The 72,089-nt window shown below is 41.4% G+C and overlaps 2 protein-coding genes across 8 annotated transcripts; both read left to right on the forward strand.

Moving 5' to 3' along the window:
* Positions 1-9,190: 9,190 nt before the first annotated feature.
* Positions 9,191-10,457, forward strand: LOC308659034 (large ribosomal subunit protein P1-like; the record flags this gene model as incomplete). The annotated part of the gene is made up of 2 exons (XM_081312036.1): positions 9,191-9,254; positions 10,001-10,457. 2 exons carry the CDS (start codon positions 9,191-9,193, stop codon positions 10,396-10,398), a joined length of 462 nt encoding a protein of 153 aa, XP_081168162.1. The 3' UTR covers positions 10,399-10,457.
* A 20,071-nt stretch (positions 10,458-30,528) lies between these two features.
* RESF1 (retroelement silencing factor 1) lies at positions 30,529-55,908 on the forward strand. 7 transcript variants are annotated; one of them, XM_081309053.1, is made up of 5 exons: positions 30,547-30,643; positions 33,302-33,392; positions 47,250-51,896; positions 53,342-53,419; positions 53,993-55,908. In XM_081309053.1, exons 3-5 carry the CDS (start codon positions 47,306-47,308, stop codon positions 55,882-55,884), a joined length of 6,561 nt encoding a protein of 2,186 aa, XP_081165179.1. In that variant the 5' UTR covers positions 30,547-30,643; positions 33,302-33,392; positions 47,250-47,305; the 3' UTR covers positions 55,885-55,908. The 7 variants fall into 7 exon arrangements, with proteins under 7 accessions (XP_081165180.1, XP_081165179.1, XP_081165185.1 ...); XM_081309059.1 differs by having other exon boundaries at positions 54,029-55,908; XM_081309056.1 differs by lacking the exon at positions 30,547-30,643 and adding an exon at positions 30,717-31,035.
* Positions 55,909-72,089: the final 16,181 nt, after the last annotated feature.

The raw sequence follows: 72,089 nt of genomic DNA on the forward strand, positions 1-72,089 counted from the left end.
CCAACAGCTTGGGAGGCTGAGACAGGAGGATCACAAGTTTAAAGCCAGCCTCAGCAAGGCAAGGCAAGGCACTAAGCAACTCAGTAAGACCTTGGCTCTAAATACAATACAAAAAGGGGCTGAGGATGTGGCTCAGTGGTTGAGCGCCCTGAGTTCAAGCCCTGGTCCCCCAAAAAATAAATAAATAAAAGAGAGCCCTCTATAAGCTTCACCTCTCAGCTCAAAAGGTAATACATCTGTCTAAAAACAAAATGCAGATGCTGCCTCAGGAAGCTGAGGTTCCCTTTAATGGGATGAAGAGGCAACAAAAGCATAAGTGATGCTTTGGAAGGAGGGTAAGCCCCATGGGTTTTCTGCCTTTTGTCCCCTAAAATCTTTTTTCCTGGCTGGGGATGTGGCTCAAGCGGTAGCGCGCTCGCCTGGCATGCGTGCGGCCCGGGTTCGATCCTCAGCACCACATACCAACAAAGATGTTGTGTCCGCGGAGAACTAAAAAATAAATAAATAAATAAATATTTAAAAAATTCTCTCTCTCTCTCTCTCTAAAAAAAAAAATAAATAAAATAAAATCTTTTTTCGTCTCATAAAAGTTGTTTACATTCCTGAGCCCCTTGAAGATAAAAATCTGAAACTAAGAAGGTCTCCTTTGTTTTCCTCAAGGCAGGCTTTAAATAAACCTATTTTCCTTCAATAACCTCTGTCTCCTATGCTGTACAGAAGTGAATAGCAGTAGAACCTTTCTGGGAAGTCTTTTTTTTTTTTTTTTTTTAATAATATGTACAGGTGGCACATTGTGCCAATTTTATTTGCAGGTATGGTACTCCAACTCAAGTTCACAAGTTTCTTCCCAGAAAGCCTTGCCTTAAATCTTCTACATGGTGGGATAAACAAGCTAGAGTTGATTTCCACTTGATCTTATTTTGCAAGCAGGGGAAGGTAAATATAGAAATAAATCAGAGGATAGTGTACAAAGTCAAGCGTTCCTGAAGAAACTATATTACAATAGAACTCTTTTTTTTTTTTTTTTTTTTTTTTGGTACTGCGGATTGAACTTAGGGGCACTCAACTGAGCCCTATTTTGTATTTTATTTAGAGACAGGGTCTCATTGAGTTGCACAGTGCCTCACCATTGCTGAGGCTGGCTTTGAATTTACGATCCTCCTGCCTCAACCTCCAGAGCTACTGGGATTACAAGTGTGCGTCACTATGCCCAGCTACAATAGAACTCTCTCTTTTTTTTTTATTTTAGATGTTGATATACCTTTAATTTTTATATACTTATATGTGGTGCTGAGGATCAAACCCGGTGCCTCACACATGCTAGGCAAGTGCTCTGCCACTGAGCCACAACCCCAGCCCCTCAATAGAACTCTTGAAGCAAGTACCAGATGGATAACTTCTCATATTGATTTTTTTTTGGTGCTGGAGATCAAACCTTGCCCATGCTAGGAAAAAGATATGGAAAATGACAATTTTGGGGAAGAAGGCATTTGCCAGTGACATTAGACCCTGGAGGAAGAAGATAAGCCAGGAGCACAGTGCTGGAAACTTTTCACCCCTTCCAAGCAATAATGGGTGTTGGGTTTGTACAGCCTCTTTCCTGACTGCCCAAACCAAAATGTTCTGCTGAAGTGTTCAATGATTAGATCATCCTTATTTTAACCTATGAAACACAGATCCTTCATGTGACCTGGGACCATTTTTTACCCTGAGAATGAGACCTCCAGTGCCTGATTGACTCCTTGGCTTAATAAATGGGCCTTGTGGAAAATGTTGAGGTCTGCTCCCTCTCCATTATTTGTGCTTACTCGAGGCAAGTGCTCTAAGACACACCTCCAGCCCCTCATTTCTTTTCAAAAGGAAATAAAATGGCAGGCAGGCAAGGAGGCAGGGGCTGCAAAACACAGACCATTTTGAGCCTTTAGAAAACAAGCCATTAGGGTTGGGGCTGTAGCTCAGTGGTAGAGTGCTTGCCTAGAATGTGTGAGGCACTGAGTTCGATCCTCAGCACCACATAAAAACAAATAAATAAAATAGTTAAAGAAAACAAGCCATTACATCTCACCTGTTATATCTGACCTAACATTCTCACTGATTGTAGTAGACAAACATGAAGTTAAAGGGATAATTCTATAGACTGAGCCTATGGGCTGGATGTCCATATGCTTTAGTGATATATATATGTGTGTGTGTGTATATATATATATATATATATATATATATATATATATGTTTTAGTGAAATATATATATGTGTGTGTATGTATGTGTGTGTGTGTGTGTGTATATATATATATATATATATATATATATATTTTTTTTTTTTTTTAATGCACAGGCCCTGGGTTCAATCCCCAGTACCAAAAAAAAAAAAAAAAAAAAAAAAAAAAAAAAAAAAAAAAAGTTTAGTACCTGGTCAGGATTCTAGAAACCTCTCTAAGACCCTAATAAAGTTAAAAAACAAAGGAATATGGATTCAATCTCCTGAGATAACCCAATATCTTTGAAGGGTGTTTTCCTTTATTTTTTAATGAACTTTGCTATACATTTACTATGGCTCATGTTTTGCTTAAAACCTAATCTTGCAAAAACACAAGAACTAAGGGACACAACACAATTCCCAGACCTCGTAAACCTTCCAGGATATATAGACATCATAAACCTTCCAGGATATATATTAGACTTGGTTAACCTTTTTTTTTTTTTTTTAAGAGTGAGAGAGGGGGGAGAGAGAGAGAGAGAGAGAGAGAGAGAGAGAGAGAGAGAGAATTTTTAATATTTATTTTTTAGTTCTCGGCGGACACAACATCTTTGTTGGTATGTGGTGCTGAGGATCAAACCCCGGCCGCACGCATGCCAGGCGAGCGCGCTACCGCTTGAGCCACATCCCCAGCCCGTTAACTGTCTTCTTAACAAAGAATAGACCCCTGCCTTGACCAATCTGCTCTGAAGAAGATGACATTTTATACCAATAGCCAGAATTTCCCCACTTTAGCTTAACCTACCTACGTAATGCTCTACCAATGTATTCACTAAATGTATACTGATTTATAATTGCCTTTTTCCTCAGCCTATAAGAATTGTTACAACCACTTCTTTTTTTTCAAGCAACTTGAATCTATGTTCCTGGGACTTGGTCACTCACAAGTTTTGGCTCAAAATAAACCCATTTCAGCAGGGTGTGATGGCACACATCTATATGTAATCCCAGTGGCTCAGGAGGCTGAGGCAGGAGGATCACAAATTCAAAGCCAGCCTCAGCAAAAGCAAGGCTGCTGAGCAACTCAATGAGACCCTGTCTCTAAATAAAATACAAAATAGGACTGGAGATATGGCTTGGTAGCCAAGTGCCCCTGAGTTTGATCCCCAGTACCTAAATAAATAAAGACATAAATAAACTCTTCTCTCTCTCTTTCTACATTTTAGCCTGATTAACACTGCATCAGTAGTAGTGATGATTGTACAATATTGTGGATATGTTTGATACTTAAGTGTACACTAAAAGGCTGTTAAAATTAATTTATATGCATGTGTGCTTCTCGGGTCAGAATCCAGGACTTCCTACATGCTAGGCAAGTGCTCTAACACTGAGCTATACCCACAGTCCAAAATGGGAATGTTTCATGTTATATATTTTACCACAACTAAATATATACCAAAATAATAATAATAATAATAATAATCATAATAATGATAATAATAATAATACTGAGGATATAGCTTAATGTTAGAGCATTTGTCTAGCATGCACAAGGCTCTGGATTTGATTCCCCAGCACACAAAAAAGGAAAGAAAGAAAAGAAAAAGAAAAATATTAGAAAATATAAGGAAAGATCTTCATATCGGCAAGAGAAAAAAAAAAGTGATGCACAGCTCTAATCCCAGCAACTCAGGAGCCTCAGGAAGGAGAACTCCAAGTTCAAGGCTAGTCTCATCAATTTAGCCATTCTTTAAGCAACTTAGTGAGAACTTATCTCAAAATAAAAAGGACTGGAGATGTGATTCACTGGTTGAGTGCCCCTGGGTTCAATCCCCTGTACAAAAAAGAAAAGAAAAGACACAAAAGAAAATCTGAATACTGTGCTCTGGATTAGAGAAATCACCATAAAATTTGTGAAAAGGAAATTACTCCTTCAATTTACCTGTGCATTCTATGCAATACAAAGGAAGTCTCAATAGAATTTTTACAGACATGCACATAATATAGATCCCTAAAGAAGGCAAAGATATATTTATTCACGTACAAAAATGTAATCTCTTGCTATCTGGAATGGATTAATCAACAAGGAGTATTGTGACAAATGAACAAGGATCTGGAAAGTGAGAGTCGAGTTCCCATAACTGATGCCAAAATTAATTCCAGGTGGATTAAAGATGTAAACTTTTGTAAAATTGTAAAAGAGTAATGAAAACCAGCTGGGCACCATGGCCTATAATCCCAATAACTCAGGAAACTGAGGCAGGAGGATCCAAAGTTCAAGGCTAGCCTCAGCAACTTAACAAAATCCTCAGTCACTTAGTAAGACCCCCATTTCAAACTGGAAAAAAAAAAAAAAAGGCTGGTGGGAATGTGGCTCAGTGGTAAAGCACCCCTGGGTTCAATCCCCTACTGTACTAAAAAAAATAAATAAATAAATTTAAATTCATTAGGAAAAATGTGTGCTCCCCTCCCTTCTCCAAAGGTGCTAAAAAAAAAGTTCCTCTTAGTTTTGTAAAAGACAAAAAATGAAAACAACTGAACTATGACCTGTTTAATAATATCTAGATTGTGAAATGCAAGAGGCTAGCAGCATTTTTTGCCTCTAGAAAAAACCCACACACAATATAGAACAGTATTGGAAATAGGATTTTTCCCCTGTTTTTTTTTTTTTGGCGGGGGGCGGGGGGGAGGGTTGTACTAGGGATTGAACCCAGGGACACTTAACCACTGAGCCACATCCCCAGCTTTTTGTTTGTTTGTTTGTTTGGTTGTTTGTGGTGCTGAGCATTCAACCTAGGCAAGCACTCTACCAACTAAGCTATATCTGCAGCACCCCCAGCCTTTTTAAATATTTTATTTAGAGACAAGGTCTTGCTGAGTTGCTGAGGCTGGACTTGAACTTGCAAGTCTCCTGCCTCAGCCTCCCTGGCCACTGTGATTACAGGTGTGCACCACCACGTCTGACTGTGAGCATGGATTGAGCATTGAAGGGGACTATTTATTCTTGGCCAAGAATAGGAGTAGCAGGAGTTAAACTTGCAACTCAACTTGGGAGTCTGAAGCTTATAAGTATACAGTAAAAGAAATGAGGAGGGATAGGCTGGAAAAGGGAGAGCAACACGGGGTGTGGCAGTGCATGCCTGTAATCCCAGGGACTGAAAGCTGAGGCAGGAGAATTGTGAGCCTGAGGCCAGTCTCAGCCACCTGGCAAAACCCTAAGCAACTTAGGGAAACCCTGTCTCAAAATAAAAAATGAAAAGTGTTGGATGTTACCCAGTGATAAAGCACTCCTGGGTTTAATTTTTAGTACAAAAAAAAAAAAAAAAAGAGGGAGAAATATTTATGTATTTCTTGGGGAAGGGTGGAGATTTTCAGGGAATTCAGTTGCCACCTCTTTTCACCCATTTTATACCTCTTTGTAGTCATCTTCATGGTAATTGTCAACTGTCATGGCACTGTCAGCAGTGGGGGGGTGGGGTGTATCATTTAACATGTAGATGGGATTTTTGTTGGTTTTACAGTACTGGGGATATAGGTAAGTGCTCTACCACTGAGCCAAGGCCCCAGCATATGCAGATATATTATAATGAGGTTACAGAGTATCTGGACGTCATTCACTGTGGCAGTCATCTTAGATCCAACAAGCTTCATCCAGTCCACCTGAAAAGGAACTTCAGGCTTTCAGGCATCTTGTGCTTAAAGATAAGCAAGATTAAGGTAGGGTTGGGGCTGGAGTTGTAGTTCAGCAGTAGAGCGCTTGCCTTATACATGTGAGACCCTGTGTTCGATTCCCAGCACCACATATAAAAGAACAAATAAAATAGAAGTCCATCAATAACTAAAAATAAATAAATAAAAGATTAGGGTAAGGTAGAAATTTAACTAGATCACTTAGTGAAAGATCAGGGTGGAGTAACTGAAGGATATAACATACATAAAGGAAATTAGACTGTAGTTATTTCCAGGGATGGAAGTAGAAAATTGAATTTTTGTATTCATGATTACTTTTGTTCCTAAGGAGCCAGGTGGTGGCACAGCCTTTGTCCTAACTTGGGAGACTGAGTTGGAAGACTCCTTTGAGCCTATCCTTACTACGTTAAAGTCTTAACCATTTAGGTGAGGATTCTCTTTAGAATGCCAGGCAAAAGGGACAGAATGAAGACCTTGAGAAAGGATTAGGGAGGGAAAATAACATTGGTGAAGGGCAAAGGGAAGAGAGGCAAAATACCAGCCAGGTGTGGTAGTACCTGCCTGTAGATGCTGAGGCAGGAGGATCTCAAGTTTGAGGCCAGCCTCAGCAATTTAGCGAGACCTGTCTCAAAAATGACTGGAGATATAGCTCAAAGGTAAAGTGAGTTCAGTCCCCAGGATAAAAAAGAAAAACCAATAAAAAGAAACTAAAACCACCATTTCCTAATGACAGCCATAAAGACTAGAAATAAAATCATCCTGAATTTTTCCGGTCTTTATAGGAGCTGTCTGAAAAGAAATTCTCTGATCTGTGATAGGAATTTGGGATACAGAAAAAGAAAGATTGAATCTCAAAAAAGATGCACCCATGACCCATTGGAATGCAGGAAAAGCCCATGAAACTTTGAAATGCAAAGCAAGCATTCCTGAGCAACCCTGCCCCTGTCCTCACCTGCAAAACGTCACAGGGGGCACTGCCTAAGTGCCAGAAAACTTGCACGAAATTGTGTAACCCCCTCTTAACCCCTCTAGTCCAGCCCCTAGTTCCTCTCTCTCTATGAATATTAACATCCCAGGCTGCTGTCTCCTCCTCTGGAGAATGTGTATGTCTTACTACACACAAAAGATGTCTCTCTTGAAATGGTCCACATTCCCCCTTGAATATGTATCTGCTTTCTTAAATAATCTGTGAACCGATTGATGTGTTGCATGCCTGTAATCCCAGCTATTAGGGGAGGTTGAGGCAAAAGGATCAAAAGGTCCAAGCCAGCCTCAGCAATTTAGTGAGACTGTCTGAAAATAAGGACTGGGGATGTAGTTAGTGGTAAAGTGCTCCTGGTGAGAAACTGATGTGACTCCATTTTTGAGAAACCAGCCTCTACCTCACAGAAAAGCCAGTCCAAGGGAGGGGGCATGAACTTGGTCCTTGGAAAAACCCACAGAGCAATCCTAGGCACGTACCCACCCTGCTGAGTTGTTTATCTACAAATAACAGGAGAGATCTGCTGCACCAGGTGTCCCTGACTCAGTTAGGCCAGGTGAGGACCCATAGCAACCCCCTAGCAACCTCCAATCAGCATGAGACAGGGAAATACCTGGGATGCCAGATGACCCTCCCAGTAGTTTATGGTGGTTGATAACCTGATGAGAAACCATGTAGTTCAGCATGTACACCCCTCATGGCTTAAACCAATCAGTTCAAATGAATACCCCTTTTGTACTGACCAATCACCCCTACCCAACTTGTTCCCGCCAGTGAATGTGCTAATCATGTTTTAGAGTTGTTTTATGATTTTCCCGGGGTGTGTGATGATTTGCTAAGAGATGCTATGGTGTATGTAAAGTCCCTGCCTTCCCCAAAGAGGGTATAAAACTGCTGCAAACCCTGGGCTTGAGGCCTCCCAGCGTCACCAGTTGCTGTGTGTGCAGAGGACCAAGCTAGCTCGCAATAAACACCTCTTTGCTGCTTACATCGATTTTGGTCTCTGGTGGTCTTTTGGGGGGTCCTGAACTCGAGCATACACTGGGTTCAATCTTACTGTAACAGTGGCCCACTTTATGCTTTGAAAATAACTCTTTTTTTTTTTTTTTTTAGAGAGAGAGAGAGAGAGAGAGAGAGAGAGAGAGAATTTTTAATATTTATTTTTTAGTTCTTTGTTGGTATGTGGTGCTGAGGATTGAACCCAGGCCGCACGCATGCTAGGCGAGCGCGCTACCGCTTGAGCCACATCCCCAGCCCTAACAACATCTTTGTTTGTATGTGGTGCTGAGGATCCCGGGCCGCATGCACTCCAGGCTACCACTTGAGCCACATCCAACTCTTGAGGGGCTGGGGATGTGGCTCAAGCAGTAATGCGCTCGCCTCACTGGGGCGCTGGGTTGGATCCTCAGCACCACATACAAATAAAATAAGGATGTTGTGTCCACCGAAAACTGAAAAATAAATATTAAAAAATTCTCTCTTAAAAAAAAGAAAAGAAAATAGCCCTTGCTGCTCTGCCACTGCAACTTATTTTTAAAATGGACATGTTTCTTTCTCTTCCTCTCTCCCTGCTCCTTCCTAATCTCTTCCCCTCCCTAATCTCAGGGAAACAAGATTAGTTTTCTTTCCCATTTTAGGTAGATTTATCTGTCCTTGAGTCCACAACCCACTGAAGGATGTGGAATTGGGCTGGCATGGTGGTGCATGCCTATAATCCTAGCAATTGGGGAGGCTGAGGTAGGAGGATCTTGAGTTCAAAGACAGCCTCAGCAAATAGCAAGGTTCTAAGCAAGTCTGAGACTCTATCTCTAGATAAAATACAAAATAGGATTTGGGGTGTGGCTTAGTGATTAAGTGAGTTCAATCCTCCGTTCCCCCCCCCCCCACACACACACCCAGGTTATGTCCCCACTGTAAAGGACGATGGAAAAGCTCTGTAAACTCAACAAGCCAAAACAACCATTTATTAGCAGGACTATAGTGGCCAGTCGGAGAAGGGAGTGGAGGGGGACAGAGAGAGGAGAGGGGGAAAGAGAGGGGAGGGGGAGAGAGAGGGGAGGGGGAGAGAGAGGGGAGGGGGGAGAGAGAGGCAGGGGGGAGAGAGAGGGGAGGAGGGAGAGAGAGGGGCAGCGGGGAGAGAGAGTAAGAGAACCTACAGGAACAGGGTATTGATATTTATGGGCTTAACACAGAATGAGGAGGAGCAAGGTGAGTGGGCTGTTACTTCTTCATTGGCCGAGAGTTCATGCCACTTCAGGGATTGAAGGATTGAAGTTCACAGGGATTGGAGTTTAGTGTTCGAGTGCCATTCAGTGCATCATGGACCTGAGCTCCCAGAAGAGAAGCAGTCTGGGTGCCATCTTTACCAACACCCACCAAGACAGTGTGTGACCTGGGAAGAGGAAGGGAGAGGGAAGCCAAAGCTTCAATCCTTCCAATAAATCATTTCTCAGTGACATGACAGTGAAACTACACATTAACCTTTTTTTTTTTAATTTTTTTTTTGATGTTGATGAACCTTTATTTTATTCACTTATTTTTATGTGGTGCTGAGAATCGAACCCACTGCCTCACACATGCTAGGCAAGTGCTCTACCACCGAGCCACAACCCCAGCCCCCACATTAATCTTATCACCATGTCAATACAATGACCCCTGGAGGTCAGATGAGCACTGGACTCTGAACTCTGAACCCTCCATCCCTCCCCTTAAAAACACTCAGAAACCACGCCTGGTAGAAACAAGTTCCAGATGTTTGCAACCTTTTGCCCACATCCTGTTAAAGTCTTCAAGGACTAAGACACCCCCCAGTGTAACCTATATAAACCCGTATCTCAATTGTAATTGGCACAGCTTTCTACCCAGAATGTGTGCCCACTTTCTGAAAGATGCCTGACTTCCCTGATGGATAAAGGCTTTGCTGAATCCATGAAGTACACTCCCCCATAGGAACAAAGTAGTCCAGACTCTGGGGATGATACCAGAGATCTCAGAAATGACTATCTTCCAAATTAACAAATGAATGACAACAGAGAACATGTGGAATGTAACCTTTGAGTCACCTATTTAAAAGCCCCCTGTTCTTTCCTCAGGTGCCGCCAAGGTGCTGGGTCCTTCTGAGAAGCTAAGGCCGCGTTGGGGTGAGGCCCTCACTTCATCTGGCGACTAGCACCAGTCAGCACCAGGCCTCTGTTTCCGAGCTGGCCTGCATCTACTCTGCCCTCATCCTGCACGATGACGAGGTGACCATCACGGAGGATAAAATCAATGCCCTCATTAAAGCAGCTGGTGTAAATGTTGAACCTTTTTGGCCTGGTTTGTTTGCAAAGGCCCTGGCCAATGTCAACATTGGGAGCCTCATTTGCAACGTAGGGGCGGGTGGGCCTGCTCCAGCAGCTGGTGCAGCACGGGCAGGAGGTCCTGCACCCTCCACAGCAGCTGCCCCAGCTGAGGAGAAGAAAGTGGAAGCAAAGAAAGAAGAATCCGAGGAGTCTGATGATGACATGGGTTTTGGTCTTTTTGACTAAATTCTTTTAACATGTTAAATAATTAAAAAAACCTAAATCTTTAAAAAAAATAAATAAAAGCCCCCTGTTCCTGCTGCTGGGCAGAGTCACAGCCTTTGGGGCAGAAGTCCCCTTTGTATCTCTTTGCTAACAAAGCAATAAGCCTTTTTCCTTTCTCAAAACAAACAAACAAACATGTCTTCGTTATTGAATTGGCATTGGGGGGACAAGGATGAAGCTTTCAGCAACAGGACGACTGCCAGGAAAAGGAAATAAAAAGTGAGTTTCTTGAGTCAGGGTAGCCTCTTATATTCAGTCTGATAAATGAAAAACTCTTAACATTTCAATTGGTGTTGATAACGGATAAATAGAAAGCTTGGTGGTCCGTTTTCAGAATATAGCCTTAATTGGATCCAACGGTGGCCATTTTAATTAAGGGCTTTAATTAAGCCCTTCCCTTTGCCCACCCCAATTTTGAAATGAGCCAATTGTGTAGGTTGTAACTCCAAAATCCTCCCATCAGAGTGAAGGGCGGCACTGTTGCCTTAGGTTAAAGATATAAGCAGGTGGACTGCTGACCTCAGCTGTTAGCTATCCAGGTTCCAGTAGCATGCCCTTCTGGCAGGAGCAAAAGTCTGCCTTGTCCACCCACTTTCCACCACTTTAAAGCACGTTTGATTTTTTTCCCCCTTTATATTCCAAATTACCAAATTTCCCAAACTTGAGCTTGATTTTTCTTTAGATCATTCAACTCACAAGATCCCTTGCCCTGTTAAAATAAACACGACAGTGAGATCACTTTACAATGAGATAAGGAAAGGATAACTTTTTGGGTGTCAATGAAAATTGTCACAGCCTTAAAAGGAAGACATCCAGCAAAGTCTGTTAGGTTACAATCACATTTCAACACAGAAGTGTCCTTCTTGGAATTTTTCCAATGCTTGTGGATTATTTACATTGGCAAATTTGTAAATACTTTCAATATGGGCTGGGGATGTGGCTCAAGCGGTAGCGCGCTCGCCTGGCATGCATGTGGCCCGGGTTCGATCCTCAGCACCACATACCAACAAAAATGTTGTGTTCACCGAGAACTAAAATATAAATATTAAAAATTCATTCTCTCTCTTTCTCTCTCTCTCTCTCTCTCTCTCTCTCTCTCTCTCTCTCTCCTCTCTCACTCTCTCTTTAAAAAAAAATACTTTCAATATGATAATATCTTGAACAATTTAGAGGAGAAGATTCTTTGCTTGACCAAATCTTTAGTCAGGTTCTTTAATCTTCTGGATTCATCTATACACTGCCTTGCAAAATCAAATTTATGGAAGAACCCTGCTAAGTCATTGTATTCCATCTGGATCTTCAACCTTCATCCCACCCACCCCAGATGATATCTGATCATCTTATCTTTTCTTCAGCAAGAATCCTGTTAGGTTGCTTTATCCAGAATCTCCCTCAACCCTCAGTAATTTTACACTCACTGACCCCACCATGTTTCTTGGCTCTGTGTGTACTGTATTCAGATTTAAGCCAACTGTTCCCACTCCTTTGCTCTGTGTGTACTGTATTCAGAGTTAAGCCAACTGTTCTTCTCCATTATACGACTATTGCAGTGGTATCTACAATTATTGCAATGATCCTGAAAGGTCTTCCTTACCATGTTTTAACAAGCATTAGTATTTTAACAACTGAATAGATATCATATTGTTTGGAGTAATGACTTGTTGAATATAGCAAGACTCAGAAAAGTATGTACCATGTGCTATGTAATAAAATGGTGACTAAAATCTCTCCAAGTTAAGTGCTGTGTAGTGCACACCTGTAATCCAAGCTAGATGGGAAGCTGAGGCAGGGAAGGCCACAAATTCAGGGCCAGCCTGAGCAACATTGTCTCAAAATACAATGAATAGGGCTGTGGGTATAGATCAGTGATAGAGCATCTGCCTAACATTCCTGAGGCCCTGGGCTTAAACACTAGTGCTTACACAAAACAAAAAACAAACTAGTAAAAAAAAAAAAAAAAAATAACCTACTTATTTTTATTAAAAGAAGGCTGAATGAGCCAGGCAAAGTGGCACATGCCTGTAATCCCAGTGGATCAGGAGGCTAAGACAGGAGGATCATGAGTTCAAAGCCAGCCTCAGCAACAGCAAGGTGCTTAGCAACTCAGTGAGACCCTGTCTCTAATTAAAATACAAAATAGGGTTGGTGATGTGGCTCAGTGGTTGAATACCCCTGAGTTCAATCCGCGGTACTAAAAAAAAAAAAAAAAAGACTAAATGAAAGAAGTACTGAGGTATTTAAGGATTAGGGGGATTTGGTGGTGTATCTCTCAAATAATATACTTTTTTTTTTTTCTGTGTGTGTGATACTTGGATCCTAACCCAGGGCCTTGAACATGCTAGGTATGTGCTTTACCACTGAGCTATGTCCTCAGTGTCAGTGTCGTACCTGCCCCCACCAGTACCATACTTCTTGATTACCATAGTGTATGGAAATCATGCTATAAAAGTTCTTTAACTTCTGTTTTCCTTTTTATTTTTTTGTACTAAGGATTAAATCCAGGGGCACTTAATCACTACCACTAAGCCACATGCCCAGCCCTTTTTATTTTTTATTTTGAGACATGGTTTTGCTAAGTTGTTGAGTCTGGCCTCAAACCTGTGATCTTCCTGCCTCAGCATCCTGAGTTGCTGGGATTCCAGGCATGTGGCACTATGTAGTCTCAACATTGTTTTTTTTTTTCCAAGATTATTTTTATTATTCTTGGTCCTTTATATTTTTCTAGACTCAGGTCTTGTAATGGTTAATTTGAATTGCCAACTTGATTGGATTAAGAAATGTCAAAAATAAAGAGGGTTATGGGTGTGTCAGTGAGGGTGCATCTAGGAATGATTGGCATGTGGGATAGCCATGGAAATGGAGACCCTCCCTAAGTGTGGGCAGCACCCACCCAGAGGAGGATGGCTTGAATGGAATAAAAGCTGGAAGAAGAAGGAAGCAGCAGCAGATGCAAGTTGGATTCTTCATAAGAAGTTTCTTGATTTTTGCTGCGATGTCTGAGGATATCTGTCTCTCACCTTTTCACTCTTCAACAGTGGACCCTGCCAGTGATTCTTCAGAAGGCTTTGGTCTCAACGAGGGTAGCACTGTTGATCCCTCCTGTTCTGGGGCTTCAGCCTCTTAAACTGCACAGCTACTGGTCCTTCCACCTCTCCAACCTGCAGATGGCCATTGTGGACTATCCTGCTTCTGGTCATATAAGTCAACCTAATAAGTCCCTGATTTATAATTATACTTTCTGTTGATTCTGTTCCTCTAGAGAACCCTAACTATAAAAATTGTTATGGGTAGTGGCTCCAGAGAAAGAGAAATGTAAGGATGAATTTCCTTAGTTGGTTTTGTGGGTTCTGGAGTTGGCTGTCTAAATTCATTAAACCTAAAGTTACTAATGTCTCTCCTACTGGTACTATGGAGAACAGTGACAATCCATGTTGTGAACTGTTTAAAGAGATTCGTAAAGTAAATGCATTTGATGCTCCCAATTCGCCACTTCTAAAAAGCACAGCGTTTAGTGACTATACATGATACCTTTGAATTGTTCTGCAAAAAATTAAGAAATATGATGATGCTGGTTGGTTGCTTCAGGCTTCACTGAAAAATGTAACAAAGGAGAAGGATGAGCTCAAAAATTCAGTTTCTCAGCTACAGTCATTTGTAACTGATCTGAAAGCTGCTAAGTGTGTTCTGTAGGAGACTCTGCTTTCTTGTAGTCAGGGCTGAGGTTGCGGAAAAACAAACAGAAATTCTAATCCTACAATTGGCTGAGTTAAGATTAGAGTTTAACTCTCAGCCTTGGAAGATGTCTGTGGTTAAGATGATTGCCACGTCCGGCGAATGGACCGAGTCCGGCGAGAGACGTCGGGGTTAAAAGAGTTCACAGGACACCAAGGTTCTTCATCCAGGAGGAGGCATGTGTGCCGCTTTATTATCCAAGTTTGTTCCCTTATATACTTTCTATAACTGCAGTGGAAATTTAGCCAAAGCAGGGGAGGAATAACACCTGTTACTCTTGGGTTACCGTGACCGTCCCTTATCAGGAAGCTCCGAGAAGGCCAAGATGTTCCCAAAAAGGCACATATGTCTGAGGCAGATAAACATGAAACCGCAAGCCTGCACCACGACCCTGTGAGCTGGCCACTTTGACATGCAGAACAAGGAACTGGGGGCTGGGCCCCGGGGGCCAGGGAAGGCCTGCTACCAGCAGATGATGGCTCTGCTTGGAAAAGAATGGGATCCTGCAAACTGGGATGGTGATGTATGGGAGAAGACTGAAGGGGCTGGGTTCATTGAACACCCATAGTCTGATGAGTTTATTTTCCAGAAGTTGTTCAGTCCTCACTCTTAGCCACAACGGAGGCATCCATACTCTCACCCTCTGTGGCACTGGTTTCTCCATCCTCCCTAGAGGGAATTAATCCTGCTTTGCTTATGGAAACAGTACAAATCTTCCATAATTCGGTTGCTCAGCATGAAAATTGACACTCCTCAGGACCCACCCTCACCATCCACATTTGCCTCCAGGCCTATAACTAGATCCAAATCTCAGCAGGCCTCCAGAGGTGAGGTAGAGAATGTGACCCATGAGAATGTATGCTACATTCTGAAGGAACTTGAATTTTCTAATCTATACAAGCAGATGTCTGGGGAACATGCACAGGAATGGATTTTAAGGGTGTGGGAAAATGGCGGAAGGAATATAACCTGAGATCAGGCTGAATTTATTGATATTGGCCCATTAAGCAGAGATTCTAGATTTAATGTAATAGCTTGCAGTGTTAAAAAAAAAAAAAAAGTACTAATAGTTTGGCTGGTTGGCTGAAGTAGGAGTTCAAAGATGGCCTACTATAAATGAGCTGGAAATGCCTGACATCTGTTGGTTTACTATTGATGAGGAATTCAGAGGCTCAGAGAGATTGAAATGCCAGAGTGGATCTGTCATGTACGACCTTCTCCACCATAATTTGGGAGTCCAGAAGATGTAGCTTCACTAGAATTATAAGAAACAAATTTGTGAGAGGAGCACCAGCATACTTCAAGAGCTCTGTTGTTGCTCTTCTTTTCATGCCAGACCTTACTGTGGGAGCTGTGGTCAATAAATTGGAAGACTTAAATGAGATGAGAATGATTGAATCTCGAGGAGGAAGAGGCCAAGTGGCAACCCTCAGTCGCCAAAGACAGGGTGGTTGGAGTTACCATAATGGACAGCAAAGGGGAAGAAATGAACACAATATTTTGACTCATGGAACTCTCTGGCATTGGCTAATTAATCATGGTGTTTCTAGAAGCCAAGTAGATGGGAAACCCACCAAATCCTTATTTGACTTATATAAGCAGAAAAATTCCAGAGCAAATGTACCAAAGTCGATGTGGCTCAAGCGGTAGCACGCTCGCCTGGCATGCGTGCGGCCCGGGTTCGATCCTCAGCACCACATAAAACAAAGATGTTGTGTCCGCCGAGAACTAAAAAATAAATATTAAAAATTCTCTCTCTCACTCTCTCTCCTCTCTCACTCTCCCTTAAAAAAAAAAAAAAAATGTACCAAAGTCTGCCCAGGTCATAACATCAGAGAATCATGGTCTCTCAACCACTTCCCAGATTTGAGTCAATTTACAGATCTGGAAGCCCTTGATTGAAGGGGAGGCCAGGACCCCTTGAGAAAGGTCCCTGGTACAGTATCAGAAACATTCACTATTAATCATCATCCCATCCTTCCCCAAAGGGACCAAAGGCCTTTTACCAGGGTAACTGCATTGGGGAAAAGGCAATGATCAGAACTTTTGGGCACTACTATAATTGACATTGATTCCGGGAGACCCAAAACGCCATTGTGGCCCTCCAGTAAAAGTAGGGGCTTATGGAAGTCAGGTGATCAATGGAGTTTTGGCCAAGGTCTGACTCATAGTGGGTCCACTGGGCCCCCAAACTCATCCTGTGGTTACTTCTCCAGTCCTGGGATACATAATTGGGATAGATATACTTAGCACTTGGCAAAACTCCCATATTGGTTCTCTAACCTGTGGACTGAGGGCTATTACAATGGTAAAAGCTAAATGGAAGCCTCTGGAGTTGCCTATACCTGGAAAAATAGTAAATCAAATGCAATACTGCATCCCTGGAGGGATAGCAGAGGTTAGTGCCACCATCAAGGACTTGAAGGATGCAGGGGTGGTGATTCCTACAACATTCCCATTTAACTCTCCTGTTTAGCCTGGGCAGAAGACAGATGGGTCTTGGAGAATGACAGTTGATTATCTTAAGCTTAATCAGGTGGCGAGTCCAATTGCAACTGCTCTACCAGATGTGATTTCATCTCCTGGTACCTGGTATGTGGCTACTGATTTGGCAAATGCTTTTTTCTCCATCCCGATACATAAAGACCACCAGAAATAATTTGCTCTCAGCTGGCAAGGCCAGCAGTACACCTTCACTGTCCTTCCTCATGGGTATGTCAACTCTCCAGCACTGTCAGAGCTTAGTTTGCAGTGATCTTGATCATCTTTCTCTTTCATAAGGTATTTTTTTTAAGAGAGAGTGAGAGAGAAAGGGAGAGAGAGAGAGAGAGAGAGAATTTTTTAATATTTATTTTTTAGTTTTCGGCAGATACAACATCTTCGTTTGTGGTGCTGAGGATCGAACCCGGGCCACACGCATGCCAGGCGAGCGAGCTACCGCTTGAGCCACATCCCCAGCCCCTCATAAGGTATTACACTGGTCCATTTTATTGATGACATTATGTTAATTAGATCAGCTGAGCAGGAGTTAAGCAACTCAGTGAGATCCTGTCTCTAAATAAAATACAAAAATAGGACTGGGGATGTGGCTCAGTGGTCATATGCCCCTGAATTCAACCCCAATACCCTCTGCCCCCAAAGAAATCAAACACAGTTAATAGAGTAAAAATTATTTAGTGCATTGATTTACATACTAGGGTGGTTGCTCCATAGGCAGAGGAGCAAGGAAATCAAGGGATGGACAGCATATACATAAGGTTTGGGGGCTAGAAATTAACATTCATAGCTCGGCACAGTAGTACACACCTGTAATTCCAGCAATTTGGGAGGCTGAAGCAGGAGGATCACAAGTTAAAGGCCAGCTTCAGCAATTTGGGAAAACCCTGTATCAAAACAAAAGATAAAAAGGTCTGGGGATACAGTTTAGTGGTAGAGTGCCCCTGAGCTTTATCTCTTGCTGAGGGCCATTGCCAAGTAGGAATGACGCATCCATTTCCTTGCCAGCATACCCCATGTTAAATTTGCTGTGACCTTGCATGTGTGTTTGAGAAAGATGACCCTACTCAAGGACGAGGGTGGATCCAGGATTAGGGTGTATCCTGCAGTTTGAGGAAGTATAGTATCCCGGTCCTTGGGTTTAGGGCGTTCCCAGTTTAAGACTATGGGTTTTAGGGAAGTTCGATGTTGAGGATTATTGCTGCTGGAAATAGGGCGTTCCTGATACCTGAGCTCCCATTGAGCTCTCATGAGATTCAGAGAGCATTTTGGGAAAAAAGCCTCGTGTAGTAGGTGATTTGGGTGGCAGCAGAACTGGGATTGCCCCAGAACGTGTGTGGAGGCCGGTGTGAGTTCAGGAATAAAGAATTGCTGTTTGAATCTACAAAGCTGTGTGGTGGCTCGTGATTCTGTGCCCAGCCAAGACTGCGGCATTCTCTAGAACCTTTAAAAAAAATAAATTGACAGATTCATAAATTATGTTGCAATATTATCACTGATTCTTCATTATTTTGTACTTGACCAAAAATGCCTGCATTTGTTTCAAAATGTTCACAGAAATCCACCCACCTCCTTATCTTTTAGCATTTAATTGAGTTTCTCAGTTTAAGACAAGGGAGTGTGGTCACTTCTGCTTATGCATTCAGTGTTCTCCTGTTCTTTGTCTTTTAAGAATAAGGAATTTGTTGCAAAAGCTCAGTCCTTGTCCCTGAAGCCAATCCAATAATGAGGACACAGCTTCAAGAAAAAGAAGGTTTGTTGTTCTGCCAGCAAAGGAGAAACACAGGGGACTCTTATCCCAGCAGCTGTGATTCTGCCCATCAGTAGGAAAAGGGGTTTTTTTAAGAGGTGATTTAGAGAAAATGAGATTAGGGAGGAGAGATCAGGAAGGAGAAGATCAGAGAGGAGAAGGTTGGGAAAAAGAAAAAACAAGTTTCAAAGAGAAAGGGATAGAGTCAAAACATCAAGTGAACTCGTTATAGAAATGACAACCCCCAAAACAATGTGGCTTGGGAAGAGGAAAGGAGGAAGAAGGCAACACATTGATAACATTGATCCTTTCCCAATACATCCTTTCCCAGTGATAGGACAATCCCTGGAAAGAAAATATCCATCAAGTCTAAAAATGACAGTCTCTAGGAAGGAGCCAAAACAATAGAGTCTGAAGGGGAAAGAAATAAGCACTGAATGCTAAACTGTGGATCCTGCAGTCTTCTCTCTCCACCCCCCCCCACTTGGTATCAGGGATGAACTCAGGTGCACTGACCACTGGGAACAATTGCCAGCCCTATTTTTTTTATGTTTTATTTAGAGACAGGGTCTCACTGAGTTGCTTAGCACCTCACTTTTGCTGAGGCTGGCTTTGAACTCAGGATGCTCCTGCCTTGGGATGTTCTCCCCAGCTGTTAGGATTACAGGATTACAGCTGTTGGGATTATTGGATTACATTAGCCAGTTAGCCATCAAGCCTGGCTGCCCATCTCTTTTTCATTGTTTTTGTTTTTGTTTTTTGGTATTTCAGAGTCTTTTTTTTATTATTTTTTTTTTTTTAAAGAGAGAGGAGAGGGGAAGAGAGAGAGAGAGAGAGAGAGAGAGAGAGAGAGAGAGAGAGAATTTATTTATTTATTTATTTATTTATTTATTTTAGTTCTCGGCGGGACACAACATCTTTGTTGGTATGTGGTGCTGAGGATCTAACCCGGGCCGCCCGCATGCCAGGCGAGCGCGCTACCGCTTGAGCCACATCCCCAGCCCTTTCAGAGTCTTTTTTAAAATTTTTTTTTAAATTTTTTTTAAAGAGAGAGTGAGAGAGGAGAGAGAGAGACAGAGAGAGAGAATTTTTAATATTTATTTTTTAGTTCTCGGCGGACACAACAACTTTGTTAGTATGTGGTGCTGAGGATCGAACCCGGGCCGCACGCATGCCAGGCGAGCGCGCTACCGCTTGAGCCACATCCCCAGCCCTATTTTTTTTTTAAACATTTATTTTTTTAGGTGTAGATGGACACAACACAATGCCTTTATTTGTATATGGTGCTGAGGATCGAACCCAGGTATTGAAAGGAAAGTGACCATAACACTCGGAGTGACCAAAAGATCTTTATTGCAGCAGTGCAACAAAGAGAAAAGAAGGAAGGAAAGAGAGAGAGAGAGAGAGAGAGAGAGAGAGAGAGAGAGAGAGAGAGAGAGAGAAGAGATGAGATGAACAGGGAGAGAGCAAGAGAGAGAGAGCGCATGCAAGAAAGATAAAGAGAGCAAGAGAGAGAGAGAGCAAGAGAGAGAGAGAGAGAGAGAGAGAAAGAGCAAGAGAGAGAGGGGCCTGGCAGGAGGGAGTTTTTATAGCCCAAATCTAATGGGGCCTCTGGGTCTGCATGCTGCCTTGTTGGCCCAAGGGGGGTTGAGTGCTCAGCCTTGAACGGGACTTGACACAAACAGGTGATAAAGGACCAGATAGAGGGGGGTTTGAGTGTGTGGGCTATCTTGCAGCCAACATCTGTTCAGCCTGCCCTGCAGACAACACAGTTCAGCCTGCTCTGCACCCATCAGGTCTCACCTAGAATCTGCTGCTGAGCCACAATCCCAGCCCTCACAGTAATTTCCTGACTAATTAAATGAGAAGAAAGATATTAATTAATTCACCTTTAAGTTGCTGAGGCTGGCTTTGAACTCATGATCCACTTGCTCAGCCTCCTGAGTTGCTGATTATAGGTGCCACACCCCACAAGTTTTTCAATGGTTAAATCATCTCCCAGTGTGCTGTTATGCTTGAATTCAGGACCCCCAAAGACCACCAGAGACCCAAGATCGATGTAAGCAGCAAAGAGTTGTTTATTTCGAGCTAGCTCGGTCCTCCGCGCACACACACAGCAACTGGTGACGCTGAGAGTCCCCGAGCCCAGGGTTTGCAGCATTTTTATACATTCTTTGGAGAGGGCAGGGACTTCATATACATCATAGCCTCTTTTAGCAAATCATCACACACCGCGGGAAAATTAAATAACTCTAAAACATGATTAGCACATTCACTGGCGGGAACAAGTTGGGTAGGGGTGATTGGTCAGTACAAAAGGGGTATTCGTTTGAACTGATTGGTTTGAGCCAAGAGGGTTGTACGTGCTGAACTACATGGTTTCCCAACTTGTTATCAACCACCATAAACCACTGGGAGGGTCATCTGGCATCCCAGGTATTTCCCTGTCTCATGCTGATTGGTGGCTGCTAGGGGGTTGCTATGGGTCCCCACCTAGCCTGACTGAGTCAGGGACACCTGGGGCAGCAGATCTCTCCTGTTATTTGTAGATAAACAACTTAGCAGGGTGGGAATGTGCCTAGGAGTGCTCTGTGGGGTTTTCCAAGGACAAAGGTCATGTCCCTTTCTTGGACAGGCTTTGCTCTGAGGTAGAGGCTGGTTTTTCAGTGCAACCTACATAAACCCAAACCTCCCCTCAAATGGGGGCCATTTTTTTTCAGCCTAGAGAGTCAGCTATCTGAGACCTGACTCTGTTACTGAATAAAAGCATATCTGGTCATGAGGTTTGCTTCTGTCCTTGTTATTTGTACTTTCATTATGGTGCTGAAGCTATTTTCGTTATTTTTGCTGATACTTTGACAATTTCTCTCAAGCATTGAGCTTGAAATTCACCAATTTAACCCCATACTCCTGCCTCACTACCAAACTGCCAAATACATTTGTGGAACAACAACAACAAAAAAAAAAACAAACAAAAAGAATGTCTATTCTCAAGAGTTGTCTTCCTTTGTGTGGCTGAAATTAGGTCTCTGCCATTTTTACATTCCAATCCAAGGGAATGGAAAAAATACATGTGTCTCCAGATAAACCATGCTTTTACGCAGAATTTGCATATAGTATTTCTGCTTCTGAGTCATTGTGAAAACTGAAATTTGACAATACATACTAGCTGCAAGGGAGGCTTGGGGAATATAGTCTCGAATTGCCTTAAAAGTGACTAGGTGCTAAAAGGCTTTGTACTCAGTGGAATACTAAAAGATGGGCAAATATTGTAGGGAAAAGCCAAGGAAAGAAAAAGAAAACTAATGACCTCATTTATACAATGAATCCTAAACCAACATAATTTCTTTATTGTAGACATTTTAATGATGTCATGCTGTTTTATTTATTAATTTACTTTGTGTTTTGGAGTGTGGTGCTGGGAATTGAACCCATTTCCCACTGTTTCCTAAAACATGGTTGATAAACCTATTAGTTAACAAGCCTTATGGCCAAGTATTGTGCTCAAAAAGGGCACCTTTGGGGCTGGGGTTGTAGCTCAGAGGTAGAGTGCTCTTGTCTCTCATGCCTGGGTTTGATCCTCAGCACCACATTAAAGAAAGAAATAATAAAGATACTAAAAAATAAAAAGGCACCTTTGCCTTTTTAGGGGGGCGGTGGTGCTATGGATTCAACCCTGGGTACTTTACCACTGAGCTACCTTCCAGTCCTTTTTAAATTTGAGCCTGTGTCTCAGTAAATTGCTGAGGCTGGCTTTGGCCTTTCAATCCTGCCTCAGCCTCCTGAGTTTCTGGGATTATAGGCATGTACCACCTGGCTTTTAAAGTTTGGGAAATACAGGGACAGGGTCTGTAATTTATGAAAGGACACTTGCAGAGTCCATGCCAAGTCCAAAGTCCATGCCATACACTGGAATCTCACGAAAGAGATTTCTTTTCAGTAGGTCAAAGTAAAACGACAAGGCTGTCCTTCCGAGAAGAGCAGCAGTGTGTCCAAGCACAGAGCAGCTTTATGTCCAGCAAGAGGAATTTCATGAGCTGCTTAGGAGTGGCGTCATAAGCAACATAAGTTGATTGTTTAGCTGGCACATGTTCTTACGGGAAGTTAAGTGGCATTGCCTTAGAATCAAAGTTTTGGAGCCTCTACATAAAATGGCTCCCGACCTAAAATGGCGGCTCTGTTGCTAATATTGATCTGATGCCAATAATTTATAAAATCAGATACAGTCTAGCATAATCTAATCTCTGTTTTGGGGGAACGGTGGTGGGTGGTCTTTTCTCAACCTATCCAGTTGGATGACAAAGTTTTCTATGACACACTGGGTTGTAAATCTCCTCAAGTGACAACAATGTAAACACATCCCTTCAGTAAACATACTTTCTGGTTCATGAGATTACTTTGTAAGGGTCCAGCAAATGTTGGAGGAAGAGACCACCGGCTCATGCAACAGCAAAAGGGGTTTATTGAGCATCCAATCCAGCGCACTGGAGCTCCAGGCTCACTCAAGAAGGGAGAGCGGCCAGGAGCTCAGAGCAGGGGTTGAGCAGTGCTTAAGTACACTTTTTGGGGAGGGCGGGGGCTTTGCATACATCAGAGCAAATCATTATTAGGCGCGGGAAAATTGAACAACAACTCTCAAACAGGATTAGTCCATTCATTGGCGGGAATAGGTCAGTCCTAAGGAGGGGGGTACATTCAAACTGATTGGTTTGGGCCCTGAATGCCTACGTGCCAAACTGCACAGTGTCCTAGGTTATTAAACAACTAAGTGGTCAGTACCGGGCATTAACTGCCTCAGGAATTTCAGGTTCTGTGTGCAGTTCAGAAACTTTACAATACCTACTCCTTTACATTTTAACTCTGGCTTTGCAGCTTAGAAACTTTGCCCTTTCAACTTCTTCCATATGTCAATGTTTTGAACAACCAATACAAAAAAAAAAAAGAAAAAAAAAAAGAAATTACTTCTAACTTTTTCTTTTTCTTTTTTTTTTTCTTTTGGTACTGAGGGATTGAAAAGAGGAGCCATTGGGCTGGAGATGTGGCTCAAGCAGTAGCGCGCTCGCCTGGCATGCGTGCGGCCCGGGTTCGATCCTCAGCACCACATACAAAGATGTTATGTCTGCCGAAAACTAAAAATAAATATTAAAAATATAAAAAAAAAAGAAAAGAAAAGAGGAGCCATTAGCCACTGAGCCACATCCCCAGCTCTTTGGTTTTTTTTTTGTTTGTTTGTTTGTTTTGTTTTTTAAACAAACAGGGTCTTGCTTAGTTGCTCTGGGCCTTGCTAAATCTGAATCAGTGATCCTCCTGAGCTGCTGGGATTAGGGCATGCACCACCAGGCCAAGTTGTGTTCTTTCTTTTTATCTCCTAGCTGGTGATCCTGTAGAGCTTTTATATTGGTGAATGTCCCTTACACTTCAGGAATGGTGCAAAGACCAAACACTTGGAAATCAAACTTTACTTAGCTGAAGAAAAGAGGAATGTCACCACATGTGCCTGTTAACAGGAGCAAATCTTTCTGACTAGATTTGGCCACCTGCCTCACATAATGATCAAAAGATGGGAAAAAGGAAAAATGTATTTCATGCAGTTGGTTAAACTGGGGAGAAGCAGATAAGTTGCTTCTCTGGTGGGTCCTATAGAAATAAAAAGAATTTATAAAAACAAAGCCAGGGGGCTGGGATTGTGGCTCAGTGGTAGAGCACTCACCTAGCCTGTGCACAGCCCTGGATTCAATCCTCAGTGTCAGATCAGGTTAGGCAGGCAGTGACCAAAGGAGGCAGATTTAAAAGGGCTGCTGAACAGGCTTTATTGAGATATTACTCCTGGGCGGAACTCAGACCCACAGACAGGACAGGGGAAGGGTCTGAGGAGAAACCACGTGGAAGCTCGACCGGACTGGACTTTTATGGGGCTTACAGCAGGAAGGGAAGGGCTCAGGACAGGAAAAGGTGTTTCTAGGGTCCCTTGCCCCCTTGGAGTTGGTCAGGGGAGTTGGCTGAACTCCAGGATTGGCCAGGGGGTCCTGCTGATTGACAGGAGTTAGTCAAGAGATCTGGCTGATTGATAGGCATTTCTTTTCTGGCGAGGTCTGCTTTGTTCTAAGTTGCCAATAAGTCGCCACCAAGTCGCCATCACCGACCTAACACTCAGCACCACATAAAAATAAGTAAAATAAAGGTATCATGGGGCTGGGATTGTGGCTCAGCAGTAGAGCCCTTGCCTAGCATGTGCAAGACCCTGGGTTCAATCCTCAGCACCACATAAAAATAAATAAATAAAATAGGGCTGGGGATGTGGCTCAAGCGGTAGCGCACTAGCCTGGCATGCATGCGGCCCGGGTGGGATCCTCAGCACCACATACAAACAAAGATGTTGTGTCCGCCAGGAACTAAAATAAATAAATAAATAAATTCTCTCTCCCTCTCTCTCTCTCTTTCTCTCTCTCTCTCCCCCTTTCCTCTCTCTTAAAAAAAAATAATAAATAAATAAAATAAAAGTATCGCATCCAACTGCAACTAAAAAGAAACAAAAAAAGATTTTTAAAAATTCTATGTTTAAAAAATAATAAAGGTATTGTGTCCAACTACAACTTAAAAATATTTAAAACAATAACAACAACAAAAAAGCCAGGTGATATACATATGCAGATTTAGTTAGCCTGGCTTGGTGCAGGGGAGGATGTCAATTTACATTCTTAGCTTCCTGGGCATCTCCCAGGGCAGGTTGGGGCAGTTCTTCAGCCTTTATTCTCAGTGCAAGGAAGTTGTTCTCAATTTCAGCAGAGTCCCAGTTTCACTGGGAATCTGTCAAGGACACATGGCAGAGAGAGCAGCAACCTAGGCCCCAAAGGAGTTGTAACTCCCAGGTATTGAACTTTTGCTGGGCCTTTAGCATTCCTTAGGCTGTATGGGGTGTGTACCAGATTTTTCTGGCAACAACACTCTCCCTTAAAATTTGTTTTTACTTGTTGACTTGTGTGGTTAGGCCCTAGAAATCCCATATCTAAGCTAAGTGTGGCACCCTTAGAGGAGTTGTTCTAAATGAGGATTGCATATTAATTCATATAAATATCTAAAAATCCTGAGGCTTGTTAACCCCACTTTATAGATGAGAAAAGTAAACAGTGAGATGAAATGACGGTCTCCCCCCACAAGATCCCCAGTTTGTTTAGTTACAGCGTTGCAGAGACAAGAACTAAAGACTTCTGTTGCTCTCCTTCCTTAAACAGGATTCTGATTACTTCCTTTATAAAAATCCCAGGTCAATTTTCTTCAAGATTCCCCTGCATAATGGATGTTCTCCCTACAGTAATAGCCTAAAAAAACAAAAACCCCAAACCCCTCTTAGAACAAAAAGACCAGGCTGGACGCACACTTCACGAATCAGTTCAGCTTTTTATTAGAATGAAGTTTCCCACAGGAGCAGGGGATACAGGGACGAAAAGACATCATAGTGGAACTCGCTTTCCTGGTGGAAAAATGAGCCCCCGAACAAAGAAAGGCCCTGGGCTTATATAGGTTATTCTGAGAGGTGGTCTAGTGAGCACATCAATTTTCTTTGGGCGCCCAGGAATTTGGAGTTGGTTCTATCAATCAGTGAAGGGGTCAGTTTTAGTGCTTAGGAATTTGGGGTCTGTTTTATGGGGCAAAATGGGAGGGAGTCTAGGGTCAGTGGTCAGTTTCTGGGATTTATCTTACTAGACCTGATGGAGAGCCTGGGGTCAGTGGTTGGTATCCGGAAAGGATTTGTTTCCAGAAGGATTAATGCTTTGGCCTCTTCCCTGCCTTTCCAGGTTTGATGGAAACCTCTTCCCCAGGGTTTGTTTTACCACCAGGAAAGAATGTATTGGGAAAGGATCACTGCTCTCAATCTATGGCTTCTCTTCTCACCCACCCCTCCTCACTACTTCTGGGGTTTATCATTTTCCATATCTAAAAGCAGGGATGAGGTGATGCTGTTGGACCCACTCTCCTGGTGGAATGAGCCACTGAACAAAGGAGGGGACTGAGAGGTGATTCAGTGAGAGTGTCAGTTTGGGCACTTGGGAATTTGGGATCTGTTTTATCAATTATGAATGTGTCCCTTTGAGAACTCAGAAATTTGAATTTTTGGATTGGGGTGGGGTCTGTGATCAGCATCTTGAAAGGATTTATTTTAAGAGTGATTAATGCTTCCCAGAGAATATCATTTTTAGGTTTGATGAAACACCTTCTCCCTGCTTGTGGCCAGCATCTGGAAAGGATTTATTTTAGGAGAGATGAAAGCTATTAATGTATGGCTTTCTTTTTCACTCATTTTTCCCAGGCCTCACTATTTGGGGGTTTGTCATTTTCCATATCTAATACTGTCCCCTTATGTATCTCTTTGTATACTTTCTTTCACATACTTTATAGAAAATGCTAGGGCCTGGGGATGTGGCTCAAGCGGTAGCGCGCTCGCCTCACATGCGTGCGGCCCGAGTTCGGTCCTCGGCACCACATGCCAACGGGGATGTTGTGTCAGCCGAGAACTAAAAAAAAAAATAAATATTGAAGGTTCTCTCTCTCTCTCTCTCTCTCACTCTCTCTCCTCTCTCACTCTCTCTTTAAAAAAAAAAAATGCTAGCTGTTTCCTACTCTAGATCAACAGTTCTGAGGCCAGCAGCAACTGTTCCTCTTTATAGAATTGCAACTGTCAGAAATGCAACTTATTATAAATAAAAATCTTTAGCCCTACTCCAAATCTGCTGAGCCAGCGATTTTGCAGATGGCCTACTTCAATTCTCTCCCCCATTTTTTTTTTTTTTTCCTTTACCAGGGAATTGAACCCAGAGTGCTTTATCACTGACCTATATTTCCAGCCCTTTTTATTTTTGGAGCCAGAGTCTCACTAAGTTACCAAAGCCGGCCTTGAAATTGAGCTCTTCCTTCCTCAGCTTCTCCAGTTGGTGGTGTGCTCAACCCTTCATATCTTTTTTTTTTTTTTTTTTTTTTTTGTGTGTGTGTGTGAAGGATTGATTGAATCCAAGGGCACTTAACCACTGAGCCACATCCTCAGCCTTTTTTTTTTTTTTAAATATTTTACTTAGAGACAGGGTCCTGCTGAGTTGCTTAGGCCCTTACTAAGTTGCTGAGGCTGACTTTGAACTTCAGGATCCTCCTGCCTCAGCCTCCAGAGCCGATAGGGATTACAGGTGTGCATCATTATGCCTGGCCCTTCATCTCTTTTTAATAAGCTCTCCAAATAATTCGTGTTAATTCTTTATTAAGTAGGTAGTTAGTTATGAGCCAGTGGCAAGAGGGACAATAAGGAAAAAACTTTTATGGACGATATCAAGTGTGTATATCAGAGACCAAGTACATAGATAACAGGACTGATTAAAACAGAAAATCGGAACAAAAAGACAAGCATCTGTTCACTTAAAATTCACCAAAAAAAAAAAAAAAAAAAAGTGAACTGGTGTTTCAAACCACCCTAGGCCATAGTTAATTATAGCCCCTTAAAGGAACTATTATTTTAAAACCATATCAGAACTATCTCCTATGACCCAGTCATTACCACCATAACAGAAAAGTTGTTGCCCAGCCTAAAGGCACACACCTGTAATACCAGCAATTTAGGAGGCTTAAACAGGAGGATTGCAAACTCAAGGTCAGACCCTGTCTCAAAAAATTGAAAAGTGGTTGGAAGGTCAGTGATAGAGTCCTATAGGTTCAATCCCCAGCACACACACACACACACACACACACACAAAGAGAGAGAGAGGGAGAGAGAGAGAGAGAGAGAAAAGAAAAAGAACTGCTAAGGCCCTGTACAGAACAACAATAAATAACTTGTTGATCAGTGGGGTATGAGGAAACAGACTCTGTGGAAACCTAGAGTTAAAGAGCCATGCCTTTTTCTGCTCAGGGCCTATGGTGTGCTTACTTTTCACTTTGATTCCTTCCTTCCTTCCTTCCTCCCTCCCTTCCTTCCTTCCTTCCTTCCTTCCTTCCTTCCTTCCTGGGTGCTTAACCACTGAGCCACATCCCAAATCTTTTTTATTTTTAATTTTGAGTCAGGGCCTTGCTAAGTTGTGGAGGGTGGCATTGGACTTGGAATTCTCCTGCCTCAGTGTAGGGATAGCCTTAGCCTAAGCAACTCCATTTTAAAATAAACCTGCAGTCTCACCAGGCACAAGCCTACAGAGCCCTCCAATGTCATCAGGCATAGCCTGATAAAACAAGTCACTTTCCACAACCCTGATAAGAATCAGAGTGAAGTCACTTTACATAAACATGTCATTTGCCTTAAACCTGATAAGGAGTCAGAAGGGTAATATCTGGGTGGAAACAACCAGACCTTATGTACTGACTCTAAGATGTAAGATGACACTAAGAAACCTGGTAACAGCTAATAAGGACCAAAGGGGTGTGCAGATGCTCCCAAATTTAGCATAAATAATGGAGCAAATGAACAGACATTTGAGCTAGCAGATACTGATGCACACGGGCCTGAGAACCTGATGAGGACCTGGACTGACATCTCAACTCCTCTCTTCATCTGCCTTATCCTCTCCATCTGTCCTCACTGCTCTCAAACTCTACAGCAGCCTCTTGACTGTGGAGAGAAGGGCCACATCCCTTTACCACCATCTCCTCAACCAGTCTTCAACTCCACACAAGGAGAAGCCTCATTCGGTTCCAGACTTGATCACTGCAGTCTGAGTGAGTGTGCATCTGCTGGACTTAAGCCTTAAGACTTTAGATCTAGCACTTGAAGGGAAAGTGAGGAAGGAGAGATGGGTAAGTGAGAAATGAAAGATGGAGACCAGGCAGAGATACACAAGAGCGTGTTATTTGTCAGAGTTGACAAATAAAGGCCATCTGTCTATAGCAAAGAGAGAGGCAAAACAAGCTTGGGTTCTGGGACTTTTATGGGGCAGGCTCAGGAATTAGAGCTGGGCAGGTACTAATGTGGGAGGTTAGGGCTTGTGTTGGTATGAGTGGTGAGCCTTTCTCAGAAACACCCCCTGGGTAAGAAAGCGAAATTTTTTCCTTAAAATGGCCATCCAGATGCTAAGCAAGGACCACTTAAGCTTAGCATACAGAAGAAATATCTGTAATAGGTCTGTTATGATTAAGTGTGTTTGCATTCCTTAGAGTTAGAATTGCTTGCTTTGAATTAATTGTGCCTATTGCAGTGTTTGTAGTGCCCAGCATGAAGGATTGCCATTTCCTTGGTTAAGAATCTATAGAGTGAAATTGTTTTGAGTAATGTGAGTGAATAAAACATTGAAAAGCGTTGAAGCAGGTGGACCTTTTTTTAATTTCTCCCCCTCAACTGCATAAGTCGCACCTTTGCCCAATGAGACACTCAGCCTCTGGAGTTGTCGGGATTAAAGGCGTATCACCACCATAGCAGGCTTCCGCTAATAAACTCTTGCTTGCTATTCTTTGCTCTGGTTTGCAATCTTTCCTGCTGGTACACACAGGGGATCACATGGTCGCTTCAGCTCCACGCGATTCCTCTATAACAATTCGGACACAGGGCTGGGGATGTGGCTCAAGCGGTAGCGTGCTCGCCTGGCATGCGTGCGGTCCGGGTTCGATTCTCAGCACCACATACCAACAAAGATGTTGTGTCCGCCGAGAACTAAAAAATAAATATTAAAAATTCTCTCTCGGGCTGGGGATGTGGCTCAAGCGGTGGCGGGCTCGCCTGGCATGCGTGCGGCCCGGGTTCGATCCTCAGCACCGCATGCCAGCAAGGATGTTGTGTCCGCCGAAAACTAAAAAAAAAAAAATAAATGTTAAAAGTTGTCTCTCTCTCTCTCTCTCTCTCTCTCTCTCTCTCTCTCTCTCTCTCTCTCTCTCTCCCCCCTCCCACTCTCTCTTTAAAAAAAAAAAAATTCTCTCTCTCTCCTCTCTCACTCTCTCTTTAAAAAAAAAAAAAATTCGGACACAAATTAAAGTTATCGAACGGCTCGAGTTATCCCAACAAACAAATGAAAGAGTTTTGCAAACCTAAGGCTATTGGCTGAGCTTTGCTTAGCGGAGGCTCATCTACCCGGCACTAGGACCGCGGCGGCCAGGCACGCGCTGCCGCAGGCCCGGGCGGGGCTCAACTGTTGGGAGCCCGAGACTCGCTCCTCGCCCCACCCCTAGGGGCGGACCCGACTTGACTTAAACTCCGGGTCCCGGGAGGCCGGGGGCGTTCTCCCGCTTCTCAGGGTTTGGTTTGAACGCCGTCCTCAGCGCTTCTCGGTAAGTGTGAGGTCGGGACCCTGGCCCCGGGCTCCTCTGCGGGCATCCCAGGCGGGGCGGCGGTCAGGGGAGCCCGAGGCGCTGGCGGGCTGAGCTGTGCGCCGCGGCCCAGCGCTTTTGTTCTGCGCGAGGTCCGAGCCTCGGACCGCCCGGTACCTAGGCGTCCAGGCGCGCGCCCCGCGGGCCGCCACCCGGGGCTGCACCGCGCCCTTGGTGTTGCCCGCTGCTGTGGGTCGGCCCTGCCCTGCAGCCCAGGCCCAGCCCGGCGTCGGGAGGGCCCCGCCTCGGTGTTTGCTTTCCTTAAATTTCGTAGCGCTTAACCTTAGAGGTCGCGGCCGGTGAGGACGGGAACGCGTTTTGTTCAACTGTGAGGCGGTTGGTCAGGCGGGTTTGTGAGTGCTGCTTATTATGTCTTTTAATTCTGTCCCGTCGTTGGAGTGATAAGAACCTTTGTGGTTGTTTTTTTTTTTTTTTTTTTTTTTTTTGTATGTTTGTTTGTTTTTACTGTTTAGGTTTCCCTCCTTCTCGGCCCTATTAAGCAAAAGCGTCCAGGAACAGAATTTCTCTGCACGCATCTACAGTTGGCCTATGAAGGCGTGTGTGCAGAAGATGCTCTATTATTCCTTGCTAATAGTTAGTTCCTCCAGGCATTTTAAAATGCATACCCACTTTAGGTGGTCTCCAGGGACGCGGGATTCTCTAAGCAAAGGTCCTTAGCGTCCTGAGTTTGGCAGCAAGCTTTTGGGGAATCATTTCTGTGCCAAGAGTTAGTAGTACTTTGAATACCTACCTTGAAAATAAAGGCAAATGACGAATATGAGCTTGGGGTGCATTTTAATGGACCAGCCTCAGAGTTTGTTTAGTGATTGTCGTTTTTGTATCAAATCATGTTTGTTTTTGTTGTTGTTTGGTACGGGGGGGGGGGCATTGAACCCAGGGATACTTAACCATTGAGCCACATCCTTAGCCATTTTATTTTATTTTATTTTATTCTTTGTGGTGCTGGGGATTGAAACCAGGGCCTTGTGCATGAGAGGTAAGCACTCTACCAACTGAGCAATATCCCCAGTCCTGTAGCCCTTTTAATATTTTATTTTGAGACAGGATCTGGCAGAGTTGCTTGGGATCTCGATAAATTGCCCAGGCTGGCTTTGAACCATCTTCTGGTTCAAATCCTCCTCTGAAGCACCGCTGCACCTGGCCCGTTTTATTTCAGTGTTGACTGTGCACCTATATTAAGGGGTTAGTGTTTTTTTCATTCCTGTACAGTTGAATTCACGTTTACTATCGAAGTTTTTTTTTTTAATTGCTAAAGTATTATTATTTTGGAATGATAGGACAATAGTGGGCCTGGAGAAGCACATGAATTCGAACCAACCTACTGGTATTTTGTGGACAGACCCAGTTTAATGTTTCTGTTTTTAGCATGCTTAATAAGAATTCAGTGGACTTATGGTGCCTTCAGTGCAGCCTTAAGGAATTCACTATCCACAGCAATGTGCTTTTTATTGATCAGAATGTTTTTTTGCTGTCCCTAGAACCGAAGAAACAAAAGCTCTGGGTGGAAGGGATTGACCTGTGAAAGGACATGTAAACATACAGTATTTAAAGAGTAAGTCATTTAAAAGTAATTATGTCACCGACCTTGATTTAACCAGGTAATTATTCACACTGTAGAATAACTTCTCTGTTATGGAATAAAATGTTAATTTAATCCATCAGCATTGGATAAAGAGTTTGTCAGTTTGGGCACTCAGGAAATTGAGACCTGTTTTTACTGAGCTATGTTGGGAGTCCCCCCCCCCCCAAAGACTAACTCCCCCCCCCAAGAGCCCTCCAATAGTGAGCCCTGCTGACTCACATGACTCACATGATCCTTACCCACCAATCAGACTACTAACTTCCCCATCCCCCCCCCCCCCCCCCCCGAAGAGCCGCCCAATGGTGACCCTGCTGACTCTCATGATCCTTACCCACCAATCATACTAGCCTTGCTGACTCACATGATCCTTACCCACTAATCAGAAAGCGCCCTGTGCCAACTGTCAAACCATTAAACTGTCATAACTGTCAAACCACCCTGGCTCTATAAATATGCAGAGCTGTTCCTCAATAAATGGGCACTTCTCCAACAACCAGCCTTGTCTGGTCGTTCTTTCAGGCTAGATGGAGGGTCTGGGGTGAGTGATAAGTATCTGGGAAAGGGTTTATTTTGGGAAGGATCAATGCTTTGGTCTCCTCCAGAAACTCTTTCTAGGCTTCTTGGATGTCTCCTTTCCCAATACATTCTTTGACACTGGGAAAGAATGTATTGGGAAAGGATCAATGTGTTGCCTTCTTCCTCTTCCTAGGCCACACTATTTTGGGGTTTGTTATTTCCCATATGTAACACGTACCCGCTTTTTGTTTTTTCCCCTCCAACCCAGGGCCTGGTGCCCACTGAGCAAGCACTCTACCACTGAGCTACACCCTTAGCTCAGGAAGAGATTGTTTACAGTGAGGTGACTGGTTGAAGTTACCTAGGCAGAGGTGTACATAATGTGCTGGCACTTATTTATTTATTTATTTTTGTAACAGAGATTGAATTTATAGGTGATTCACCACTGATCTATATCATCAACATCCTTCTTTTCCTTTTCTTTTTTTTTCTGCATATAGATCTTACCAAATTATTGAGGGTCTCAGTTGCTCAGGCTGGCTTTGAATTGGGATCCTTCTTCCTCAGTCTCCAGAGTTGCTGGAATTACAGGTGTGCACCACTATGCCTATATTGAATGTTTTTAGCATGGGGGGTCGTGGGAGAGCACCATTCTCGGAGAACTAGTCCTATAAAGCCAAACCAATTATCTGTGAGGCTTATCTCTAGTAACCACACAACTTGTATTAGGAAGCCTTATGTAATGATGAAGGCTGTTGTTCCCCACAGTCATACCACACTGCTTTGTTTAAGGTCTCAGCTCTGTTGCTGACTATGTAACTTCACAGCAGTGTTCTGTTTCAGTTTTCTTATCTGTGAAATGGAATAACAAAAAATGCATACCTCATGGGATTATTGTGATCAGTTATATTATGAGTTTCATACATGGAATACTCATAGAACAGTTACAGGCATATGATAGTACATATTAGCTATTGTCATGTTAGAGGAAGTGTTTTGTGACCTAATGCGTTTAACATTGTCTTACAGGAAATTCATTTTGCTTTTTTTAAGTTCTAAGTAAATTTATGGAGCTTTGTGTCATTTTAAACCCATCCCTGTAGATCCCCACGATTTTCATTTTGTTAGATAGTACCAGTCACTATTGAGCCACATCTGGTTTTACCTACAGGCTTATTTAAAGTCAAAATTACCTCCAATAAATATCTTGGCCAGGGCATCCTGCCCCAAAGCTTTGTTCTTTCCTGTTACCTTTGATTGTATGGGAATCTTTCTTCCCTTCTAGATTATCAGTGTCTTGGATATAATAGGGGCTTAAATCCTTAGGGAATTGGTCTAATGTTGTTTAAAATGTATTTATGGAGTTGAACTTCAAGAATCCTTATTTTGTGGGCTGGGGATGTGGTTCAGGCGGTAGCGCGTTCGCCTGGCATGCGTGCGGCCCGGGTTCGATCCTCAGCACCACATACCAACAAAGATGTTGTGTCCGCCGAGAACTAAAAAATAAATATTAAATTTAAAAAAAAAAGAATCCTTATTTTGTCTAAGCAGGCCTTGCTTCCTTTTCATTGGAGACATACTCTGCTGTGTAAACCTGACATAGAAAGCATTCAGTTTGAGATAAAGCAAGAATAATAGTTCATCAACCCTGGCTATTGAAATATAAGTTAAAGTTTATTTTGAAAGAAGCCTTTAGTTGTGTGTGGTAGGGCATACCTGTAACCCCAACTATTTAGGAGGCTGGTGCAGGAGGATCACAAGTTTGAGGCCAGTCTCAGCAACTTAGCAAGACTTTGTGGGGGGCCTTAGGGGGAGGCCTTTAGAGAAAAAGGTAATCTTATAGACTTGAAGAATTCTAAGTGCATGTAGGAAGGCAGCTATGCAGTGCTTAAGTTCTTGATGCCCTAAGTGTACTTGTACATGAGGGAAACTGGGAGAGTGGCCTGTTGAAGCAAATTTCTCCAATGAGATTAGAGCTGTACCTTTTGTGCTCAAAGTTATAAAAAATAGTTGCCAAGATTTAATGACAATGACTTGAGATTCTCTTGAGGTGTATCAAATGACAAGGCTTCTTTTGTAGAGTCTTTTTTTTTTTTTTGAGAGAGAGAGAATTTTATTATTTATTTTTTAGTTTTTGGTGGACACAACATCTTTGTATGTGGTGCTGAGGATCGAACCCGGGCCGCAGGCACGCCAGGCGAGTGCGCTACTGCTTGAGCCACATCTCCAGCCCCCTTTTGTAGAGTCTTGAGATGAAAATATCACTGTAAAAACTTAATTGGATGGTGTGATTTCTTAAACAGAAACCATAAGCAGATTGCTAATTTTTTTTTTCCTTTTTGGTTCCAGGGCGCTTGATGACTAAGCTACATCTCTAGCCCTTTTTAATATTTTATTTAGAAATGGGGTTTTACTGAGTTGCTTAGGGCCTTGCTATTTTGCTTAGACTGATTTTGAACTTGTGATCCTCCTGCCCCAACCCTTGAGATTATAGGCAGTTTCCTGATGCTTAGTTAAGTTAAAAATGTTTTCATGTACATATGGCTAGTTTTTTATTTTTAAAATTTTTTTAGTTATAGATGGACACAATACCTTCATTTTATTTATTTTGTATCTGGTGCCGGGGATCGAACCCAGTGCCTCATGCATGCTAGGCAAGCACTCTACCAGTGAGCCATAACTCCGGCCCCGGCTAGGTTGTTTTTAACTGTACTTATTCCTTATTAGTGATCATAAATGTGAGGGTTTATTTATGGGTTCTGGCTTTCTATTGACCAAAGCCTATCTTACATGAATACCCCAGTGTTCTTGTTTACTGTTTTGTACTAAGTTCCAAATTTCAAGTATAAGTTTTCCAAGTTTCCTTTTTAAAGATTGTTTTGAATCTTCTCATCTCTTTTCATATGAATTTTAGGATGAAATCTTCAATTTCTGTAAAATCCTTAATTTTTTTGAAAATATATTTTAGTTGTAGATGGACATAACTATTTATTTTTATGTGGTCCTGATGATCAAACCCAGTGCCTTACATTCGCTAGGCAAGCACTGTACCACTGAGCCATGATTCTAGCCCCAAATCCTCAATTTTTATTCTGTAACCTAGTCAAACTAGTTTCTTAATTCTATTAGTTTTTTAGTGGATTTAATAGGATTTTCTATATATTCATTATGTATCTGCTAATGACAGGGTAGTTTTAGTTCAGTTCCAATCTGGATACTTTGTGGGTATAACTGCAATGGCTAGAACCTCTAGTAAAATATTGAATAGAAGTGGCAAGGTGGAATTCTCATGTTACTCCTGATCTTTTACAGGGAAAGCAGTCATTGTTTCACCATTGTTATTGGTTCAGGAATGATTCCTGATTCCCAACCATCTATTGAAGGCTTGGTTCCCAATATAGCGATACAGAAGTGGGACTTTTGGGAATCATGAGGGTTCTGAGCTCATCTGTGGGATGCATTGAGGGATTCATGGCTGAATGGATTATTGGGAACTTTAGGAGGTAGGACCAAGTTGAAGGGAGCAGGTTCTTGGGGACATGGCTTTGGAACTATATCTAGTCCCTTATCCCTCTTTCTCCCTCTCTGCTTTCCAGAAATGAGGTGAGCAGACGTGCTCCATCATGTTCTGCATTATCACAGTGATGGGGCCAAATGAACATGGACTGAAACCTCTAAAGCCAGGAGCCAAGCCTGACATGGTTGTGTAATCCTCATGATTTTGGAGGCTGGGACAGAGGATTGCAAGTTTGAGGACAGCCTCAGTGATTTAGTGAGACCCTTAGCAAGTTAGATCCTGCCTCAAAATAAAAAGGTCTGGAAATGTTGCTCAGTGGTACAGCATAGCACCCCTGGGTTCAATCCCTAGTATTGGAAGGAAGGAAACCATGAGTCAATATAATCTTGTCTTTTTTTTTGGGGGGGGGGGACTTGGAATTGAACCCAGGTGTACTTTATCATTGAGCTATATCTGTAGTCCTTTTTATTTTTTTACTTGTTTTTTTTAGTCTAGTTTTTTTTCATATTATTAATACATGATGATGGAATTTGTTACATATTCAGTATACATACACAATATATATATATGTATATCAACAATGATAGTTGTACATAATAATGGGTTTGTTACATATTCGATATACGTGTACACTATAACAATAAAATTTGGCCAATTTTATTTTTTAGTTTAGGACAGGTTCTCACTGAATTGTGGAGGACCTAGGTACTGAGCTTAGCCTCAAACTTCAGATCCTCCTGCCTCAGCCACCCAAGTGGCTGGGATTATAAGCATGCACCATCATGCCAGCCTGATTTGTCTTTTTGGCCTGTGTCTTTGGAATTGTATAGAGTTGTCTGCCCTTACGAACCATTGCTACACCCAAGGGAGGATTGTTGAACTCATTAATTTGTTAGGACACTTAAATGAGATTTTGTAATCAAAGCATTCAGCACAGTTCTTTTTTGGTATCAGGGATTTAATTCAGGAGCGCTTTACCACTGAGCCAATTCCTGGCCCTTTTTTGAATTTTGAGACAGGGTCTCAAGTGTTTAGGGGCTTCACTAAATTGCTGAAGCTAGTCTCAAATTTCCAATCCTTCTGCCTCAGCTAGGGAGTCACTGGGATTATAGGCATGCACCACCACGCCTGGCCTTGTGCTGTTCTTGATATGTAGTAAGTTTCCAAATATTAACTGTTACATTTTAATTTTTATTTATTTTTAAAATACTAGCTAGAATTTTGAAATAAATAATATAAAATTTAGAACAATTGATTCTAGAAGTCCAGTATCAAGGACTGATAGTGTAATTTCTTTTTTTTTGAGAGAGAGAATTTTAATATTTATTTTTTAGTTTTCGACCGACACAACATCTTTGTATGTGGTGCTGAGGATTGAACCCGGGCCGCACGCATGCCAGGCGAGCGAGCTACCGCTTGAGCCACATCCCCAGCCCTGATAGTGTAATTTCTTAACTAAGAATAGAAAAGGAGCTACTATAGGTTGACTAAATCATGACACTTCTGAAATTCCTGAAAAGTGACTTAACCCCAAAGTGTTGGCATCTGTGGTTTTGTTGATTTTTTTTTTGTTTGTTTTAATATTACGTATGATTTTTTTTTCATATACTTTTATTACAGATCAGTTTTTTCAGTGAGAAATCCTGGCTTTGCACAATTTATCCACATCAGTGAATAGTCTACAAGAAATGTTGCTTTTTGTAATATTGGAGTTGTCAACTCTTATAAGAAACAGAGGTATAAATTGAGAAATGAGTTATTTTAGGCTGATCACTGTTGCATTCTGCAGTAATACAAATTTAAGCAAAATTGAACATGTGCTTCTGTAGCAATTTCAAAGAGGTTTTAAAGACAAAAGTCACATGGGGAGAGGGGTTACATTAATTGTTAGTGAATTTGTTTAGCTTGTATAGACAGGTTAGCAAGCTCTCTTGTAAGAAAAATATTGTATAAAAGTGGATTGTTCGAGTGTACTAAACAGATTCTACTGCTGAGCTACATCCCAGCCCCACAAGAATTTTCTTAACCTTAGTGAGATCTTTAAGAATTTTTTCTTGAGGCTGGACATGTGGCTCAAGCTGTAGTGCGCTCGCCTGGCATGCGTGCGGCCCGGGTTCCATCCTCAGCACCACATACAAACAAAGATGTTGTGTCCGCTGAGAACTAAAAAAATATATATATATTAAAATTTAAAAAAAAAAAGAATTTTTTCTTTTTGATACCAGGAATTGAACCTAGAGGTACTCCTCCACTGAGTCACATCCCCTGCCCTTTATTTTTTAAAATAAGATCTTGAGTAACTTATGGCCTCATAAAGTTGCTGAGGCAGTCTTGCACTCCTCCTGCCTCACCTCCAGATTATAGGCATTTACCTCTCACCCAGCAAGATCTTTGATAAATTTTTAATGTAAGTCCACATCCATAGTAATTATATTTACCACTTATTTATAGAAACTCATATCCCTTTTTTTCCCATTATCACAAATGACTTTTGCAACTCACAGCTTGCTATTCACAATTTCCTACACTTTGGATTTGAAGCAACTGTCTTTCCAGTTTTCTCACAGGAAATAGTAGCAGTAGTAATGCCATCTAAGATTTAAATCCCCCAGTTGTCAAATCTAATGATAGACACTGTCTGTTTACAGGAGGCAGGGTTTGGAGGTTCTTTTTTTTTTTTTTTTTTTGGAGATGGGTTCTCAATGTGTTGCCCAGGCTACCTGCTTCAACCTCCCAAGTCACTGGGAATATAGGCTCATTGTACCGCAACCAGATTTTTTTTTGGGGGGGGGGGCACCTGGAATTGAACATAGGGGTGCTGAACCACTGAGCCACATCCCTAGCCCTTTGTGGTTTTTTTTTTTTTTTTTATTTTGAGATATGGTCTCCCCAAGTTGCTCAGTTTGTCTTTGAACTTGCTATCCTCCTACTTCAGCCTCCCAAGTCTTTGGGATTATAGGCATGTGCCACTGTGACCAGCCCCCAGCTGGACTTCTAAAATTAATTAATCATTATTCTTTTTTTATGGTACAAGAGGTTGAATGCAGGACCTTGTTACATCCCCAGCATTTTTAACTTTTTTTTAAGACTCTTTTCCAGTTTTCCAGGCTGAGCTTGAACTTGCCATGTTCCTGCTCAGACTCCCAAGTACCTGGGATCAAAGGCATGCATCACTACCCCGAGCAAATTAAACATGGTGTAATCTCTTCAACTGAGCTACTTCCCCAGCACCGAATTTTAAAATTCTAGACAGTAAAATTTAACCTTAGATTTAGCTCTCTTCTCTACCAGAAAATCGACCACTATGGTTTACAATTTAAAAGTGCTGAGTAATATTATCATTATGACATACAGAAAGTCTCCAGATTCTGTATAAAATAGGAATGTGTGAATTATGACCCTGAATTCTTAAATTTGGGCTATGGCACTTTATCAACCTCAAAAAGGATAGCTTGTCTCGAAGTGAGGGCCAGCACAACTTATCAGCATCAGCACATTAGAATTGTCCATCTTGCAAATGGTAAAACTTGTTGGCGGATGATTGGGATTATTAGAGCCAAATTAAGCTAACTACAGTAGTTCCAGTTTATTGGTGGGGGATATATTCAAGACTCCCAGATGGAAACTGAGTAGTGTTGGATATTTTTTTTCTTTTCTCTCTTTTTTTTTTCTTTTTGGCGTCAGGGAGTGAACTCAGGAACACTCAACCACTGAGCCACATCTCCCGCCCTATTTTGTATTTTATTTAGAGGCAGGGTCTCACTGTTGCTTTGTGCCTCACTGTTGCTGAGGCTGGCTTTGAACTTGTGATTCTCCTGCCTTATCCTCCCAAGCTGCTGGAATTATAGGTGTGCGCCTGGCTGTACTGGATACTATATTTTTACTGTGCATACATTATGATAAACTTTCACCTTCTCACTTAAAGGAAGCACTTTTACAGAATTTTTTTTTTTCATACTTGAATTACCATCACGATTGCTCTGTCTTGTGCTTTCAGGCCGTTTTTAAGTAAAATAAAGATTAGTTGAATGTAAGCACTGAAAACCATCTATCTGAGATGACTACCAAGTGACTAGCAGGTAGATAGCATGTACAGAGTAGATACATTCATGTGCTGGACAAAGGGATGATTCATATTGTGGGCAGTAAGCTGTGAGATTTCATCATATTACTCAAAAAGGTACATAATAGTAAACCTGTGAATTGTTTACTTCTGGAGTTTTCCACTAAATTTGCTTGAAAAGCAAATCCACGAATAAAGGAAGACTATCCCATATCTCCAGGTTTCAGGTTTGCTCATTTACCTACACCGTGTCTTACGAAGGGTATCCTAGGACAGTTCCCCACAACAGAGTCTAAGAATTTAGTCCCTTTAATAGCCAAGATGCTAAATAAACTGGAATATTCATCAACAGATAAATAGATAATGAAAATGTGGTATATGTGATGGAATATTGTTAACCCAAAAGAAAAATGATTTGCAGCAACTTGGGTAAGTGGAGGTCCTTATCTTAAGTGAAATAAGACAGGTACAGAAAGACAAGTATAAAGTTGATTTCATAAAAGAATGGAATGAAATAGTGGTCACTATACCGGAAAGGGCAGGTAGGAAAGAGGCATGAAAGGACAGAGGATGTTAAGAAAGGGGCACAAAAACAGGCTTGGTTTAGTGGCCCACACCTGTTACAGATATAAAGTCCAAATGTTCAAGGCCAGCCTTAGTGACTCAGGCAGACTTTGTCTCAAAATAAAAAGACTGGGAATTACCTAATTGGTAGAGCATTTGCCTGGCATGTGGAAGGCTGCGGGTTTAATCTCAGTACCAGAAAGTGGGGGGGGGAAACAGGGAAAATTATTTCTGGTTTTCTATTGCATATTAGGGTAACTTGTTAACAATAATCTATGCCTTATTTCTTTTAAAAATTTTTATTTGTTCATTTTAGATATAAAACGACAGTAGAGTGTATATTGATATCAATTAACTTCCCATTCTTTTGATTGTACAGTCCTTCAGTCTATACCTTATTTCAAAAAACAAAAGAGGAGAAAAGCTTCCAAAATATTAAAATGATTGGGGATGTGGCTCAAGCGGTAGCGCGCTCGCCTGGCATGCGTGCAGCCCGGGTTCGATCCTCAGCACCACATACAAACAAAGATGTTGTGTCCGCCAAAAACCAAAATAAATAAATAAATAAATTCTCTCTCTCTTTCTCTCTCTCTCTCTCTCCCTCTCTCCCTCTCCCTCTCTCCCTCTCCCTCTCCCTCTCCCTCTTCTCTCTCTTTTAAAAAAAATATTAAAATGATTGCCTTTAAGGAGAAGCAGGTACTCTGATCATTATTCATTGTATATTGCCATGACCCACACAGCATCACAAACTATCTTGAGAAGAGGCTACTGGAGATGGAGAAAAATACAGAAATAAAGAAAATAGACAATTTTAAGCAAAGCTGGGGCCAGATGGGACACTGCCCTCTGATGGAGGACAGTGACCCAGAACTAGCTCTGCAAATTTATGATATAAGGTCTCATAATCAGGAAGTTAAACTACAGGGACTTTGTAAATTGTTCAAGGCATATGAATTATCAAGAGGCTTCTTTTGTGTATTAAAAAGGTATAGAGCTAGAAACATTTTTGTAGCTATCCTATTGTTACAGTGCTAGGGACATCAGTTACCCTGCTGCACCCAGGAAGCCCATTGTACTGAAATATTGGATAACTGTTAAGTGTCAAATCCTAGTGTCAAGGCTGTTAACATCCTTGCCTTTTGGCAAGGAATGTTTCCCACGTTGGCTTTTGCCAACACTGCAAAATCAGTTGATGACATGGGGCTCTTCTGCTTTTCATAGTATACATGTTTTGAGTTATCATGAATTATATATCACCATAAATATATTTAATAATTATATCTCAATTTTAAAATGACTATAATGATATCAGGCACTGTAGTATACTCCTGTCATCCTGGCAACTCAGGAAGCTAAGGCAGGAGATAGAGAACAGTCTGTGCAACATAGTAAGACCCTGTCTCAAAATAAAAAAAGAAAGGGCTGGAGATGTGGCTTAGTGGTAGAGTGTAAACTGCAGTACCACCAAAAAGGAAATATAAAGAAAAAGAATTCAGTGTGTTGATGGCATCTGCTTGCTATTACAGGCCTGCGTGCTGACTGTAACTTCATGAGTATTTGGACACCTGGGTCCAATCCACAGTAACTGTCAAAGACTAGAGACAGGTCCTACCTACAACTAGCAGACAATTAGTCCCTCTCCTATAACTTAGGTACTTCAGTTTTTGTTTTTTTTTTTTTTTAAATGGGGAAAGGATGTGGGTGTGTATGTTCAAGGCTTCTGTTTTCTTACTGATTTTTTGGCCATTTTTTTATTCATCATTGCAAGTAGGGAATTGAGATCCTGTGTCTTAATCTATTTTGTCTGTATTAGTGTAGCCATTCCAGCTGCTATCGATTGAATGCCCCCGTCTAATCATGTTGAAATTTAATCCCCATGTGAGGTGTTCAGTCAGTAGAAACTACCATGTTTGAAGGTGGGACCTTTGGGAGGTAATTAAGGTTTAGAGGAACAATCTGAGCTTGGATGCTTGGTCTACATCTTACCATGGGATGCCTTCTGCTGTCTTAGGATGCCATCAAGTCCCCACCAACAGGAAAAACCTCACCAGATTCAGCTGCCTGGTCTTGAACTTTCCAGCCTTCAGAACCATAAGCCAAATAAATATTTATTCTTTATAAACTACCCAAGGTGTGGTATTCAGTTATAGAAATAGAAAATAAGATAGGAGATTTCTTGTGGCTGCTGTTTGCATGATGATTTTTTTCCATTAGTTAATCTGTCTCTTTAAATCTAAGGTGTGTGTCTCCTACAAACTACGTAGAGTTGGATAGTTGGGTAGTTTTATCCAGTCTGGTATCTCTGTCTTTTAGATTGATTAATGTTATTTTGATATAATTGGGTTCATATCTGCCATTTTCTGAGTTTTATAACACTTTATTGTTTTTCATTGGATGAATTTTATTATGGTATTGGATAATGAACCAAGGGGTACTCTACCACTGATTTAACATCCCCAACCATTTATTTTTTAAAAATCTCTGGGATTACAGGCTTTACCATGCCCAGCTAAAAGAATATTGCTTAATTTAGTATCTTAATTTCTTTAATGATATTTTCATTATATATTTTAGTTTTGTGGAAACATAAGTTATTTTTATTGATTTTCTGATATGGAGATTAAACCCAGGATGGCTCTAACTCTGAGCTCTATCCCCAGCCCTTTTTTTTCCATTTTGAGACAGGGCTTTTGCTAAGTTGCTGAGGTTGGGCTCAACTCCTGCCTTAACTTCCCAAGTGACTGCAATTCCCAGTGTGCACTACCAGATGTGGTAGAGGAAATAAATTTTATGTAAAATTGTACGTATTCTTTGATGCAGCAGAAAAATGATATACATATGGCAGTGTCCATTCTGGGTGCCTTGAAACCAGGATAAGGAGCAATTGCAAATTTTCCTCTTAAGAGATTTTTATAAAGGGCTGTAAATAAGACTAGCAGTACAGAACCCTAAGAGATTAGTAATTATGTTTGTTGAACACTCAAAATCCTATAGGCTGTGTGAATTAATTACCCCATGGAGACAGTCTGATGCCAAGAAGAAAGGGGAATGGGATGTTATTTATTTGGGTGCTGCACATGCTAAGCCTGTAACCTGCCACAGAGGCCATACCCCCAGTCCCTTGTGTGTGTGTGTGTGTGTAATTTTTTTCCCCTTAGAAGAATAGGCAGCAGAGTATGGGGAAGTAGTATATGAATTGGAGTAGCTGGGGACCAGGGAGGAGAAAAAAGTTCTGAGAGGATCAAAAAATAAACCTATTTTGAATATAAATCAGATTTCAATATAATGAAGTAGAATTGTGAGGTAATATTGAGTTAGATGTCTATGTTTCTTGACTTTTCTTTTTTGTCGGGGGAGTGGGCGGTGGTACTGGAGATTTAACTCGGAGCATTCAACCACTGAGCCACATCCCTATCCCTATTTTGTATTTTATTTAGAGACAGGGTCTCACTGAGACGCTTAGCACCTTGCCATTGCTGAGGCTGGCTTTGAACTCATGATCCTCCTGCCTCAGCCTCTTGAGCTGCTGGACTATAGGCGTGTGCCACTGTGCCCGGCTTGACTTTTCTTCAGAAAATTTTAGGTGCTTTTATGCAAAGAAGGAGATGATTTCTTTTTTCATTCTTTCTTTATTTTATTGTATTGTTTTTTTTTTTTTTTTTTTTTGTTCCTGGAAGTTGTGGAGATTGAATGCAGGGCCTTGTGCATGCTAGGCAAGCACTCCATACCTGAGATACAATCCCAACCCAGAGATGAGTTTTGTTATGGTTTAAATAAAAAAGTTTTTCTACAAAAGTTTATGTGTGAGACAATGCAAGAAAGTTTAGTGGTGAGATGATTGCTTTATGAGAGCCTTAACCTAATCAATGCATTAATCCACTTGGATGGATTAACTGGTGGTTGATCTATTAGAATGGTCTAAGCAGGTGGAGTACTTGGGAGAAGGTAGGTTGCTCTAGGGCATGCCTTTGCGATATATATTTTTCCCTGTTGAGTGGAGCTCTCTCTCTCTCTGCTTCCTGATTTTTATGTCCCAAAGTACTTTTCTCTGCCTTGTCCTTCTACCACACACACTAGTGAAAAAGCTGACTAAAACAGGTTTTTGTGGGGGATACTGGGGGCTGATACTAACAAACACACAGTAGGCTAGTACTTTGCCACTGAGCTAGTCCCAGCCCTTTCTTTAGGCATTCTTGAGACAACTCCCTCCTTCTAATTTGAGTTTTCAGAGTGCTTATATATGCTCTAGTTTAGTTCTGTGCTAGCAAAAAAGGAGAAGGGAGTGGGGGGAAAACCCAGTTTACAGTAGGCTCTGTATTAGTTTGCTAGGACTGTGTTTGAGAGAACTCCAGACCAAACGTTCTCACATTGCTCACCACTTACCCTCTGGCACCTCTATGCATCACTCCATCAACAACCAGCTACCTAATAGACTCCAACTGGGGATATTACAATTAAATTCATTTTATTTTATTTTTTGGTACTGAGGATTTATCCCAGAGGCCCTTTGAAGTACTGAGCTGCATCCCCAGGTCTTATTTTTTATTTTGAGACAGGTTCTCCTTAAGTTGCTTAGGGCTTCCCAAAATTTCTGACAGTGACCTTGAACTTGACATCTTCCTGCTTTCAGCCTCCCAAGTTAGTAGGTTACAGGGATTCAACACTGGCTTTTGTCCATTTCTAGATTTATCAATGGACTGTTGGTGAGAGTGCCAACTATTTTAACCTTTTTGAAATAGTTTGTCACTTTATCAAAATTATTTTTATGTATCTTGACACATTGATTTTACATATAGGCATTTCTAGAAACATTCAGCACAAATGTAAAAGCACATACAAGATGTTTAGTTTTGGGAGAAAAACCACTTTCTTTTTCTTTACTTTGTTTTTTGTATGGGGGTTGGGGATTGAACCCAGGGGCAGTTTACCACTGAGCTATATCCTAAGTCTTTTTGATTTTTAAATTTTGAGACAGATCTTCCTAAGTTGTCAAGTTACTAAGTTTTACTAAGCTACTGAAGCTGGCCTTAAGCTTATGATCCTCCTGCCTCAAGCTCCTACATTGCTGGGATTCCTGGATTGCACCACTGCTTCCAACTCAGGCCTGCTTTTCTTGTCCCCTTGACTTTGCTTGAGAGACATCTCCAGCACATGGTATTGGATGTCCCTTCTTCCTTTAAGATTCATACAAGATGCTTTGGTTTTCTGATGTTTGGTTTTCTGAGAATTTGAGGTCTTACTTTGTTGCCCAAGGCTGATGTTGATCTTGGGGTCCTCCTACTTCACCTCCCAAGTGGCTGGGATTATAGGAATGTGATTTTTATGCATGAACCAGTGTTTGTTTAGGGAATTGAATACAATGGTCCTTTGTACTCACTCACATGATGACCTCCAACTAATCCTCCTGCCTCATTTGTCATCACAAATTGGTTAGGATTACAGGCATGCTTCACCCTTCCAGGCTATGTCTAGAAAATTTCTGAGTAAAGTAATGTACTCTTTTTTGTGTGTGTTATTGTTGTTTTCTTTTTTTAATTTTTTTTTTTTTAATTTTTTTTTTTTTTTTTTTTAGAGAGAGTGAGAGGGGGGGGGAGAGAGAGAGAGAGAGAGAGAAAATCTTTAATATTTATTTTTTAGTTCTCGGCGGACACAACATCTTTGTTTGTATGTGGTGCTGAGGATCGAACCCGGGCCGCACGCATGACAGGCGAGCGCGCTACCGCTTGAGCCACATCCCCAGCCCCTGTTGTTTTCTTTGTTTTGTTTTTTTGCTTGAAACTAGCACTGATTAGTCAGAATAAGAAGCTTATGAAAACAAGCAAAAGCAGGGTTAAGGACATAGCTCAGGTATGTCACATGTTCAGCTTGAAGGAGGCCATTGGTTCGATTCCCTAGCACTGTCCAAAAATAACAAGTAGAACATAAAGTGATAGCCACTTAAATAACAGTAATAACCATGCCATGTAAACGAATGCCTCTTATACATTCTATACATTTAATTGTTGTCTTCTTATTGCAGCTTTTGTTGCTATTCCTTTTCTAAGATTATAGTGTTTTTTAGTCTCAAATTTCAGTAATTATGATAGAGATAGTTAGCTACTAATTTTAAAAAAATGTTTTTAGTTGTAGATGAACACAATACTTCCATTTTATTCATATATGCTGAGGATCAAACCTAGTGCCTCACACATGCTAGGCAAGTGCTCTACCACTGAGCCACAACCCCAGTCCCAGCTACTAATTTTTTTTAGAAATCCTGTCTATGCAGAAGATCAATTTAATAGCAAATCTTTATTTCTTGCAGGTTCCTGATATTCAAAAACAACATTTTTATTCCACTGCTACCATATCACACCAGTCATGAGTTGGAATGCAAAGCCAGAAGGTGATATGTTACCACCACCACCACCACCATATAATAAAAGCCAGTCATCTGTTCTGCACCAGTTTTTAATAAACCAGCTTACCACAACATCTCCAAGTTCTTTCAGCTATCTTGGAAATAATGAAGCATGCATGTATTCCAGTAATTCAAATCCAGTTTCACAGTATCCCAGTAATTCAAATCCAGTTTTACAACCAGTGAAAAATATCAGAAATTATAATTCTCCTCAAATTCCTGTTTCTAATACGCAAAACAGGACAGTGATGGCCTCACAAACATCAGTAGAAAGAATAACGTGCACACAATATACTGGACCCAGACAACCAAACCATAATTTGCAAGTGTCTTCAGGAGTTTCACAAAATGTATGGTTGAATTCATCAATGAGGAATTCCATGCCTTCTCATATAGAGGCAACTGTATGTCATCAGGCTGATGTTGGAACTAATATGTCTAATGCTCATGCACTACAGAGTCAACTTGTATCATCAGATAGGTATTCTTTGCAACTACAAATGAACACTTCAAATTCTATAAGAGCTCCTGTAACTTTTCAAGGAGATCAGGGACTTAGCCAATCACTATCAGATCGACAGGTTGATTGGGTGCAACAGTATACATCAAATGAACAGACTTATCGTGATTATAGACGACCTCCAAAGCAATACTCTTATTCACCACAGAGATTTTTACAAGAGCCAGCTGTTCAGAAACAAAACATTGTGCCACAAAGCTTTTTGCAAGAGCCAGCTGTTCAGAAACAAAACATTAAGCCACAAAGCTTTTTGCAAGAGCCAGCTGTTCAGAAACAAAACATTGCACCACAAAGCTATTCACAAGAGCCAGCTGTTCAGAAACAAAACATGCTATCTACATCATCTCAAGTTAAAAATTGTCAGCTTCCAACCTTAACGCACGTTTTACAGTCATCACAGACTCTGCCTGTGTCCTCATGTCAATACCCTACACAAACAAACAAAAGACCCCCTCCTCTTCTTCCTTACCCTTCCGGAAATGGAAGCCAGCCTTTGCCAAATTCTCAACATGTTATAAAAAACTTGCCTACGGAAGTTCCTCAGAGTCCTGAAGTGTACTCATCTGAACTAAAAGACTCAACTAAAGGCTTTCATCAGCCCTTGCCAAACATTAGTGAAAATTTTCACACAATTGGAAATTTCTGTGATTTGAAAGTACATACTAATATTGCACAGTCTTTTAATGAACCAGTTAGATCTTCTGTGGATAGTGTTCAGACTCCTGCTCAAAATAATCAAGAGAAAAGAATGGATTCCTGCAATCCAGCTTCAAATCGGGTACTAGACACAAGAGAAAAGTTAGTGAGAGATATTAAATCATTGGTAGAAATTAAAAAGAAGTTTTCAGAACTTTCAAGGAAAATTAGAATTAATAAAAATCTTCTAATGGGTTATAGGAAAACAGCAAATAGCTCTTGTAGTGAACCAGCTCAGCCTTCTGAATTCTCAACCCAAGGAATATCTGCTAAAAGTGACAGTCACTGTTCCATGGAATTGCTAACAACATGTCTTAATCTTTGGAAGAAGACGCCAACAACAGCAACAGAAGAAGCTTCAAAACCTTCAAAGGAAAAGCAGTGTAATGAATTAAAAACAAACACAACTGTGCATGGAATTTCAATGTCTACAGAGGGTGATGAGAAGGGGTTTTGTTCAGTTGAAGGAAATTCTCAGAATAAAAGGGCAGAGTCATCCCAGGAAACAACCTTGACAATGATAACACAAAATTATGACTCTTCTGGTGCAAATGTAACCAAGGGGACAGAACTTCAGATTGCTATTGTGTCACCCTTGATTCTTTCAAATGTCAGATCATTGCCTCACAAAAGAATGACACCTGAAGCTTTACCTGAACTGGTGTATCCAGTTATCAAAGAAGGTAGTATTTGTAGCTTACAAAGTCAAATGGAAAAAAATAAAATAGTGGATGCTTCAGTGAACGTCAATGTTAACAGTCTAGTAGCCAATACTACAATATCAACCAATGCTTTTCCACTAACTCAGAAGGAAAAGCAGAATGAGCCAACTAGTGGTAATTCAGAACACAGGCCTAATACCAGTCAAGGAAAGCACTGTCCTCTGGGTGATCAGCAAGCCTCATATAAATCAAACAGCATTTCTGTTGAGAGTGATGATATATTACTGATTGAAAATATTTGTTCTCTTGTTGAAGGCGATGTAACTTATAATTCTCAAATAGCAAAGATATTCAACTCTTCCCCTTTGGAAAAGATCAACCCACAGAGACTCTCTTCATCCTATCAGCAAGTGATTAATAGCAGTCAACAAAAAGAACAAGTAGATAATACCACTACAAATAAGGACCTTGGTTTTCAAAGAGATGAATGTGTGCAGTGCACAGATGTTCCTCATGAAACAGTTGATCATTCCGAGTCACTGGAACCTCTAGGGTCGTTATCTTTTAAGTATAGAATTCCAGAGGAAAGCAATTTAGAACAAACCATTGAAAAGGAAAGCACAGGTGAAGATGTATGTTGTTCACCCCCCACGATTCAGCAGAGTATTTACCCTCAAGAAATCAAGGCAGCCAGTGATGTCACTACCCAAGATCCTGCAAGAAAGGAGATTCATGATGATGACACACCCATGTTTTATCTACATGACCAGCTGTCAGAACTTCTAAAAGAGTTTCCCTATGGCATTGAAGCTGTGAACTTATGTGAAAAGTCTGGGGGCCAAAAAGTGACAGGTCAAATCTCACAAGATCAAACTGCCAATAAAACCATTTGTGCTTCTAAGGACTCCACAGACCAAATACAAATTACCATATTAAGCTCAGAACAAATGAAAGAATTATTTCCCGACGATGGTGAACCCTGTGAGGTAGATAGGTTGGCAGAATCTCAGACAGAGAAGCCTATAGCAGAAAGGAGCCTGTCTGACCCACAAGCAACTACCTCAGAAGCCAGTTGTGATTCTATAACATGGGAACCAGAAAAGGACAAAATCCATTGCTGTGCATTGGGTTGGCTCACAACAGTCTATGAAGGAGTGCCTCAATGCCAGTGTGATTCCATCAAGAGTTCCACCCCAGAGGAAGAGAAAGGGAAGGATCACTGTTCTCCTTTGGAGACCAAGAGTTGTAAACAAGGAGAGACAACCTCAGAGAGTGATATCACTATCCTTGAATTTAATGTTTCAGATAATCCAAAGACAACTCTTACTCTGGTGGCTGAGAAAAAAAATTTTCCTGAAATATGTGGTGAGAGTATTAAAAAAACATCTGAAGCAAAGAACTGCTTGCTAAGGACAGAACAGGAATTACCTGGTCAGTTCTCTAAATGTGATGGCGATAAAAAGGATACATCTAAAGCGAAACAGGGCAGCTCCCTAAAAGAAAAAGAATTGAATTGTCAATTTTCACCAAAAGGCAACAAACTAGATGGCTTGCAAAGTAATACAAGAAAAAGAAAATTGAAATTTCATGAAGTGTCTTATCACTTGACTAATAAAATGACAATGGTTTGTGAAGAAGCTTCCCAGGTAAACCAGCAGGAGAAACACATACCACAGAACACTCGTCCTCCCCAAGTGAAAACTAAAGAGCTACATAGGAGGAACGGTTCTTTGGGACATTCATTATCACCAGAAAGGAAAAAATTTAAGTTTAGGGTAGGTAGCTCCAAACAAAGACATACAGAAGAAAGAAAGTTAGACCAAGGGAACATACTGGATGGGGAGATAAACAAGGAAAAATCTGATAAACAGGAACAGAAGAAAAATGTGGGAGGTGCACTCAAATTCTGTAATATTTTGTCAAACCCTAACGAGAGAGAGAGGGTTAAAGAAAACACAAAGTCCTCAGACTTGAAGCATAATTCATCTAAGAAAATCATAACACCGCAGGAATATTTACAAAGGCAGAAGCATAAAGAATGGATGGCCAACAAAACATCAGAGAAGACATGTGTTAACAATGCACCACATGATTCTGATGGGAGGCCCAGTCAGCTTCCTGTGCAGATGGGGAAGTCTGGGAAACCAAATGAGAAACCAGGCAGCAGTACAGAGGCTTCTAAAGAACCAGCAAATGTGTTGACCAGCAATGTTAAAAGCCTCAAACTCCACCATTCTGAGAAGTCTAAGAATGACAATTCAAGGAATGTTAAAGGAAGAGCTGAGCACATGCTGCCTGACAAAGTGTGTACTGATAAAACCAAAGCCGACCAAAAATCCACCAATACAAGTAGTGAAGTTGAATTCCACCAAATGCCTCCCCAAGCAAACAAGCAAAGAAAATTGTATCTGAACAGAGTTGCGTTTAAGTGCACGGAACAGAAAAGCATTTGTCTCACCCAGTATGACAGTTCACCACCCCAAAAGCTTCAGAAAGACAAAGAGCAGGAAAAGAACCCTCAGAACTCTTCTCCTGTGAAAGACACCACAGTAAAACCAAGCATGTTAGAGTTTAAATTATGTCCAGATGTACTGTTAAAGAATGAAAACTGTGTCAAAAAAGGGAATGATCAGAAGCCTCATTCTAAGGAGCAAGAGCAAGCCCCCATGCAAGGTGAAGTATAATTTTCTTGATGTGTACAACATGATGAAGAGGTGTAGGTGATAAAAAGGCTGGTACCTTGTGCTTTCTAGGTGGCTGGGAACCATGTGAATGTGTTACGCAGTTACTATTTGTTGTTGTCAGATAATGTTTCCTTGAGCAATGTTTGATTTAGATTTGTGGCTCCCTTATTGTAAATTATAGTAAATTCATAGTAATGAGAAGAGTTACATAAAATAAAGTTTGCCAAATACAGATATTTCATTTACTATCAAGTTATATTGTGAGGGCTGGAGATATAGCTCAGTTGGTAGAGTGCTTGCCTCACTTGCATGAGGCCCTGGGTTTAATCCCCAGCACCACCAAAAAAAAAAAAAAAAAAATTGTGAGCCAGGTGCAGTGGTGCACGCCTGTAATCCCAGCCACTTGGGATAACAAGTTGGACGCCAGTCTCGGCAACTTGGCAAGGTCCTGTCAAAATAAAAAATGAAAGGGCTGGGGATGTAGCTTAGTGATAAATTGCCCCTGGATTCAATCCCCATTGCCAAAATTAAGAAATGATAATATTATAAAATATTTTTTTGACTTATAATTTAAAAGCAGTCCTGTAAATTGAAATTTTGTTCTAAATATTGGGAGACATGTAATGGTTAGTAGGAAGGTCCTTTTGTTCATATAGAAATTGATCAATTTATTTTCATCTTTGAAACTGTCAATGACTATTTCCGTAAAGTGCAGATGGTAACATCTAATCTGCACATGAAATGGGGACCAGAAAGCAGTGTCATCTACTAGTGACTTATGTCTCTAAAGACAGAGTGGCAGCCATGAGCAGAGCAGGAATAAAGGAGAAAATGACTGACTAGTTGTTTGTACTCATTTATGTTTGAACATTCAGGAGTTTTGATTATTAACATAAAGCACTGTGCTTAGAAATCCAGATTGGAAACCTAAAGGATTTTGAGTAAAAATCTGTCTCTGCTGTGTTTTTCTGACTCTCTGTTGGGGTGTATAAAGCTTCAGCATAAACAGGGTACCTTTTCATGGAAGGTGAGAGGAATGTGTGATGAGAATACAGAATTCAATTTGTTAAATGTGGATGATTCAATAATCCATTTCATTTGGGTCCTTAGAACCTGAGGCCTTGGGTGTAGCCACATAAGTGGAAGTAGATGGGCCATGGGACTGGCTTGCCCTCTCATTTCTTTGAATACCCCAGATGTGTCTGTGTTTCAGCCCCCGTAGGGAAACGAATACAGAATGTGAAGAGAAACTTTTATTAAATAGCTAATTTTTCATTGGAGGTATTCAAGCACATCATACATCATTTTTCCAGGCCCTAACGTATCTTGGTGTATTCCAAAATCTATTTTCAACTTAATGTGATATTTCTTCATTATATTACAAAAAGAGATGAATAACAATATGTAGAGATCTGAAAATAAATATTTAAATAGTTTCAGGAATAAAAAGTACAAAAGAAGATTGGATAAAATGTGTGAAGAAAAGGAAGCAGGAAACCAGCCAAGAAACAGGTAAAATTGTCTATTATATTATTTGAAACCATGTAAATTAGATTATGATTTTAATGCTTAAGAAATGATTTTATCCATATCCTTTTAGTCATTCAGTGTTTTTTATGAGTGGTAAGAGGGCATTCTCCACTTTTCTGTCATGCCATATGGGCTAGGAAGCTGGGGTCTATTATTTCCTTTTAAAAAAGAAAGTAAATCTCATCACTTTGAGTTAGCTAAGGGGTTTTCATATTTTTCCTATATGAGGCCATAGAGTAAAAGTTTTAGATATCTCAGGTTTTTAGCCTAACTGCTCAATTCTGTCATTGTACCAAGAGAGAGGCTGCAAATAAGTGCAAATAAATTAGTGGAGACTAAGTTCTTAGTAAACTCTTTACCAAAATAGACAGCAGGCTGGACTTGCCCTCAGGTCAGAGTTTCCCTCCTCTTAGGCAATTTACAAGTTAGTTATTTTAATCCTCAAAGAGGCTAGGATATTTCCATTTTAAAGATGAGCCATCATTTTGGTGCCATGGACTGCATTGACCCAGACATGGGTATCTGACAAGCTTTTCTCTGCGTGTGTCACTGAAGGACCCTTTATAATGAGCAGCAACTCTACCTCTGCAGCAAACGGAAATGATAGCAAGAAGTTCAAAGGTGACAGCAAGAGTGCCAGTGTCCAGTCCCCTGTGATCCACATCAACAAGCTGCCCAGTGAAGTCACCAAGAGCGAGGTACTCTCCCCAAACCGAGCACAAGCTGAAGTGGCCCTGCAGGCTGGGAACTCTGTCCATTCGGCGAACCTGACCTGTGCGAATCAGGGATCTGACGAGCTTTTCTCTACATGTGTCACTGAAGGACCCTTTATAATGAGCAGCAGCTCTACCTCTGCAGCAAACGGAAATGATAGCAAGAAGTTCAAAGGTGACAGCAAGAGTGCCAGTGTCCAGTCCCCTGTGAGCCACATCAACAAGCTGCCCAGTGAAGTCACCAAGAGCGAGGTACTCTCCCCAAACCGAGCACAAGCTGAAGTGGCCCTGCAGGCTGGGAACTCTGTCCATTCGGCAAACCTGACCTGCACGAATCAGGGATCTGACGAGCTTTTCTCTACATGTGTCACTGAAGGACCCTTTATAATGAGCAGCAGCTCTACCTCTGCAGCAAACAGCAAGAGTGCCAGTGTCCAGTCCCCTGTGAGCCACATCAACAAGCTGCCCAGTGAAGTCACCAAGGGCGAGGTACTCTCCCCAAACCGAGCACAAGCTGAAGTGGCCCTGCAGGCTGGGAAATCTGTCCATTCGGCGAACCTGACCTCAGCCACAGCTGTGGATGCAGGGATGACAATAGCTGGGCACAGCCCTGTGCTCAGGATCATCATAGAGAACGTCTTCTTCCCTGTGACCCTGGATGTACTGCACCAGACTTTCTCCAAGTTTGGCACAGTCCTGAAAATCATCAAGTTCATCAGCAACAAACAATCCCAGGCATTACTGCAGTACGCAGATCCTGTGAGCGCCCAGCAAGCCAAGCTGTCACTACACAGGCAGAACATCCTTGATGGCTACTGCACACTAAGCATCTACTTCTCCAAAATCACCAACCTCAAGGTCAAGTACAACAACGACAAAAGCCATGACTACACACGCCCAGACCTGCCCTCTGGGGACAGCCACCCTCCACAGGAACAGACCATGGCCACAACCTCTCTGTATGCAGGAGCTGGGTTCCCTCCAACCTTTGCAATTCCTCAAGCCGTGGTTCTTTCTGATCCTAATGTGCATAGAGCCCCAGCCCTGTTGCCCACCCCAAGCCTGGCAGGGCCTGGGAACTCCATTCTGCTGGTCAGCAACCTCAATCCCCAAAGAGTCAGACTCCAAAACCTCTTTATTCTTTTCGGCCTCTATGGTGATGTGCAGCGGATAAAGATGTTCTTCAACAAGGAGAATGCGCTTGTGCAGATGACAGATGGGAACCAGGCCCTGCTGGCTATGAAGCACCTGAACGGGTTAAAGCTGCATAGGAAGCCCATCAACATCATGCTATCCAAGCATCAGAGCTTAGATCTGCCCCACGAGGTAGAGGAGGGCCAGGGCCTCACCAAGGACTTCAGCAACTCTCCACTGCACCGCTTTAAGAAGCCCGACTCCAGATCCCTCCAGAACATCTTCCCGCCCTCCGCCACCCTGTTCCTCTCCAACATCCCACCTTCTCGAACAGAGGAAAACCTCAAGGTCCTGTTCTCCAGCACTGGGGGCGTGGTCAAGAGGTTCCAGTTCTTCAAAAAGAACCGTAAGCTGGCGCTGATCCAGATGGGCTCTGTGGAGGAGGCAGTGCACGCGCTCATCAACCTGCACAATCTTTACCTGGACAAGAAGCACCATCTGTGGGTCTCTTTTTCCAAGTTCACGTGTTTGTCTGGGCTCCCTGGAGCCACTTCCATCATTCCAAAAAAAAGCCATATTAAGAAGAAGCAGCTGAAGTGACCCTAACAGACCAGAGATTTTATTGTTCTAAAGAGAGAAGTCAGTTTACTTTTTTAAAAAATAAACTTAATCTAGCTCACCTTGCTGACAAAGAAACATGAGCCATTACTGGCTCAGGCTGTAGCTCAGTGATGAAGGACTTGCCTAGCATATATAAGCACCTGTTGTCCCAGCAACACAGGAAGATCCCAGGTTCCCGGCCACCCTCAAGGACTTGGCAAGACCCTGTCTCAAAATAAAAAGGGCTGAGATTAAATGCACTCCTGCATACACACACACACACACAATAAAAAGTCTCATCCATACAAAATGTACATTGGATGTGGCTCTTTTGGGGTTTTTTGTTGTTGTTTTTTGGTACTAGAGATTAAACTCAGGGGCACTCGACCAGCCCTTTTTTGTATTTTATTTAGAGATGGGGTCTCACTGAGTTGCATAGAATCTCACTGTTGCTGTGGCTGGCTTTGAACTCATGATCCTCCTGCCTCAGCCTCCTGAGCTGCTGTTGTGTGCCACAGTGCCCAGCTGAATGACTTTATTAAGCCAGGGTAAAGGTAAGGGAACCCAGCCCTGGGCCTTGAAAATGGGGTTGACAGGAGGAAACACGAAAGGCAAGATCAAGTGTATACGCTTCATTAACTCTTTTCCTAACATTTTTGTCCCATTGATAAATGTATCATTTTCTTCAATTTTTTGATTGTATATTGGTCATGTATGAAGAGTAACAAAGAATAAAGTAACATTTCTGTTTCTTTAGATGAGACTAATTTAAGACTTTGCAAGAGAAGCTTCAGTGCAGATGGATTTGAGAAAGTACCAAACCTTATAAAAGATTCAGTGTTTCAGACCTACAAACAGATGTACCTGGAGAAAAGAAGCAGAAGCCTTGGTAGCAGCCCTGTAAAGTAATCCCAAGATGTGGTTTTATAATTGCCACTAGGAAGTTCTGTTACTTTCTGTTCAGCATCTTGCTGGAAATAACTCAGGATTGCTTCCACAATAAAGATTTCTCATCTAGAGAGTTTGATTACCAGTTATATGTTTCATTTATACTCCTTAATTAAAATGGCTTGACAACTTTGTGAGTTAAGAGACATAAGAAATGGATGATATTTGTCAGTGAAGCTATAAGGTGTTTGATCCTAGACATTGTTGAACCACATTGATTATTTAAGAAGGCTTGTACAAATGCTACCTGTCCATCCTGAGGGATGACTGTTCCTCAGCTGAGGGCTTGTTTATTTAACTTGGACTGTACATATTTCTGTTTCTAAGCTACATTAGCAAAACTTATTTTTCAAAAACACTCACTGTGAATGTCAATATATTCTTAAGTATTTTATACCTAATTGTAAACTTTTCATTTCTTTTTTTATACTGGTTAAAGCTGACCATAATTTTTGCATAATGTCTTAATGTTACTTTTCATACTTGAAATAAACATTTATTTTTTAAAAAAAAAATCTCCATAGTTTTGTTACTTTGTTTCCTAACCTCACAGAAGGACATATTTTGGGAAGGTTTTTAAAATTTAAAATGCTACACCAGGGCTAGTGACACACCTGTAATCCCTGTGATTTGGGAGGCTGAGACAGGAGGATTGTAAGTTTGAAGCCAGCCTCAGCAAATTAGGTCCTCCACAACTTGTTGACCCTGTCTCAAAAAATAATGACAGGGACTGGAGATGTAGCTCTGGTGGTAGAGCACTTCCCAAGTGGTAGAGCCCTTGAGTTCAGTAACTGGTATCAAAAGGAAAATTCTTCAGTGGTTATATAATAGTGTTTCAGAAACAAGTATAATAATGATGTCTAACTCATTCCACCATCATTTCCTCTTCCCTCCCCTTTGCCCTATCTAAAGTTTCTTCACCTCCCATGCTCCCCTCCATCATCATTATGAGTCAGCATCCTCATATCAAAGAAAAATTCGGCCTTTGGTTTTTTGGGATTGGCTTGCTTTACTTAGCATTATATTCTCCAACTCCATCCATTTACCTGCAAATACTCAATGTTCCACTGAGTATATATACCAAAGCTTTCCTATCCATCTACTGAAGGGTGTCTGGGTTGGTTCCATAATTGAGCTATTGTATCTCACTGTAGTTTTGATTTACATTTTTTTAATATTTTTTTTCCTGCGGACACATCTTTATTTGTATGTGGTGCTGAGGATCGAACCAAGCGCTATGCTTATGGCAGGCGAGCGCACTACCGCTTGAGCCATATCTCCAGCCCTACCATTCGTATTTCTTTGGAGAAATATCTTCAAATAATTTCTTTTAAAATTTGTTTTTTATTAATATTTTATTCCTGATTATTGATATTTTATTCTTTGAATTCCATGTCTCCTGGGTATTGATCCTTTTTAGGGTGTGTAGCAGATACATTCTCTCCCAGTCTGTGGGTTGTCTCCTCCCTTGGTTGTTTCTAATGCAGTGCACCCCTTTTGTCAATGTTTGCTTTTGCTTCCTATACTTTGAGAGTCTTCAAAAAATTATTGCCTGCTGTAATCCCGGCAACTGGGGGGGCTGAAGTAAGAGGATCCCAAGTTGGAGGTCAGCCTCAGGAACTTAGACCCTATCTCAAGAATAAATAAAAGGGCCGAGAATGTAGCTCAGTGGGAGAGTGCCTTTGGATTCAATTCTCAGTACCAAACACGCACGCGCACACACACACACACACACACACACACACACACACACCAAAAAAAAATGAAGAGGGGCTGGAAGGCAGGTATGTGACATGTGTGAGGCCATGGGTTTAATCTCCAGCACCAAAATACTGAAATTGAGCCACAACTTCCAACTCATATTCAAAGTAAACTGGCTACTCAAGGACTTATTATTTATGTTGCATAGGATTAATTGCACCATCCTAGAAGCTACGAACCTTATCCTTTCCTTAATTCACCCCTAAATTGGTCCATCTTAGAATGACAGTGGAAGACCTGAAATGGGAGCATGATCTTTCTGTTGGACTGGAGTAGCCTGGTGCTTGCTTTGACCAAGACAAGGATAAAGTGTTTCAGACCTACAAACAGATGTACTTAGAGAAAAGAAGCAGAAGCTTTGGTAGCAGCCCAATGTGAACTGTGCTAGCCAGTGATGACAGGCATTGGTGCCTCTCTTAATTTGTCTACATGGGATACTGAAATATATTCAAAGGTGCCTTTGAGTTAACCAGTTACCTAGTCCAGCTGTAGCTAAGAGGTGGGATTATAGCTCAGTGGTTTAGTACTTGCCTAGCACGTGCGAGGCACTCTGTTCACTTCTCAGCACCACATATAAATAAATAAAGGTCCATTGACAAGTTAAAACAAAAACACCACCCATCATTAAATTCGTGCTTGGACCCCTTGAATCCACAGTACTTTGCAGGTATGTTGGTAGTTTATACTCCAAACTGTTCTGCGTGACAAAGGGCCCAGCTGGCTGTGCTATGAAGCCTCAGCTCTCCCTGTCTGCCCGATTGTGCTTTCTTCTGCCATACTGTTTACTTTACTTGTATGACAACCTCACCTAAGTAAAACCTGTGGAGACATTTCAATGACCCAAACATGTGATTGCTGCAGGTGGGAAGTCCTATCACCACTCTGTGCGCTTCAGATACAGCTACAGTGCACAGATCCCAAGAGTATGAAGTACCCTTGGACCACCCCCCAGCAGTAAAGGCACAGTCCCACACGGCTGCACAGAACCTCATTCACCGTGTTCCCATACAGGCATTTTCCTTCCATGCTGGTCTCCAGGCCACATTCTCCAGTGTTGCTTGCTTGCTTGCTTTGTTTCTTTTTCTCTTTCTTTCGCATTACCTTGTTGATTTTTTTTTTTTTTTTTTTTGTCAGTAGACCTTCATTTTATTTATTTGCAGTTCTGAGAATCAAACCCAGGGCCTCACACAAGCTAGGCAAGCGCTCTACCACTGAGCTACAACCCCAGCCACACCTTGTTGATTTTTTTATATTATAAGAATGCTTATCAGATAATATTATATTTCTTCTGAATATCTAGACAATTTAGGAGCTCAAGGGCAGGCATGCTGGCTTAATTATATCCATATTCACAGTACCTGTTGTCTAGCATGTGAAATGTGAGCCATATATGTAATTCTAAATTTTCCAGTGGTCACATTAAAAACAGCAAACACAAGTAGGTGAATTCAAGTTTAAAAGTGCATTTATATCCAAGTGTCTCATATCTATAATCCCAGTGATTTGGGAGCCTGACACAGGAGGATCACAAGTTCAAGATCAACATCAGTAACTTAGCAAGATCCTGTCTCAAAACAAAAAAGGCTGGGGATGTGTGTCAGTGGTTAAGCACACCTTGGTTCAATCCCTGGTACAAAAAAAGACATTTACATTACTTTTTCTTTTTGTCAATACTGAGACTTTGAGTTATGATGTATATTTTATGTGTATCCTAATTTATATTAGCATTTCAAATGCTCAGTAGACATTTTTGGCTACTGGCTACTATATTGTATAACATAGACTAGCATATAAAAGGTGTTATATGAGGGCTGGGGATGTGGCTCCAGCGGTAGCGCGCTCGCCTGGCATGCGTGAGGCCCGGGTTCGATCCTCAGCACCACATATAAAGATGTTGTGCCCACCGATAACTAAAAAATAAATATTAAAAGAAATTCTCTCTCTAAAAAAAAAAAAAGGTGTTATATGAGACTCCTCTATCCTTAGGATATAAGACGTGCTTTTGTGTGTGTGTGTGTGTGTGTGTGTGTGGTATTAGGGATTGAACCCAGGGCCTTGTGCATGGGAGGCAAGCATTTTACCAACTGAGCTATATCCCCAGCCCTTGTTTTGTTTTTTTAGTAAAAAGAAAAATTTAAAGGTTAAATAACTTGTCCAATGAGTTCAAACCCAGTGCTCTTTTGAATTCTCTCAACCTATGCCCCCTCTGTGAACAGATGGAGGAATCGGTAAGTTAATTAGTAGTAAGCAGCACATTTATAAGGATATTAAGCCCTACCATGAATGCCTTGCTATGTGAAGCAGATTTTTTTTTTTAAAGAAAGAGTGAGAGAAGAGAATTTTTTAATATTTTATTTTTTAGTTTTTGGCAGACACACATCTTTGTTTGTATGTGGTGCTGAGGATCGAACCGGGCCGCACGCATGCCAGGCGAGCGCGCTACCGCTTGAGCCACATCCCCAGCCCCAATGTGAAGCAGATTTTAAATAAGTAAATACCAGAAAATATTTAGAAGTGATTGAAAATAAACGTTAAGATACACTTGAGATATCATGGTAGAGTGATTGCCTCACATGCACTAGGCCCTGGGTTTGATCCCCAGCACCACAAAACACCGATTCAGATTGCAGCCACCTTTATATTCTACCACCAGGCACAAATGAGGATCATTCACTTAAATTGTTTTTTGAGTTACTTATACTGCAACCCCGTAGTCCTTTTATGAGCAAATTTTTGGGTGTGATTAGATATGAAACAGAGACAGAGAGCCTTGTACTGGTCCATTCATCTTTTATAACAACTACAAACTGGTAGAGTGGAGTGCAGACAGGCAAAAACCAACAGGAAATGACCTGAGTAGGAAATGCCCTGTCTTGTTTGACAGGCCTTCAGGAAGCGTGTGTGTTAGCACAGAAAGACCAGGACACTGCAAACTTCACAAATCAGCTCAGCACTTTATTCAGGAACGAAGTTTCACACAGGAGCAGGGGACACAGGGACGAAATGACGCTGTGGTGGGACACACTTTCTAGTGGAAAATGAGCCCCTGAACAAAGAGGGCCAGGGCTTATATAGGTTATCCTGAGAGGTGGTCTAGTGGGAATATCAATTTTCTTGGGCACCCAGGAATTTGGGGGTTGTTCTATCAATCAGTGAAGGGGTCAGTGCTTAGGAATTTGAACTCTTGGGTCAGGGGTTTGTGTTCCAAATCTGGAGAGGATTTACTCTGAGGAAGGTCAATGCCCCCAGAAGCTATCACTTGAGGTGTGATGAAACACCTCCTTGCTGCCTGCAGTTTGCATCAGGAAAACATTTGTATTGGGGGCTGAAAGCTCTCAGTGTGCTTTTTCATTGTCTTTTCTCACTCTACATTATCTTGGATTTTTCATTTTCCCTATTACTGTCCATTCACTCTTTTTTCTTCTTTTTTAATTTTTCAATTGAAGATGAACACAATACCTTTGTTTCATTTTATTATTTATGTAGTGCTGAGGATCCAGCCCAGTGCCACACATGTGCTAAGCAAGCACTTTGCCACTGAGCCACCACCCCAGCCCTGTCCATTCACTCTTTAAGTGACTATCACTGGGCTCTGAGATTGTCTGTATGTACTATCTGCTCTGTAGCTGCTAGCACATATGAGTTTCAAGGAACTGAATTTTAGATTTTTAAAAATTTGTAATTAATATTAAATAATAAGCTTTGTCTGTTTGGCTACATGAAACTTATTGGGTAACACAACTTGTAGGATGGGTGGAATATTTTCACTACTGAGTCTCAGCCTTGGGATCACCACAGGCCTTGCACCCAGACAGGAGAGTTATTCTGTCATTAGGACCCTGGGAAAGCCTGGCTGAGACCTTATCTGGATTCTCTTTTTTTTTTTTTTTTTTTTTAAAGAGAGAGGAGAGGGGGAGAGAGAGAAAGAGAGAATTTATTTATTTTTTTTTTAATTTTAGTTCTCGGCGGACACAACATCTTTGTTTGTATGTGGTGCTGAGGATCGAACCCGGGCCGCACGCATGCCAGGCGAGCGCGCTACCGCTTGAGCCACATCCCCAGCCCCCTTATCTGGATTCTCTGTGAGCTCACTGCACCTGGCTACCATCTAACTTCCTAATCATAATTCTTTCAAACTCCAGAGCATAAACCAACAATTAGCATATCTGGTTGTGGTTACTTTGAGCTCAGACAGCTGCCTTCAAGCATCCTGTTTTCTGTTATAAAGTGAAATTTGGCAATGCGGTGTCCCACAGAACATTGGTCTATTTCTTTGATAATATTATGTAATTTGACCTGACAAGCAGAATAGGCATTATTTGAGACTTAATAAAACACATGCATGCCAGAGGATGAGAAAAAATGTAAAAAATTCAAGGACCAACTACATCCTTGAGGTTTTTAAGGGTCTGACAGTAGTCTGGTGTGTATTGCAACATCCACCACAAAGAAAGAGGCACAAAATTTGATGCTCTCTGAAGAGTTTGGAGGCAACATAAGACACATGTTGATATGCTGCCCTATGCAATTAATTTATCAGGTAACTCAAGGACTCACATTTTATGAGGCTGCAAGTTAAGATAAGGCTACACAACAGGTCTCGGCGGTGGTGCAAGCTGCCCGAGCCCTCCGGAATGTGTGTTTCAAGAAGCCTCTTGAAAACCTGCTTTGCGGACAATCCTCACAACCCCTCCCCAACCCTGATGACAGTATTCACCATATAAAAAGCAGCTTCATAGCTTTCCACCGGCTTTGTCCTTAGGAAACAAAATTGTGCATCCTGATCTGTCCATTGTGAATGGAGTGTCATTTTCACAAAACTCTACAACTTGGACTGAGAATGTAACTCCGTATAGAGTTTTTGCCTAACATGGGTGCCGCAGTCTTGGCTGGGCACAGAATCACGAGCCACCACACAGCTTTGTAGATTCAAACAGCAATTCTTTATTCCCGAACTCACACCGGCCTCCACACACGTTCTGGGGCAATCCCAGTTCTGCTGCCGCCCAATTCACCTACTCCACGAGGCTTATTTCCCAAAATGCTCTCTGAATCTCACGAGAGTTCAACAGGAGCTTAGGCAGCAGGAACGCCCTAATTCCAGCAGCAATAATCCTCAACATCGAACTTCCCTAAAATCCAAGGTCTTAAACTGGGAACGCCTTGTCTAAAACCGGGAACGCCCTAAACCCAAGGATTGGGATACTTCCTCAAACTGCAGGATACACCCTAATCCTGGATCCACCCTCGTCCTTGGGCAGGGTCACCTAACATGCAATGTCAACAGCGAAATTAACATGGGGTACGCTGGCAAGGAAATTTCCTACTTGGTAATGGCCCTCAGCATCTCCCCCCTTCTGATTAATTAAACAACAAGCAATGTGGCTTAAGGACCGTGCCTGGTAGGTTGTCCAATTCAACATATGGTTCTTACCCGTCATGGGAAAACTGACCTTTAGGCGTCAGCCTCCTGTCTTAGGTTGAATCCACTGCAATCAGATCAACCCGTCACTGACTACCGGTCCAGCATTCAGCCAAGCTTGTGGAAAGGCCTATGCACCAGTGGGGGGGTGAGGTTTCTTGCCTCACCTCTGTTGGCCCCCAAATATCCTTGGTGCCAGTGGGGGGGTGAGGTTCTTGCCTCACCTCTGTTGGCCCCCAAATTTTAGACCATCACTAGTAGAAGGGAGGAGGATACAGAAATGCCACGACACCAAGCCAATTGACGGCTCCTTTGGAAAAATTGCGTCACTGGTGACACCATCAGCAAAGATATGCCAGCATTACCACAAATAACATGGGGTGAGCTGGCAAGGAAATTGCATCACTGGTGACACCATCAGCAAAGATATGCCAGCAGTACCACAATTCACTGCACCAGACGATATTTCACAATGCATGCAACTGATATATAGTCCAGGCAAGTTCTGCAGGCAGTTCAAATCGGAGGAGTCTATCAATATGTCCATTTCCTCCCAAAGTAAATCGAGTCCTTGATTGAGCATTACTTGTTGAGTTAATTTCATTGATGCATCAGTTTATGCAGTTTACTGTGATGACTATCATAGAAGCTGTAGTTTGGTTTTATCTTAGTCTTCACCGGCACTGGGATGGAGATGGGAATTCTGGCAATGATGCTAAAGAGACATTATCCTGAACAGAATTATTAAATATAATGAAAAGGAAAGGTGAAAGTAAACTAACAGATCTGTTAACCTCCTTAAAAAACAATCCTTAACAGCTGTTTACCTAATTTAAATTAGTAAACAAAAGACCTGTTAACCACCATTAAAAACAATCATTAACAGCTGTTTACCTAATTAAAATTAAAGCATTTAAATCACGTGAATAAAAAAAAAATTCGGATCCATTTTTTCATGAGCGCTCCTTATATATGAAATATGGACATACACACATACAGACATACAACACAAAACAGAAATGTGCACACATAACATACAACACATAAGACAATAAAGGCCTTGTAGTTTTACCTAGGTGAAATCTCCATTGCAATGTTTAAAAACTCTAGTCAAAAAATAAAACTGATCAGAAAAACATTAAACTAGGTTTGTATGAGCTCAAAAAATAAAATAGAACTTTACGATGTGGGAAAAATGGAATAATAAAATAGATATTGAAAAAAGCACCATGGTTAATCACTGTCGCAGATGTAAGAATAGCCAAACTGGAGCTCTGGATATCAGCTGTTATGGATTTGAGTCAAATCATCTTCTTTTTCTGTAGAAATTGCTTTAGTTAATCTCTCTGGAATCCAAATCGGCTGCTGTTCTCCCTGCGGAAAAACACAGACGGAACCCCGATTCCAGACAATAACTGGATCAGGACCTTTCCATTGTCCTGTTAGAACATCTTTCCAAAGTACCTTAGGCTTATGTACATTTTTCGGATACATATGTCTTTCCGCAGCACTAAGTCCTGATGAATCCAAATTTAAAAAGTTTAGAGTAAAAAGGGTTATTTTAAGTTTATCTTTGGGGGATATATACCCCTTACCAATTCCCTCTTTTTGCTTTAATAGGTACGTTTTAATAGTTTGATGAGCTCTTTCAACTATGCCTTGTCCCTGTGGATTGTATGGGATTCCTGTTATATGAGTAATACCAAATGATGAGCAAAATTGTTTAAAAGAGGCAGATGTATAACCAGGACCGTTATCAGTTTTTAACTGTTTAGGAACACCCACAGTGGCAAAATTTTGTAAGCAATGAGCTATAACATCTTTAGTTTTTTCTCCGGCATGAAGGGAGCCCATCAAAAATCCAGAAGAAGTATCAACTGTAACATGTAAATATTTTAATTTTCCAAATTCTGGCAAGTGTGTGACGTCCATCTGCCAAATATGGTTAGGTATCAGTCCTCTAGGATTGACTCCAAGATTAACTTGTGGTAGAAAGGTCACACAATTTTGACATTGTTTTATTATATGCCTGGCTTGTTCCTTAGTTATTTTAAAACGCTTTTGTAAAGTATTAGCATTGACATGAAACCTTTTATGAAAATTTGTAGCTTCTTCTAATGTAGAGAAAATATGTACGTCATGTGTAGTTTTATCTGCTAAATCATTGCCCAAACTAAGGGCTCCAGGCAATCCTGTATGTGCCCTAATATGTCCTATAAAGAATGGATCTTTTCTGTCCCATATTAGACTTTGTATAGTGGAAAACAAAGAAAAAACAGTAGAGGAAGGGGAAATCCTACCAGCATCTTCAAGGGAATTAATAGCATTAACTATATATTGACTATCAGAAAATAAATTAAATACAGAATCTTAGAACATCACAAAAGCTTGTAAAACTGCATTAAGCTCTACCTTTTGAGCTGATTGTTTGGGTACTAAAAATGTAAAAGTTTGATCAGGGGTAACTACAGCTGCTGTACCATTATTAGACCCATCAGTGAATATATTTGGAGCATTCATGATAGGTGTTTTCCTTGTCATTTTAGGAAAAATTACAGGATGCTTAGACCAAAAAGACAACAAAGGATTCGATGGCAAATGATTATCAAATGAAACATTAGATTTACACATGATTATTGCCCAAGTATTTAGCTCATTAGCTAACTCATCAATTTGATCCATAGTATATGGAGTAATAATTTTATTGGGAGAAATTCCAAACACTCCTTTTGCTGCTCTTATTCCTTTGAGTATTAATTGTCCTACAGCCTCAGGATACCTAGTAAGAATAGTGTTAGGAGAATAAGATAAATGTATCCACAATAATGGACCTTCTTGCCAAAATACTCCTGTAGGAATATTTTTTGTTGGTAGTACAATAAATAATAAAGGCAAACTTATATCAATTCTATCTAAATGCATATTTTCCATATAAGTTTCAATAATTTTTAATGCCTTTCTAGCTTTAGGAGTTAACATTCGGGGTGAATTTGGATCTGATGGACCTTTTAGAATATCAAATAAAGGTCCCAACTCTCCTGTTGGTATGCCTAGATAAGGCCTTATCCAATTTATGTCTCCCAATAACTTTTGAAAATCGTTGAGTGATTTGAGTTGATCTACTCGTATTTGAATTTTCGGTGGACGGACCATGGTTGAGGATAATAGAACTCCTAAATAATTAATTGGAAAATTTAATTGTACTTTATCTATTCCTATCTCTAGATTATAATTTTTTAATAAGTTCGTAAGTGTGGCATAACATTCCAGCAATATGTTTTTATCTTTATGTGCTAATAATACATCATCCATATAGTGAAATATTTTTAGTTCAGGATTTTGATTTCTAAGTGGCTGGATTGCTTTATTTACATAGATTTGACACATAGTTGGACTGTTAGCCATACCTTGAGGGAGTACTTTCCACTCATATCTCTCATCAGGACCTTCATGATTTAATGCAGGGATAGTAAATGCAAAACGTGGACTATCCTCGGGATGAATTGGAATCGAAAAAAAACAATCTTTAATATCTATAGATAAAACATGCCACGTTTTTGGTAAAGCAGACAATTGAGGAATCCCTGATTGAGCAGGTCCCATAATAACCATCTCATTATTAATGGCTCTTAAATCTTGCAATAATCTCCATTTACCCGATTTCTTTTTGATGACAAAAATGGGAGTATTATGGGGAGATACGGAAGGTTGTAAATGTCCTTCCGCTAATTGTTGTTTGACCAGATCATGGGCTACTTGTATCTTTTCTTTAGTCAAGGGCCACTGAGGAACCCACACTGGTCTTTCTGATTTCCAAGTAATTTTGATTGTCTCAGTGGCCCTTTCTGAAAATCCGACCCATGTCTGTCTGTTCCTTGATCTAATTGAATTGGTGCTGCTAAACCTTGTTCTTGTTTTCCTAATCTTTTTTCTTTCTTAACACCTTGTCTAGCCCTAGTAGTGGGCGCATTAGAATTGATGTTATTTGTTAACATCAAACCTAGTTGATCCAGGACATCTCGTCCCCATAGATTAATAGGAAGGTGATCCAAAACATATGGTTGTATAGTTCCTTCACATCCTTCAGGATCCTTCCAATCTAATACCATAGAACTTCTATGGGGATTAGTAGCCACTCCTAGGCCTCGAAGCGTTTGAGTGGCTTGTTGTAATGGCCAATGTTTTGGCCATTCTCGACGAGATATAATGCTAAGGTCAGCACCTGTGTCCAGTAGCCCATTAAACTCGTGCCCTTGAATATTTAGTTTTAGTATCGGGCGAGAATCTAAATTTAAAGACAACATAGCCCAGTCTACACCTGTGGAGCCTAATCCCTTAGAACCTCTTTCTACATTATGACTAGAGAACTTATTATGTAGGCTGGGTATTATTAACAACTGTGCTATTCTATCTCCAGGTGAAATTACTGATATACCTCCTGGAGAACTAGCTATAATTTTTATTTCACCTACATAATCGGGATCAATTACCCCAGGACTTATCATAAGTCCTTTTAATGTAGATGAACTACGTCCCAATAATAAGCCTACTGTTCCTTGGGGAAGAGGTCCTTTTACTCCTGTAGGAATGATTTGAACTCCCATCTCTGGAGTTAATACTGCTCTGGCAGAGGCGCAGATGTCCAACCCTGCGCTCCCTCGGGTTTGTCTGATGAGGGATTTAATGGACAATGTGTCCTGGGCACCACCCTGATGGTGTTGCTGGGTTCCTCCACTGCCCCGTATATTTGTGGTTTTGGGCCCCGGAGCATTGGGCCCCTCACTCCGTTTTTTGGCAATGAAGCCTGATGCCTTTCTCCACGATATTGTGGGTAAATACCTGATCCTTGTCTGTTTTTTGATAACGGAGTACCTTCTATGGTGGTTTGAGAACGGCATTCATTAGCCCAATGTCTCCCTCTACGGCATCGTGGGCAAATACCCGGTATTCTATTCCTTTGATTTCTAGTTTTGTTAAAACCTCCTCTTATAGGGCAACTCCTTTTAAAATGTCCTGTTTGTTCGCAATTATAGCATGTTTCTGGCCTGGCATCTAAAGCCTGTTGTACTGCAGCTGCCAAGACTTGCCCTTGTTCATTAATATCTCTACATAGTTTAATATATGTATTTAAGTCTTCATGTCTCCATGGTCTAATAACCTCTCTGCAGCAACGATTCGCTTGGTCATAAGCAAGTTGTTTTATTAATGGCATTGCTTGATCTGTATCCCCAAAAATTTTGGCGGCTGTTTGAATAAGCCTATCTACAAAGTCAGCGTGAGGTTCATTAGGTCTCTGTATTACCTTAGATAGCTGACCTTGTGAATCTCCATGTCCTTGTAAAGTCTTCCATGCCCTAACTGCGTCTACAGCAATTTGTGCATATACAGCAGGATCATATTCAATTTGTTGCCGTTGACCCTCATAAGGTCCTTTTCCTAAAAGCATTTCTAGATTTCTTTGAGGGTAACCAGCTGCTGCATTTCGCCTAGCTGTCTCCGTGCAAAATTCCTCATTGGCAACTTTCCATAACAAATATTGTCCTCCATTTAGCACAGATTTACACATGCTAGCCCAATCTGCTGGCGTCATGTCCAAGTTATTAATGGATTCGACCATGCTTACCATGAAGGGAGCTTGGGGACCGTAGGTTGTTACAGCCTCCTTTAACTGCTTCACTGTTTTAAAATCTAAAGCACGGTGAATTCGCTGCCCTCCTACCTGTTCAAGTACAGGGCATGCTAATCTTTGAGGTCCTGTCTCAGGATCCCACTTATCAACTACGGGGTTTGAGGGCCACTCAGCTGTTTCCATCGGTGGGGCTGTTGGTTGAATTACGCCCTCTGGTAATAAAACGGAGTTAGTAACAGCCTCTTGTTGTGGCCTTTTTCCTAATAACCCCTTTTCCTTTAAATTTTCTTCCTCTGTCTGACTAGCTCGAGAGACCTTCTCTTTTGCTTGATCTAAAATGTCTTTCTCCATGGTCTGAATCTCTAACACTTTGCTTAACACCTTTTCGGTTTCTTTTTTACTAATTTCTAATCTTCTATAAGAATAACGCAACCCAATAAGATAACACAGAACAAAACCGAAACTGAATGAAACAAAAACTGAATAAAAATTCGCTGTATCAATTTTCTCTTTCTCTGGGCTGACAAACTTCAAACCTTCAGCCATCCATTTTTCCCAGTTTGCCTGAGAAATTTCTAGGGACAGGCAGCTTGAAACAAAAACGAAATAAATCAAAACAAGAACACATTGTTTTTTAAAATAGTCACCCATTCTCTCGCCTTCCCTCAGGGGCGAGGAATTTCACTTACCTCCAAGTTTCAGACGTTCCCCGTACGGGCCACCAAATGCCGCAGTCTTGGCTGGGCACAGAATCACGAGCCACCACACAGCTTTGTAGATTCAAACAGCAATTCTTTATTCCCGAACTCACACCGGCCTCCACACACGTTCTGGGGCAATCCCAGTTCTGCTGCCGCCCAATTCACCTACTCCACGAGGCTTATTTCCCAAAATGCTCTCTGAATCTCACGAGAGTTCAACAGGAGCTTAGGCAGCAGGAACGCCCTAATTCCAGCAGCAATAATCCTCAACATCGAACTTCCCTAAAATCCAAGGTCTTAAACTGGGAACGCCTTGTCTAAAACCGGGAACGCCCTAAACCCAAGGATTGGGATACTTCCTCAAACTGCAGGATACACCCTAATCCTGGATCCACCCTCGTCCTTGGGCAGGGTCACCTAACATGCAATGTCAACAGCGAAATTAACATGGGGTACGCTGGCAAGGAAATTTCCTACTTGGTAATGGCCCTCAGCACATGGGTGAGGCCCTGGGTTTCCATTAAGAAGAAAAAAAAATTATAAAACTATTCTCTACAGCAGTATTTCATTGTTAAATAAAAATAGAATATAGGAGAATAGCCCAATCGGGTCTTAAAGGCAGAATTGAAACAGATAAGCAAGTAGCTAGCTCAGGAATGACTGATAGTTATTGCTTTATTCCTTCTGCTTTGCTGACTTTCCCTCAATCCTCACATACGCCTTTGTAGGATCCAGCTTAGTGTGACAACAGCCATCTTGGTTGTAACCATATCTTTGCCAGTAGGTGACCCTGGCACACATTCCAGACCCTATAGGATAAACTGTTAGCCCCAAAGGACCACAAATCAGCAAAGCCTTTATTCAGGAATGGAGTGACACTTCTGATGGACTCACTTTTATGGTGGAAATTGAGCCAAAGGGCGAGTTTATGCTTCTGTGGATTACACTGAGAGGTTTGTCAATTAATGAGCACATACATCAGTTTGGGCTATCTTTACTGGGCCAGATGGAGGTTTGGGGGTCACTGGTTAGTATCTGGGAAATGCTTTGGCCTCTTTCTAGAGGGGTCAATGCTTTGGCCTCTTTCTAGAAACTGTCATTTCAGATTGATGGATATCTCCTCCCTGGGGCCTGTCTTGTCATTGGAAAAGAATGTATTGGGAAAGGATCAATTTGCCTTCTCCCTCATTCCCTGTCCCTGGACCACATTATTTTGGAGCTTGACACGTTCCATATCCAACATAAACAAAATTGTTAAGACAATCAGTGAAGCATTTTGTGCTGCCCACTGACATCTGGAATATTTAACTGAGGTTTGACATGTTAATAGTTTTTGAGATGGGGTTGTGGCTCAAGGGTAGAGCACTCACCTCGCATGTGTGAAGCCCTGGGTTCAATACTCAGCACCATATAAAAATAAATTAATTAAATAAAAGCATCGTGTCCATCTACAATTTAAAAAATAGTTTTTGAGAAAGCCCAGGTACATACTGGTTGGCCGTGAGTCACCACCTTCAGCCTGCCTTCGAGTGTGAGGATCCTCCCATTCTGCTGCTGCTGAAGAAATGCTTCTGTTCTTAAGTCCCTAATAAATTGCATTTTGTGCAATTCTGAATATTTCTACATCTTTCTTTAGTTGCCATCGGCAGCATGTTCTTTTTTTTTTTTTTGTACCAGGAATTGAATCCAGGGATGCTTAACCACTGAGCCACAACTCAAGCCCTTTTTTATATTTTGAATCAGG

The sequence above is a fragment of the Spermophilus citellus genome, assembly GCF_964194105.1.
Source record: "Spermophilus citellus genome assembly, chromosome: 10".
NCBI classification, from domain to species: domain Eukaryota; kingdom Metazoa; phylum Chordata; class Mammalia; order Rodentia; family Sciuridae; genus Spermophilus; species Spermophilus citellus.

Excerpts from the sequence above, each read along its gene's own strand:
- RESF1 (XM_081309054.1), top strand. The coding sequence starts at position 47,306 with ATGAGTTGGAATGCAAAGCCAGAAGGTGATATGTTACCACCACCACCA. Across the intron at positions 51,897-53,341 it reads AGAGCAAGCCCCCATGCAAG|TTTCAGGAATAAAAAGTACA; the intron begins GTGAAGTATAAT and ends ATATTTAAATAG. Across the intron at positions 53,420-53,992 it reads GGAAACCAGCCAAGAAACAG|GACCCTTTATAATGAGCAGC; the intron begins GTAAAATTGTCT and ends GTGTCACTGAAG.